Source organism: Amblyomma maculatum, chromosome 4 (genome assembly GCF_055883805.1).
Source record: "Amblyomma maculatum isolate TAMU_Amacu chromosome 4, ASM5588380v1, whole genome shotgun sequence".
NCBI classification, from domain to species: domain Eukaryota; kingdom Metazoa; phylum Arthropoda; class Arachnida; order Ixodida; family Ixodidae; genus Amblyomma; species Amblyomma maculatum.
Window position 1 is genome coordinate 22882099 of NC_139347.1, and position 72089 is coordinate 22954187.

At 44.2% G+C, this 72089-nt stretch overlaps 2 protein-coding genes across 2 annotated transcripts in view; one reads left to right on the plus strand and one right to left on the minus strand.

Annotated features, from left to right (window-relative positions):
- Positions 1-16893: 16893 nt before the first annotated feature.
- On the plus strand, positions 16894-50913 carry LOC146190486 (cytosolic non-specific dipeptidase-like). The gene is made up of 13 exons (XM_084600174.1): positions 16894-16954; positions 18367-18433; positions 21616-21739; positions 23259-23429; positions 28099-28257; positions 30961-31118; positions 35290-35364; positions 38961-39111; positions 39857-39950; positions 42298-42469; positions 45549-45634; positions 48763-48929; positions 50866-50913. The coding sequence occupies exons 1-13, from the start codon at positions 16894-16896 to the stop codon at positions 50911-50913; spliced, it is 1533 nt and encodes a 510-aa protein (XP_084456300.1).
- A 7072-nt stretch (positions 50914-57985) lies between these two features.
- The window catches only part of LOC146190487 (cytosolic non-specific dipeptidase-like), a 19659-nt gene continuing 5555 nt past the window's right edge, over positions 57986-72089 (minus strand). The window contains exons 5-11 of the mRNA XM_084600176.1: positions 71936-72010; positions 69447-69591; positions 68128-68227; positions 66831-67002; positions 63013-63098; positions 61782-61942; positions 57986-58080 (exon numbers count right to left, since the gene is read on the minus strand). Of these exons, the coding sequence (XP_084456302.1) occupies positions 58033-58080; positions 61782-61942; positions 63013-63098; positions 66831-67002; positions 68128-68227; positions 69447-69591; positions 71936-72010 (787 nt within the window). The 3' untranslated portion in view covers positions 57986-58032. The remainder of the gene's footprint in view (positions 58081-61781; positions 61943-63012; positions 63099-66830; positions 67003-68127; positions 68228-69446; positions 69592-71935; positions 72011-72089) is intronic.

Genomic DNA, 72089 nt, shown 5'->3' on the forward strand with positions numbered 1-72089 from the left:
CTCGGCTTCCCGCCCAACTCTCCAAGCGCACATCTCACTGCCCACGGACCGTCTGGTGAACCCCAGCGAATACCTGCATTCCGATGTGCTATGGTGCGGCTTGTCATAATGGCTGAAAACAAATGATGTAGCGTGTGATTTCAGTGTTCCTCATAAGCATTCTGTAATATATGCCAGAACAACAGTGCATAACGGCACAGAACACAACAATGATCAATGGTCTCTGCCGTATTACTTAGGTGGCACTTAACCGGCCATGGCACAAACATCTCCGCGTCATCAAGTCGTGCCTTTATAGCGAGCACTTATGTGTGCAGTTCAAAGAAGGTCTCTAACCTTTTTGTAAGATCAAAGTGTAAACTCAACGTCGGGCATGTCAGGCGCTGAGGGAAACGACAACAGCGACCGTAAGCAAAAAAAGGTTAAAACGAACAAAAACTTCAAAAAGCTGCTCTTGAGTGACGCGTTTCAATATCTGAACACTCGAAATTGAAAGCAAATCAAAGACACTCAATCTCCCGTTACAAAAATGGGTTGCGCCATCCAGCGAGGTTGACACAAAATAGCACAGCAGTCTGGTGCGGCTCTCGCCATAACTTCCTGCAGGGAGCAACACATGAGGTGCAAAGCGCGTCAGAACACCAAAGTCATAAAGAAACGAGCATGCAGCATGATCGGCAACAGTAAGAGAAATGCTTTTGCATTTTTGCACGTAAGCGGACATAACGCGCGCCTCTAAAACGTTTGCACTGAGCTGTGGCTTCTACCAAGGTAGATTATGTTAAGAGCAAGGCTTACCAGGTCATTTTCTTCTCATGCTTAAAGTTTTTTCTGCCACGAACATATTCTAAGCTGCTAAGTTTCCGAGAAACAAGCTTAAATATTCTATAAATAAAGAATAACAAGGCGTTTCTACAACCACTGCGCAGGTTAATGATAAACAGGCTGTATAATTACTAAACCCATGAACATTCTAGTTTTTATTAAAAGCATGTTCTGACATCAAACGTATTAACCCCGCTGGACTCTGTATTTCACATCGCCTATTGCAGATTAAGCACAAAAGGTTAAGTATTATAACACCGTATTTATTTAAGTTACCCTGCGGGCATTCTTAAGCCCTTGTCATTGCCTTCAAACTGAAGCCGTCAAACGGAGGCTTCAGATATTGTGCACAACCGAAACATGCTTGAAAGTGAAGAAAACAAACAAACCGCTCCGAGGCTATGTTTACCAGTCAGGTACGAGCCCTGCGATACAAGAGAATAAACTCTACACCTTATATTGTTGTATTTATTTAGGAGCTTCGAGATTTATATTATTTTATTCCCATGTACGCGTCTTTAAAACTGCAGGTTATGCCATAAAGACTAGCCGAAAGTGCTACTCTATAGCATTCTTAAGGAACGCGAGTTGCGAAGATGGGGATGTCTGTAGTAACGTTGCGAGCTATCGAGAAAGTGAGAGTGGCTTCTGAAGAGCAAGCTGCTGATCAAGTTTGACATGAAAGTAAAACTTTTGAAACTTCGCGCAGAACACACGCTTCGAAGGCCACCTAAAATGCACCACGCGTTGCCTGGAACGACAAGGAAATGCACTTCAGCGTCGATAGACTCGATGCCGTGTGAAGCCATTAACTCGAACTCGCGCTACTTACAAAGCTGCCTCGTATTCACTCCTCTCCCCTCCTAGCCTTACATTCCATTCGGTCCTGTATACAAGATTCCCCTTTCCTACTGCGAAGAACATCACCCCCTGCTTGCTAGGATAGTTGAGAACTGCGGCTTCTGCGCAACGCTCTCTTTAATAGTGTACCTTTTTGTCTTCTGAAACATAGCACCAATGTACCGCCGGAATTCACGAGACTGCTACAGCAAAGCCCGCGCGCTGTGGAGTTAACGTTTAGTCGGTGCAGATTGGTCACCTTCAACTGCTGTAATTACCACTTTCGTTGGCATATCAACCCAGGAAGGATATCGGCATGCTGCCCCTCTGAACAGTGTATGATGATGTCGGTTCCAATTCCTAAATTTCGGAGCTGCGCTTAGAATGTGGTCATAATTGAGTCAAGCGTATTTGGCCTGTCGTATACATGCCACTGACGCATATGCAGTGAACGCATTTGGGTTGTATGAAAAAAGAAATAATAAGCAGCACGGACGGAACTCGGCTGCCGTCTCACAGAAGCTTCGTTCAAGTAACATAAGAAGGATGTGTGCGCGCACATCGATAACAGGTGTCAGGTGTCAAGTAGATGGCGCGAAACCAGGCCTCATAGCACTATCGGCCCGATATTGGAGTATATTGGCAATGCACTGTTCTAATATATGGCCTAAAGTAATTGATAGGCCTAGAATAACTGAGTAGCACGGAGAAAGAAAATGCAGAGTAGGCTCGATGTAGAGGAGTTGTTGAATCGGGGCAGAGCGAACGACAAAAGGTTCAGCCTGATTTTAATAAAGTGAGAGCCTGCGAAGTTATGCATACCTATTCTTCGCTGGCGACAGAGGTCTGGCGTGACGGAAGATGAAAAGAAACGGGTTTATCGCACGCAGGGCGGTGCCTGGGTACTTTGCATACATCCAGGCTCAAGGCTTAATTAAGCTCCTTGCTAAGAAATCACGACATAAGGTTTTTTTTTTTCTTCCTTTTAGACGTAAGGGCACTTATCAAGTTGAGAAGTTGACCGAAGCATAACCACGTCGCGAAGAAGCATTTCGTCCGTAAATAGAGGTAGCATAGCACACTCCGGCACAATCGTAGGGGTTCGCAAAGTGCCTAAAGCGCCTTTTCACTTAATGTATCAGCTCGTCAAAGGGTAAAAAGGCACATTTTGTACCACGGCTATGCTAAATCCTGTCTGGGGGGAATGGTGATAAAATTGGCAAATTATTATAAGGTTTTGACTCTGCCGAACCTTTAAAAGGGTGGAAAAATGTACTCATTTTTGTAGTCTGATTTTTTTTAGCTTCTAGATGGGGGGTATGGGGGAAAATAGTTATTCTAATAATTTTAATATATTTTCTCGTTTCAGTTAAAGGACTACCATATCCTAAAAAACGATAAATCGTCCTTAAGTATTCTGGTACGTGCAGAAAATGCATATCAGTCATCAGCAGTTCACTTGCATTCATTGATTAATCTCCTCGATTGCCAGTTAGTGCTTCAAAATTGACAATAATGGGAGCAGATACCCTGCCATTTATTTTAGAAAACCTGAGTTGTTAACAGGTGCATCGGACCATTTTTTGATCTGCAGATAATTTCTAATATAAGACAAAATGCTTAAGTCCTCTGCAAAACAGAAACCTGACTGCAAAAGGAGAAACAAAAGGGAGGTGACGATACGAGTACAAAACGCCTTTTTAACGGCCACTAGCTTCCAAACAATCTTGACGTGCAAATATTGCTGGTAATAATGCGTCACAAAATTTCACGCTGTCCCCTTGCTACGAAGGGTGCACAACTTAGTGCGAGATATGTCCCAAATACGGCCAGCAATGAACGCAAACGTGCATTTAGCTTGCCGATAGTGTGTTCCCTTTTTTATACATTCGTTAGGTAAATTATTGCCGTCAGTGTACGACATGACTGAGGGCTCGGATGTTCACTTTACGTTGCTTTCACGCGGGCACTTTCGAGTCCAATTTGGCCCTATTTCGATTGATGTTCCGAACGTGGCCCACATGCAAAGCTGCTAGCCGTTCCCACTCGATCACGAATGGAGAATTATCTTGCCTAATGACTGGTGGCCATGTCCATGTTGTCTTATAAGCTGCAAAAAATGCGGTTGTAAAAAGTAAGAGTAAACAAAAAGACCTCTGGTGAAAACCTCCTTGTTGTCAAAGAGCTGCAGGAGACCGCCTCCCGAACGCATGTCGGATATCGTATTATTGGCCCGTTCACGTGCTACTACATTTATTTACCACATATGCACATGGGTGCTGCTGTTAATATCGACCAAGGTTTTCAAAATCAAGGGGCCGTGAAATAAAACCAGGTTAAACTTTTACACCTTTTATAGAAAACCTTATGTTTTATCGTTATAATACATTAGGTTGTTTCGTGAGCGCGAAGCCACGAGCGTGCTAACTCCTCACTCTGCTTCCAGAACTGAACGTATGTCGAACAGGGTTACATTAAACTGCACTTGAACTTATCATTTAGCAGGCTCGGATTTGGGCTTAGTATGATGCCGATCGTCTTGATTACCATCAATAGTGCACTAACGGCAGCGGGATTACCTACTCCACATTACTAGGAATTAACAGAAATACTGTTCCATCTCACTTATTACTTCGCACCCTACTGTATATTCGATGTATATTGAGAGAATTCATCGGTCTGCAGTATTTTTAAAAGAAGGTAGTAATCAGTGCCTGACAATAAAATAAGCGTAAGTGTAAGCCCGGAATGATACCTATGAAACGTTTTCAGAACCTGTGCAGGTGCGGAAAACATTGAAAGGACACCTAATTTCCTCTTTTAGGGTATGACGCGACAGTGCTAACAGTTCCCGTTTACCGGCTGTCCTCGGGAATCCTCTTTCACGCACATGCAGTTCGCTGCGTGTATATAATTAGCCTTTATTTTAGAGCGTGAGCTCTACTCTTTGCGCTGCAAATGCCAAGCTCATTCACTGGCGCGTTTGACCTTGAATTGAGAGACACCTGAGTGGAGAGCTCCAACAATTTCAACCACCTGGCGTTCATTAACATGATCTGACCGCGTGACTAGGCGAGGAGTTTAACAACTGCCTCGCTGGCGCTTGGTTGCTCCTTCTCGCCATGATTGCGGAGCGTGCCGGACCAAGTGCGCCAGTGCATGGGCGTAGGCGTCAGGCTAATGTGTAACCATCCCTAACGAAGCTCACTCTCGGATGCCTAGCTTTCGTCGAGATATACCTCCGCATTTCCCGTCTCCATTATCAGGCACATACCATCAGCAAACATTCGTAAACCACCAGATTATATAAAATACCACCCAATGCAGACATAAATTTCTGCTTTATCAGTCCGTACGTATGTGTCTGCGTTATCTAGGGGCAGTGTGTCTAATTCGAGATCCGAACATTCCGGAAAACGGCATTCCAATGGCCCTTTGGGGATTTGGGGGATTCGGTTAATTACCACATATCCAAATTATGTATTACTCCAATTGCCTAATTTGCCAAAGGGAGAAGGAAGTGAACGATCGAGGAGCACATGATCAGCAGCAGTAGGAGAAATGTTTTCGCACAAGTGCACTTAAGCAGTCCATCCAAGCGATTTTTAATTACGTAGCATATACCACATGAAAACCTTGCCTGTTATTGATGATCGGCGCAGAGATTTGTTTCAATGCGAAAGCGTTACAAGGCACATTGGGCGTAAATATATATGCTGTTGATGTTGCCGTTGTGAACACTTGATGACACCCAGAAAGATGGCGGCGAGTGGGACGGCCATAACATAGAAGTATTTGAATAAAATAAATTAGTTGACATTAGAGTTTAAACCCTGAATCTCTGCGCATCGATTGGTCACGCAACGCATAGGCCACAAAGAGTATTGGATTAAAGCGTAGTATAATGAAACCTAGGTTGTGGTGCCTATAACCTAGGCGTGTTTGAGATGGGTACTTATGTGACATTGATAACAATCGTCGAATGCTAACAGCGAGCACAGTGCCTGCGCCTGCACTATGTGACTGAATATGGCATGTCTCGAAACAATGAAGCATTACGTAAAACAAAGACATTAACTATCGAATGAACTTTGTATATGTCTTGCTATCACGCCGTTAGAACGCGCAACCTCTCTGTGCTTTGTATTGACAAAGTAGGAATATCTCCTATCTGGTGTGCAACAAACAAGCCAACAAATTACCAGAAAGAACTTTAAGTAATTTAGAAAAACCTACAGCGAAATTCCAGCCACACAAAGAGTAATGATTTTGCATCCTTATATGTAAGCAATCTTTAGTGTCTCCACCAAAATGTCTAACGCGGTAGCGTTAACGGTCCAGTTCTCCAGAAAATATGTAGTTGTTTGCGTGATTAATCACACCACGTGACGTTTCAACAACGCCTCGTCAAACCTCCACGACCTAACACCGCGTGACATCGAGTTGACAGGAGCCATCAACTCAAGTTTGTTCTTTGCTAAAAAGAAATGGTGTAGTGGGCATCTTCCTCACCGGGTTCCTTGCACCCTGATTGACACGCTGCCTCTAGAAATAGAGGGTGTGAGAAAGGCGATAGTGCACCTGTGTCTATCATTTTGTGTTGCGAGGGAACAAGAGAAGCGTCGATATGTTAACTATGGTTTATGCGATCTTTTCTAACCAAGAGACAGGGTAAAGAAATAGACAAAACTACGTTTTCTGCTTATCCTGGCTCTATAATTCTAGACATGCCCTTGCCCGTGGTCGGTGGTTTTAAAAAACGTAACGTGGCATTTTGATAAGCGCCCGTTTCTCTCGTCAGAAAAGCCGGAAGCAGGTCGGCGCGCAGCTCTAAAAGGCACAGATGCCTCTGCCCAAGCTTCAATGCGCCGCTTCTGCTTGTTCGGCTAGCATCTGTTTCTGGCAGATTAAACATTTTTTCGATGTCTTTACCCGCTCTTTTCTCTCTCTACTTTACATGGTCTTATCGGCCTCTGGCGTCCATGTTTCCGTTGCCTTTAATACCGCCCGAATGTTGAAAATAACGGTTGCTTTCTTATTTTTTTTTTTCATTCTAGGCGGTGACATATTCCTGAGTATGCCGTAAAAGGGGCCGTTATTTTATCTTTCGCAGTATATCGAAAATTTACAAATATTTCCCTCAGATGGCTTCACATGCTAAAGCACGAAAAAAAATAAAAACGTGTTGAACAACGATTTAGAAAATTGATGGGCTCGGCATATGACAAGCGTAAGCGTGCTCACAAGGCAATACCTGCTGTTCTGTTGGCCGTCCGTAGCCATTTGTTGTTCCGCACGATCTGAGCGAAAAGAAAGTCATAGGGAATGCGCTGAAACGGAAGTTATGGGAAAACGCGGCATCAAAGTTTTGCGAGGACATCTCGGAGAATTTTCGATAGTGCCAATCGGGATTAGCATTTCTGAAACTGCCTCGCGGGGAGTAGAAACAAATGTCGGAGCAGCCATTCCCTGCGTTTGCTGGGCAAGACGATAGGAACTTTTGCTGCTGTATCGAACCACAGCGTGCAGCAAACTCCATCGATCCTGAACGCCTCTGCGCCATGCTGCATTTTTCATTATTCGAAGCTGCTCTCCTTCCTTATCTGTCTCCCACGATTGCCTTAGTCATTTATTCTGCATTTGTAGCTACTCTACCCTCAACACTCGCTAGAGATAGAATCATGCCTAGGCCTAATAAAAACAATCCCTGAGACTTGATTGCTTTCAGGTTAACACGCCTTTATTATTGACAAAATACATGCGCCAAAGTGTCGCTGATGAAATAAAGCAGTTTAACTTGTGTCTGGCGACGTTCTAGCTTCAGTTGATTCTTGGCAAATCAATAGAAAGAAATTCTTTAATTTCAAACTCTGTCTTAGTTAACGCCCAGAGATTTATTTCACTCCTTAAATAAGTGCCACACATCTCAGTGCGCTTCAGTATATATTGTAAAATTAAATTTCGTAACTTTTCTAAACACTTAGAGGTCGCATAAGCTTCAGATGAATGTTTAACTCTACAGCGCCATTTCCTTCTTTTGCTCCTTTCCTCTTCTTTTTTTCTACTTCACTGCTGTACTGATACGCATGCTACTACGTGACAAACACCGCAACGTATTCCCTGGGCCCTCCTCAAACACGCTTGTACGAACGAGCCCTTGTGACATTCATGTAGTGTGTTCGTTCGACACGCAGATGAGTAATATTCGATCCCTAACACCGTAGATAACCTAAATTATCACTTCATGTACCCCCTACATGAACTTCTTTGCCAAGCTTAACTTAATTAGGCCCTTCCCTCATTTGTACTTCATTTTCATAATCTGGATTCATTATTTCGCCTGACGCCGCCGGCATCTCAGCGCCAAAAGTGCTTTGACGCCTTCGTACAAACTCAGTAATATTCCTCCTTTAATGGTGCAAATCAGTCCCCTCATTTTCAGCCCTCAGCCCTCCCAGCGGGACGGGCTTAACTAACACCCGACTTGCTGAGGAACAAGTTGGTCTTGGTTACACTGGCCCATGACATTCTCGATTCTTAGTACGGCATTTCATGAAGACATTTTTTTTCGTCTTCCGCCTCCTCCTGCTCAACTCTGCTTTTGAGCTGTCTTGTCACAGTCATTTAGCTCGCACTTTCTGCGAGCTTAGAGGTGCTATATGGCTGATGAATAGCCAATAGCATACTGTAGTGTTCATGAAAAGCATTTTCAATTGCGCTGGTGTGTGGTGGCCCATATATGACAATACAGTTTCGCGGTATTAGTTTTTAGTGCTTAATAGCTGCTTTTATAGCTAAAGAACGTGTTCAAAAATGTCTGAAAAACATTCTTCTCATCCGTCTGTAAATACTTCTTTCTTTCTTGGTACTGCATAATCAAAAGTTCTACTTGTGCAGACATTCGTCTCGCGGGATTCAAAACTAAAAAAGAAGTTGCTCATGGGGCATGAAAATAATTACGGTTTAGCGCACCCGGTTTTAAATTAAATACATGTGCTAAAAAGATGCGTATGCGTTTTTGAAGCATTTAATTAAAAACGTTATTAAATTTTCCCTGAGACAACACACTCGTTCAAAAATTATCTGAACACTGTTGCGAACTGTATTTTACTCCTAACTTCTGGTTTATGGTGGACCTACTTTCTTTGAGCTCACGATTCTTGATTTAGATTGCGACCATGTTGATTATTACTGATACTGTTCAATGCAGTCGTATTGCTTTATTTGTTCCTTGTAGATGTTGTCGGGTGTATTTTTGCAAGCCTGCCTATCTCCTTTTACGAGGCTGTTGTTGGCGTATTTGTTTACAAGGTTGCAATGAAATGACGATAATATTATTGGCTATTTTTGCCATCTGTAGAGGTATACAATCGTGCTTCAGCGAATTTTTTTGATATCTAATTGTGCTGTCCTAGCATTACCAGCGCTTAGGCACAGTATTAAAATAATAAACAATAAACTGGGCCACTCTTTTGGAGCTAGCTTTATATTTAACATTTTAACAATGCTTGGGGGCGGAAGTTCTTTTTTTATGCTGACCTAGGTAATCTAGCTGGACGCCAAAAAATATGCAGTACACGAGACACGTTGACGCTACTGGAGTTGTTGGCCGACTCCTTGTCCCTTTCTCAGCAAGAGCGACCCAAAGTGTGGCTGGTGTGGTTCACCCATTTGACGTCAATAATTAGGGCCCATTTCTGCACGGCGCATCTAAGCTCGAGCTACGAGCGGAAACGCTCGAGCAGGGTGAAAGTAATCATTCTTGCGGCCTGCATAAAACGCTGTCACTCCGTGGGCCTCTGCGCAGTTCTCCCTCCGTATGCAACCTCCTTTCCACTCTATTTCATCCTTTCGGCAGAAGGAAAACAGAGCATGCCCATCGATTTTTTGCCGCTTCCCTCTCTCTCTTATCCCGTTCCCGGGAGCATTTCTACACTCATGACAGCCGCAAATATTTCCTGCTCTTGGTAATCATATTGGTAACGCTCCTTTACACCTCGGAGCTTATTGCACCTTAAATGAAACCATAACGACCTCTGGGTAGCAGCAGCCTTTACTCCACCGTTTCTCGCTACGCCCCCTCTCGTCGACCAATGAAGACAGCTGCTAAGGAGTGACTAGGGAATCCCATTACACGCATCGCACGCCGCACTTCGGGAGTCAGGGAGGAAAAAATGTATGCGACACGCGTTGGGGAGAAGCCGAAGCGCTGCGCAAGGACATTGCTAGCATGTAACACCCTCCCGCGCGTACAAACATGTTCTCTAAGGGTTTTATTCTTGTCCCCCTGGTGCAACGGGTCGTCGGCTGCGCAAGCTACAAAGGTCTTATTAACTTTTCTCAAGGACACAGGGTTGGTCGACACCTTTTAAAACTCTTCTGTGTGTGCTTATGTACGTGTGAAAGTGTGCGACAGTGATTCTTTTTTATTATTCATTTTCCCCTCCCATCCCACACTCTTTCCCCCTCATCCCTCACCTCTCATCAGGAGTAGCATGCTAGGCTAACCACCAAGCAGACATCTCCTGTTGCCATTAAAATATATTTCTCTCTCTCTTTATGACTGATTCTCGACGCCTCCTTCCTTCTCTTCAGGATGCTGTTTGCAGAAACTCCCTTTCTGGGTATTAGGAAAGTGTCGATAAGGAAGGATGTAAAAGTTACCAAAACTTCCAAGTTATCAAAACCAGTGCAACCAGGAAAGTGTATAAATGCCTACTATTGCAGAAAGACAGAGATGTGGGCGAGCTGGTATGGTGTCATTTTGAAAGTAGCAAGGCGAAAAACAAGGATGTGAAACGGGACAAGACGGGGCTAACTCACAATTGAAGTTTATTGAAGCGAACGTACAATTTATAGACAAGCCAAGTTTATCAGTAATTATGATAGTGGTAAAAATTACTTAGAAACTCTAAGCGTACGCTGTATTTAACATCCTGAATAGACGCTGGAGTAAAGTCCAATTCGCAGAGCAAATAGGTATTTTCGCATTTCCCCTCGCATGAATGCGGCTAGAATTCAATAATGCTACTGCGCAATTTTCTGCTTGTCAGGACGTTCCATCGCTCAAAAAACGGACAATGCCAATCGGTCCTGTAAAGCGCACACCCGAACAAGAAAAATGTTTTCAGCCAACAGCGTGTACAGCAGCGAGTGCTCCAGCCAGTGCGGCGGCCCGAGTCACAAGCTTATACCCTTTTCTCCCCTCCACTAGGGTCCGCATTCAAAGTTTGCGTCGTTTTCAGAAGTGTCGTTATCTGCTTCAGCCATCTGATTGGTGGAAACGCCGGAACAGGAGGTGGTAGGGCTATTCGGTTCGAGTGTTTTTAACAATCAGATGATTCGAGGTCAGGGCGTTAACAACATTCCGGAAATGACCCAAGCTTGGAACACGCACCCAGTAATTGTTTTGTGCGCCCCTTGGTTTCTGTGAACTATTGACTCCATAATACAAATTATTTCACTTAATTCACTTGTCGCACAGCCGCTATGCAATTGTCTTATCATTTTTTGCCTCCAGGGTCTATGTGGTAAACTTCACAACAACTTGACGCTTGAGTCCCCTTTGCAAACGTGGCAGCTTTTCACGCAGCACTACCAGCGCTTACTATTGTTTTTCTTAGCAGCAGTAGCAGTGAAATCATCGCATGAGCTTTGGGAAGTCTAAGCGAATCAATCACGCATAAGAGATTTAAAAAATCCGCTCGCAAAAAGCACGTAGGAGCCGCAAGATACTCGGCGGTTGCTTTTTGGAAGGAAGGTAGGGAGGGAGAGAGAGGAAGGGATGAAGAGAGTACAACGTTATTATGGAAAGAAAAGAGGGGCGCCATGCACACAGAAAAAAGTCAGCACGTGCTTCCGAGAGCATCAAGAACCCGGGTGACACAGGCCCATGCCACGGCTCGGGATTGAATGTCTGAGTTATCGCTGGCCTTTGCTTCATTCCACATATCAAGGAACGGATTAGGAATGAGTTCTCTGGGAGGTAGAGGGGCCTAACAATCCGAGACTGTATGGTTTAACCATGCTATTTCTTCGCAGAAAGGAAAGGGCGGGCTAATTTCTGTATTAAAGAATTTTGAAAAAATGTATGCGTTATGCAACGTATTGATTTGAAGTTTTCTCAACAACATCGGTTGTTGTCTGCACTGTGAGCTGTGCGGGTGTGGGCATGGTCTTCAGCCCAGTCTGTTATGTGTAGTATAATTGTGGTATGAGGAGAATCGCTCTCCGAAGGGCTCTAAGTCCAAGGTGATGTCACAAGCTCGGCCGGCTTCTACTGACGCTTATGTGTGGACTTCCTCGTTGCCTGGGTTCCTCGCATGTTCTGGCACCCAAATTCGAGCAGAGATTTTTCGTTAGCTTAATCCAATTTTGAGAACTATGTGCCTAGTGACGTTGGAGATTCTGCATTTGATAGTTTTGCTTCGAGGCGCTCACAATGTTGGTGGCTAGGGTTTAGAAGAGAATCCGCGACCGCACATCATGATTCGGCTTAGGACGTCATGACGACAGGGCTCTGATGCCTTAAGGCTGTTCCTTAGCAGCTTAAAATGATTCTATTCTAAAATCATTTTCTATGAGCAAAATGTAAGAGTAAAATTGGTATGATATTTAAGCTACCCCTTATGAATAAATAAGATAGCTAGGATTGCATCCCGAACAACCCTACTTTAAAGGGAACTGCATGAACTCGAACGAGGAAACGCAAGAGGAGCCGGCAAATGGAAGCTCTTAACTCTGTGGCGTCATACTATTAAAGACGGAGCTTAATTGTCCGCCCCCTTTTTTCCGACACCCTTCATTACCGGCAGTTGTTTTTCAGCGAAATGAGCTATATACAAATGTAAATTGGTTTAGAAAATGAAAGAGCCAGTATCTGTTGTTGCTGTGGCTGTAGAAAGAAGGAAAAGAAAATGCACTGGTCTGCTACTGGCTCTGTAGCTGAGCCACCTCCGCCGTTGTGGCTGTAGGAAGAAAGAAAAGAACATGCACGGGCCTGCTACTGGCTCTGTAGCTGAGCCATCTGATTTATTTATAGGAAGGGAAAGGCGCGGTAACTGTCTCACTCGTTTTCTGTGGACACCGCAACCGCACCATAAGGGTTGGTTGGTTGGTTGGTTGGTTGGTTCATAGGAAGGGAAAGGCGCAGTATCTGTCACACTTGCTCTGTGGACACCTGAACCGCGCCGTAAGAGAAGGGATGAAGGTGGGAGTGAAAGTGGATAGAGAGAAAGGGGAGCCGTAGTGGAGGGCTACGGAGTAATTTCGACCACCTGGGGATCTTTAACGTGCGCTGACATCGCACAGCACACGGACGCCACTTCGTTTCGCCTCCATCGAAACGCAGCCGCCGAGGCCGGGATTCGATCCCGGGAACTCCGGCACAGTAGTCGAAGGGAGGAAGCTGGGAGTGAAAGTGGAGAGAGAGAAAGAGGAGCCGTAGTGGAGGGCTACGAAGTAATTTCGAACACCTGGGGATCTTTAACGTGCGCTATCTGATTGATTTATTAATTGATTTATAGGAAGGGAAAGGCGCGGTAACTGTCTCACTTGTTTTCTGTGGACACCTCAACCGCGCCGTAAGGGGAGGAAGGAAGGTGGGAGTGAAAGTGGAAAGAGAGAAAGAGGAGCCGTAGTGGAGGGCTACGGAGTAATTTCGACCACCTGGGGATCTTTAACGTGCGCTGACATCGCACAGCACACGGACACCTCTTGTTTTCTTCAACTTTTGACATAAACTGGGAAATATATTTTGCTACTCTCATTTCTTCTTGAAAAAGGGCAGAAGAAAAATCAAATTTACAATGTGAATCACAGCTGCAGGCATCTCTACGAAATGTTAAACAGTGGTAAGACGCCCGACTACTGTGCCGGAGTACCCGGGTTCGAACCCGACCTCGACGTGCGCTATCTCCGCTGCCTCGTGCGGACAGAATAGAGAGAGAGAATAGAGAACAAAGAAAAAGAAGAAGGAGAGAAAGACGCGCGCCGCAACAACGGCCGCCATCCACCACCCAAGCGGTGGCGGGTGCAATGACGGCCTACAACAGATAAAAATTCGGTGGCAGGCCAGCCCACGCCGCAAGCGGCGGTGACCGACCTGTCCCAGCCCCATGCGCTGCCTCATGCAGACAGAAGAAAGCAAGTGAGAAGAAAGAAACAAAAAAGGGAGAGAAAGACGGGCGCCAGTAACAGCCATCGACCACTACCTAAGTGGTGGCGGGTGCAATGACGGCCTACAAAAGATAAATATTCGGTGGCAGGCAAGCCCCCGCCGCAAGCGGCGTTGATCTACCAGTCCTAGTCCTGAAGGGCCAGGAACAGCCACCCTTCACCACCTCCCGCCCAAACCACCGCAGTATTTGTCCCCCATCTATGTGTATATGCTGTCGCGCAAAGCCTGCGGCGGCATAATTTGCCCATAATATTGCAAAGAAACTTTCTGGCGTCCAACCGAACCTCTCCTCGACCGGCTGCCCACAACAAGCTTACTTGTGAAGATATTCAGCGATTAACTGTGACGGGGAATATTGATGCGCCTCAAGAGGTATATATATATATATAAAAAAAAGAAAATAGCTTAATTTACTCGACTAACAGGCCATTACGTACTGTACGAGTATTATGCAAACTTTTTCTTCATTCTGCTTTCTTAAATAGCTAAGCAGCATTTTTCAGGTGATTTGTCTCTCTTTATGATTTTATTTCTTGCGTATATTTTAGCAATAAGTCAAGTGCTAAGTATGTGTGCTTCCTTTTCTATCGTTGCTTGCCTTGTAAAGGATCTGCGGGCTCTGTCAAGTCGCTTGATCCTAAAGCGACTTTTACTCGCCGTCTCCTCCATCACTGATGAAAATAAAAAATTATTATTATTATTATTATTATTATTATTATTATTATTATTATTATTATTATTATTATTATTATTATTATTATTATTATTATTATTATTATTATTATTATTATTATTATTATCATTATCATTATTATTATTATTATTATTATTATTATTATTATTATTATTAAGTTATCCGCGTATTCATATGTTTAGGTCTCACGCTGAAAATGGCAAATAAATCTACACAATGGCAAATGACTTCATGGCCAGTCGATTTTCCATCACAGCTCAAAAAAGCTATCAGCCATTCCCCTTTTGAACACATGCAGCGAGCACCGTGTGAGCGTGGGTGTTTGTACTGAGAAGAAGAAGACGAGGTGAACAGTCAATCAGCTGGTAGCGGTCGTCTCTAGCCTTTTTTCTGAGCATGAGCGCTTCGTCACCTCGGGATGACACTGGTAAGCGACAGTTCATGCACTCGTGCGTAGCACTGGGTGACAGTTTAGGTGTGGTTACGAAGGCTGGTAAAGTTAACTCCTGTCAAAGTGGTTCTGAGGACGTCAACGCAAAGTTCGGATTCTCGATAAACCTTTCAAAATAAATAGCCTCCCAATCGCCATCCACGTACTTTACTGTATTTGTTGGGTGCCGCTATGAAATTCGGCATGCGCTGGAGCTTAACCAGCCTGGTTGGCCTGCGCAGGTGTAGTATCAGAAACAAAATGCAGTATGAATTTTGTAGTGCAGTCTTTAATAAATACGGACCCTGACGTGGAAAGCTGTGAGGCACGAACTTGTCTGTGATTATGTACAAGACAGCAGATGGAGTACCGCTTTATCTCAGTGGTTAAGATTTTTGGTTACTGAGCAGGAGTGCCCAGCTTCGAACACTGGCGCGGTGGCTGCGTTTTGATCGAAGCGAAGCGCAAATGATGCTGTGAAATATCAGTGCACGTTAAACATATCTAGCTCTGCCGCGGTAGTACAGTGGTTAAGATGCCAGACTGCTGTGCCGGAGTACCCGGCTTCGATCCTGATCGCCGGCGGCTGCGTTTCTGTGGAGTCGAAACGAAGACGTGTCCGTGTGTTGTGCGATGTCAGCGCACGTTAAAGATCCCCAGGTGGTCGAAATTACTCCGTAGCCCTCCACTGCGCCTCCACTTTCTCTCTTTCCACTTTCAATTCCAATTTCCTCCCTTCCTTTACGACGCGGTTCAGGTGTCCATACAACAAATGCGACAGATATTGCGCCTTTCCCTTCCTGTGAACCAATTCTATTATATATAATATAATTGGTTATATATAGCTGCGTCACCATTGGGTGGGCTGCATTCGTTATCACTTCTGGTACAACTGCTGGCCCGCATGCCATCGCTCCTTCTGCGTTCCTTAATCTGGGACTGTAGATCTAGTATAGTATTAAGCATCTCCATCAACTGTTTACGAAGGGCTTCTATTTCCTGGTCCTGTTTCCACTCGACTGACTTGCGTTCTCCTGGAACACCTCTGGAACTCCTCTTCCTCCGGGTTTTGCGGTTTCGTGATGAAGACCGTCAACATCGTTACCCAGGGGCGGGAGATGAACGGCCCCTGTACCCGTTCTGTTGCTGGTGCTTGTTTCGGGATCTGGGCCTGCCCGCGCTTCCGCTCTAATACTCGTCCCTTACTTCTCGGTGTAAACGCTGCTTTCTTGCTTTCCGATGTCAACGTTGCTGCCGGACGTGCGCTTAATAAAGCTGTACTTGCAGTATCTGGTACCAGTATTGTGGCCCCCAGTGCATATGGTGCACTTGAAGGTGCACGTAGGTTGTGCCCCTTTCGGCAGCGGTGAATGCTCCCCGCCACAACAACGACACAGGTTCCTACGAGGAAGCGGACGAACGTCTGTCCTATGCCCCGTTTTCTGGAAGTTGTAACATGCCTCCACACAGTCGTGAAACGGAAAAAGTCGAATGTCATAAACCAGGTACCGGATCCACTTAGGCAGCTCCGTCCCTGCTCTGGTGAAAATCATGGGTCTTGATTTTCCCAGCCGGCGTCCGCCGACCACATTGAGGTCGAGGTTGCGCTTCCGGAACTCGGCATACATCTCTTCGTCCTTTTCATAGTTGTAGGCATTAAAAACGATTCCTAGCCTTTAGTCGTCTGGCGGTGGAACGTAGGCGTTCATCTCGTACGTTTTTTTTCTCCGACGCTGATGCTCTTCAGCGCTGCTTAGGTTCGGGCGCGCGTCTCGTCCGGCGCGATTACGGCGAAGGTGATGTTCTCCGGGTGGATCCGCAGATGGTCGTTTTCGGCTGCCACAGGTCCCGGAATCTTCTGTGCAACGGCTTGCCAAGCGGTAATTCCAGACTGGCGAGCATAATAGACAGCGCATAGCTGCCCAGATGGGGCTTATGCAAGAGTTCAGTCAGCAGGAACCAACAAAAGAGGATGTGAAGGCATGTCGTGTGACGGATCATTCCATTTGAGTTTCCGAAAATTCATCTGCGACCCGGACATTTGAAGCAGACTTTGTGGACTATCCGTTTGGCCACGTGTACTGTGTGCGAGAGACTGGGGCACCAAAAAACTTGACGCCAGTGAGTAATCCAATGTTTGAGATATTGCATTTGGAGACTCTACCAAATTGAAATACCGTATAGACAAAATTGAGACCGCTGCATGCGACTTCACGTATCGTTGGGCAGTTTTGGTCTTTGTCAAGCAAAAGGAATAAAAGAGGTGTATACCCAATATCTCTCATTGCTAACATACATGAACACAACAAGCTCAGCCAGGGAAACGTACCTCTCTCTACGTATATTCTGGCACAGCCGAGTTAAGCCACTGCCATTTTTATTACCGTGGACTGAAAAATGCTGATATCACACAGTCAACGGACTCCATTCCTTTTCGACTCCATCGAAACTCAGCCGCTGGAGGTCGCTTTCGAAACCGGGATTTCCGGTTCAGCAGTCGTACATCATATCCACTGCGCCAAAACGCTGGAGCTATTTTGCCTAAACTTTATAGGTAACGTAGTTCCCTACCACAAAACGCCGCTGACAACATGACAGTGCTCTACGTGTAAATTTTAACTGTCCGACCCATTATCATCCAGACATTTGGCGACTTCGTTTACGTCTTGTAAAGGTTAAGTCATGACTCCATCAATCAAACGATGTGTTTATTACCCGCTCATTAAAATTATAACAGCTCTCGTTCAAATGAATGAAGATTATTGATTGATTATTAATTCGCACTTGCGCGAGTTAAGTCACATATGTCATGTTGGTAAAAAGGCGTGTGAAGGCCGCAGAGCCGGTAACACAGAGAGCCCGGTGTTGGCGAAGTCCAGGGACGAACGGTCCGAGCGCGCAACGGGAACCTCGTCGTCTTCTGCTTCTCTTCCTTGTCTTCTCACACTGGTAGCAATATTTTAAACATTTATTGGTGGGTTCTGGTAGAGGTGAACCTGTCTTATATTCAAAGCGACTGATTATGATCTGGCTGATGTGTCTAAATAGCAAGCAGCCTTGGAAACTACAGAGCAAAATGTTTAAATACAGTTATATAGGCAAAATATTGCGAGAAGACACTGTTGCATAGAGTTGTATTTTTGAAATGCAAACCTGACGTTTTTACGTTTTTTTTGTAACAATAAATGCTATAATTGCGCGAATACACTGCAATAACTCTGCTCTTCATTTTAAATTCAATTTATGTTACAAAGTTTCTAACGGCGATGCTCTATTTATTTGTATTATCAGTCACTTTACAATAATGAGCTTTACCACTTATTCTAACAGCTCCATGTTTAACGAAGCGCGGTAATTTGTATTATTGATGATCTCTGCTGGGCATCTTTCCCTGAGCAGCAGTGAAGTCGCAAAGCGCCGGACCAACTGATGAAAGTCTTCCCAGGGACCTGGAGGATGTTTTTGAGTAAGTGGGCGAAATATTTTCAGCTGCAGAGCAGGGCCATGGCCCGTGCATCATCTGATATCTCGATGTTGTAGCGGACTGTTAAATATGTGCCATAGGTACTTTGCAACTCCGGGTAGTTTAAATGTGTCCGTAGTCTCTACCACGATCTACCTGACGTCTCTTTGTCATTTCGGGATGTTAAACTCCAATACTCCACAGGGTTATTTCTCCCTCACGAATAGCGTCGCCATGTGCACATTTCGCAGTTACACAGACTGCCATAATGATGCAAAAATACACTTGCATTACGCGTGTGCCAGTGTTTCGAAGAGCAGCAGAAGCGTCAAAGTGCGATTTGATTTAGCAAGTCTCAATATTTCCTCGTCATCTACGACTACCTCCAATCACAATCGGTTCCAGACGGCTATGGTAGACAAAGTCATTCCGTTCAGAAAAGAAGGCCCTCGATTACTCCATGTCATTCACCAACATTAACGCTAAGATAATGAAACATTAACCCAAGTAGCATATCTTGCAACTTGTCCTGAATTGTTACATACGAATTTGCAACGGTTTCGTAAATGTCCGTCTTTCGAAACACAACCGGCATCGTACCATAACGGCCAGTGCTCTAGCCTTGAAGATAACATTCATCATGAAAACTTACTTTAGCCTTCAGAAAAGAAACGCTAATGACAAGGTTGCTCACAGCCGCCTTTTGTTTTTGTTTTTTGTTTTTAAAATTTCGTCAATTTGTGTATGCCAATAATACGCTTCTTTATGATATTCCTTACTCCCAATTCTTCCTCGAGACGCTGTCCTCGTTCTATAGACGTTTAGCAGCAAATATAGGTGGCATCACTCCAAATATTTGCTCGCCTTTTTGCGTACGACTCGGCTGCCTCTCGCATATATAGTCACGTGGTGGTGACGATGCCATAGGCGACAAACGAAGACACCAGCGTTGCACTTTCAGAAGCTCTTTATTGGGCTGACTTGCGCCCGTAGAATAATTAAGCAACGCTGCACCGTCGATAGCTTCAATCGTGGTCGTCGAACTATGAATGCCTGCAGAATTCAGCGGCGCTTAATTTAAATTAGGCAAAAAAACATCTAGATAAGCAGCCAAAGATGCCTGGAAAATTTTGGAACGGTCGAAAACAGAGGTGCTTCACTGCGATCACTTCGATGAAATCTCAGACATCTCGCGCTACAAAGAAAGTGACAAAGCCGGCCTAATATTAGGGTTCCAACATGCGACGCCTCACTGAATAAATCTTGGTGTAAGATCTCTCAATTGATGTCTCTGAAATAACAAAAAAAAAATCTTTTCATCAGTGGTATTAATACCCAGCGCCCTCATTATGCACTATTTGGGACCAATAAGAACCAAGGAATAATCACAGCAAATCATTTTCTTGGCACACTCAAATAATAGGAGCGACTGTTAACGAAGTTAAACTACGAGTGGCGGCTGAGTAGATAAGTCTGTCAAGCGTCGAATCCAAGGATGCAGTTTCAACCCCGGCCACTGCGGTCGTTTATGGAGGTGGCGAGAAAGCTGTTTCGTGCAATCTCAGTTACCTTTCAGATCGCCACTCGATGAAATTTCAGAGGCCTTCGAAACTTTCCTTTTTCACAACCTGAGTCGGTAATGAACAACGCTGATCGAATCGTATTTTACGAGGAAAAAAACAAGAAGCTTTGTCACTCAAGTCTCTCGCTACATAACGACAGTTCGAAAAAACATGAAAAAGCATTCTCTTTAGGGTGCAGTCTCATTTCTTATTTTACGCAAACACTTCCACCAGTACGTAACTACTCAGATGAATTCACCGAGATTATTCCTATTGCTTTCATGTCGCTGCGCTGCCATAAGACGTGAAAATAACCTCCATTACATGGGAATTCCACCCGCACTCTACAGCCAGAGTCTTGGTATCAAGCATAGCACGGAGGAGAGAAGAAGGAAAAGGAAGAAATGTGCGCTCCCGTTCGATCTTTGTCTTGTGGTACCTGTGTTGCTTCCCGCTGGCAGTGTGTACCTGATGTACTGAACCGGCTAGAATGTCTCGGTCGCGACGCTAAGGGCGTAACAATATTACAAATTTTAGCACTTGCCCTTCACAGAATTAAAACGTTCTCGCACGTTTCTCTCCACAGAAGTCATACTAAAGCCGTTTACCTTCCATGCGCACGTACCATTCCGCACCTATCAAAAGGCGCGCCTGCCACTGCCGCACTCCACTCCAGCACTGGCAATTATAAAAACGCCATCGCAAATATCATACATTACGCACCGCATCATAATTTCCGTTTCGCTGTGTATATTCTACTGAATTATATTTTCCCTATTTTACAGTTTCTCTTAGAAACTTTCTGGAGTTCAATAAAGTAGGGCGGGACATTTTAGCTTCGCATTTAAGCGCATAACCCGAGAGTTAAATGCTCCCGCCCGCGGCTCCCTTAGCGGACCCTCGCTCGCGTACATGCCTTTGCAATTCGCCTATTCACTAATTTTTATATGGGTCCTTGTTATCTCAGAAATGCTCTTCAGCTTAAAGTCGAAAGCTACTAAATTTGCTGGAGGGCCACACGACAGAAATCCCCGTTTCATATACTTGCAACAAAGAAAACCTCTCGTGTATCTTTTTTTTTTTTCCTACTTCCATAGCAAGCGAGGCTGTTTCCTAGCCTAGTTGATAGATTTTGCTCATTTGGACGAAGCCCGGAGTTCAACAGAGACCTGAGAGAAAGAGAGAGAGAGAGAGCTCTTTGTCCTGTGTCGCTCTCACGTCTGTCTTTTTTTTTTTTTTTGCGCTTCAACCTTTGCCAAAGTGAGGAAACTCCAAAGAAAGCCCACGAAATACAAAAATCGCGTGACTACCGCATTCACGCGCTGCTAATGCGCTGCTCTCAATCGCGGTTAGAATGAATGAAATCAGTAGCCGCTGTGGCTCCATAGTGCCAATGGAGCGGCAGGCCGATGTGTGTGCGATGGTTTCTTGCTCCGTCAGCCAGTCGACGCACATGATGGTGCAAGTTGCACCTAGCGCGGCGAGCTCGCAGCAGACCGTCGCGAACATATGAGCCTGGCCCTGGAAGTGGGCTGTCGAGTCCCTATCGCCGCTAATTTCGTTCACTCTACTTCCTGTGGAGCATGCAGCTAAGGAGGCAACTACGTATTCTGTCCCTCGCAGCATCATCGAAGACAGCAAGGGCCATATGCTGTCGTGGCTGAAGGAGTTGGTGGCCATCCCGAGCGTCTCAGCAGAGATGCATCACCGCAAAGACATTATGCGTGCCATTGATGAGACCAAGATGGTACATCGTGCAAAAATGCTTTACTAGATTCGTTTGTCTGATTTTTTTACTGATGATTTATTCTTGCGGTCTAGTATTGTTTTAGTATGGTAGACCACTTCTTGTTTCAGTACCTTGCAGCAGAACATGGATACTGCTACAGCGTGCGAGATTTAGCACCCATGCTCTCTCCATGAAAATTTCAAATCATTAATTTTTCAGTAGGACTGAACAGCAGGTCAGTAATGCCTACGACCTCATATGATCTGCGCTTTACAGGTGCATTACAGTGCTGTCACAGCTCACCTTTGGTCGGCGGATTTCGAAAAAGGCCTGACTTTTTGAGGTTCAGTGATGCGTGAATACTCCAACTGGAACACGCACTCGTTGGTTTTGGTTGCTGCAACTTAGACTTGCTAGGCGCCAGAATAGGTGCATGACCTCAATTTTATTTGGCTTGTGTGTCTAATAGTGCCAGGTTGTACTTCTTTGTACAACCTGACACCTTCTGACACAGTCTTCTATGTCACTTCATTGGTTAAAAAATGCAGTAGTACTGAATGTACTGTACCAGTTGTCATGGGAAGAAACCTTGCAGCTTTTAAGGAAGGGAGATTACAGCTTCTAGTTTAATCGCTCCGGCTACCGTATACGCTTTTCTATTGCCGGAGCTGAAATGTTTATCTCAATTGGGAAGTATTTATGAGTAGATTGTTCTGTGCCAAGTTTTTCCTTTTTTTTTTTTTTTTTTTTTGTCTTTGGCCACTAAATGAGGTTGTGTTGCATAGTAAAAACTGTGATTCATTGCAAGAGAAGGCGATTGTTTGGGATTCTACTTCAGTGGGACATCAATAAAATAATTTCCGGCACTGAACACCTCCTTGAATGTTAAAGATTGCTGTCCACGTTGTAGAATGCTCTGATGGTTGGTCTTTTGGTTCCAGGTTCACAAAATATATTCGCTTGAGTACTTGTGATTGGTCAGCGTGGCGTGGTTCATAATCAATGTCAGCCACACCGGTGACAACCCAATTAAAATTCCGCTAAGAAGCTGAAAGAGCACTGTCCACTTGTAAGCTTTATTAATACATAAAAACATTTTAGGAAATTAGTTCTACTTTTATATCCCAAAAATACTGAAATAATAGCAACGCGTTCAAAGGCGTCAGGGAACGTAGAAGCCAGCGCAAATTTCATCTGCCTCACTCGGAGTTTTTTTTGTTCAGTCTACAACACTCACGGCTGGTTCTGGTTGGGTCTCAGGGCGCATAGGGCATTTTTTCTGAACATTGCCCAGGATAGCTTTTTGTTTTGTCACCACTTTACCTTGAGTGTTGTGATCTATCACGGAACGCACTCTTGCGACCTTATCGTTTCCCTTCGCGACTTGCCAGCCAACGGTTGTGAGCAGCTAGTCAGTTTCCATTACGTAAGTAATGCGCAAAAGTGACCACTCGCCTTGGAACTGTTGAATAAATGATTGTTTGTACCGGACAGCCTCCTCATCTTCATAGTTTACAAATACTGCGGCTGCTTACAGAAGCTTGAGGAGTATGGGATGTACGTAAAGCTGGAGACCCTCGGTGACCACAAGCTGCCAGAAGAGAAGATGCCGCCTTTGCCGCCGATTATTCTGGGGGCCACGAGGCGGGATCCCGGCAAGAAGACCCTATGCGTCTATGGGCACCTTGATGTTTACCCTGCACACAAGGTGGGTAGTATATTCGGTGCTGATGAATTTACCTGCGGAAGCGAAAAGAATACGAGGTATCTTCCTCACTCGAAGGAAACAATTGGTGACTTGGCTGCGCTTGCGGGGGCGCAAAACTTCGTGACACTCCACCGAGGCGTTTTTGAACAGCATTCGCACTGTGGTGCATGAATAGCGGACAAATATACTTCAACGTGCTGATTTGAACAAGACTGTAAACATCAGCTTCAGCTGAACAGCGCCGTTTTTTAGAGTAAAATATTTATTCTGGGCTTTGCTGTTCTGATATTTCTCTATGTCGGAAAGCTACCATCCCCCACTGTACAAAGTTTAGCATCAAGACCATGTCCTCTCCTCTTCCTTTCTACTGCATACCTATCTGTTACAAATATCTCCATCTCTGTGTGGTCACTGCAGGCCTATTCTTTCTTCAGTGAAAACCGGCTTTGCATGCGCTTTTTATTACTTCTCGTTGAGTAAAACTATTTTTTTCCGCAATGAATTGCCTACAATTTGTGTATTATAAATTGTATAAACGGAGAAGCGGCTTCAATCCGCTTTCTTAGTATAGTTTCCTGCCATTGGTCGTTAATAATGGTGACATGGAGTTGTAGCTTATGACATTAACAACCATCGCCGTGGAAACAAGTGCAAACACGGCATTTCCAAATAAATGTAAAGCAGATATAAAGGCTTGAAACTTTAGACTGGCTGAGCTTTTGTTCAGCATGAACAATTCAGCAAAACGTTGCACCCGCTGAGCACTTCCCAGAGATGCAGCCACTACTGTTCCTCACCCGATGTGGTCCTGGGTAGCAAGCTGTCGGAATATTGCCTTTTCATCCGAAATGCATCAGCCTCACTTAGTCAGCCAATAGTGGGGCAGCAGGTGAGGCAGAGTAATACGTGTCACTCTGTTCAGCTTGCCGGGGCTTTGTCATCGCCGCCAAGCCACTCTTAATTGAGTGATTGGAAGCGCTTGCCACTAGCTCAAATGCACTGAGGGCGCTACTGTATTATGAGGGGAGAATTTATTATAAAATGGGTAAGTGTACCTTTGTACTAACAAAATTTCTGTACGCAGCTATGAGAGAAGGGGGGGGGGGGGGGGGGGGGGGGGGGGGCTGCATACACCTTGCGGCATTTGCGGAGGCGATCACAGTCCAGTGCGCCTCGGATGTCTATATGAACACGGAAGTGGTCTCCAGGGCAGCAGGCTAGAATCTGGAGGTATCGAGTGCCGCCAGGCCAAGGGCCAATGGAAAAATATTAGGCACCCGCTCAATGGTAGAAGGGACACGAAGTCGAGACGATATGTAGAGGGGACGCGCCCAGAACTTTTTGAGAAGAGCATGGCGATTGCACATGGTTGTTTTTGTTGCGACTGTAGGAAGAAGGAAAATAAAACGCACGGGCCTGCTACTGGCTCTGTAGCTAAGCTACTTTCGCGGCCTCGTGCGGACAGAGGAGAAAATAGAGAAGAAACAAAGAAGATTAAGGGGAGAGAAATACGTGCATCGTAACAGCCGTCGTCCACCACCACCCACATATAAAGACCCGCTTTAACCAAGCTGTATAAACTAACCTTCCCGGACTAGGTGTAACATGAATGCAATGGTTCTGGCAGGCTGATTCTGATATCACTCTCCCATGTGAAATGAGATGTCCGATTGTGTATCTTCTGCCAAATATGGGCAGCCATATCAGCTGCCAGCTGCCCCCTTCTAGAGACAAGCTTGTGTTTTCACGCGATAGCGTAAGGACCTCGAGTCACAGAAGAGCCAGTGTCGGTGTTGTTGTCTTTGGCTGGTGAAACGCGAAAATCTACAATGAATGAAAGAAAAGCCTGAGTAACGAGTGAGGGAAGCCGACGCCAGTCGCCAAAATTAGACTGAAGACGCTGAGCACCGAGCGAGGGATGCGGGCGCCATGCTCACGTGTCCCAACAAGCTCGTACTATGGGCAAATAACAGTGTTCTGTCATGAGTAGAAACGAATGAGAGCGCAATGAAACCGGGGTCTGGTAACGCTATCGCATACCGCTCTTAAAGCCGGAGCTTAAGCGTCCTATCAATGTTATTCGCTCACAAAGCCAATTCCGGCTTCAACGCCGAATTTTCGGTGAACGGGGCATTTACGGCTACCGCATTCGTGACGGCTGTTTCAACTCTCCAAAGCAGGATCGATTCTTTAGGTACGAATACCTACAAGAAAGCATAGGTATAGATACCGACTTGTTCATTGTTCCAACGTAGGCGGCATGATGTTCTTTGGAGAGATGCATTTCTTCAATCGTATCATCAAGTTCAGAAGTAGTAAGTAGCAAATGAAGGAACATGAGCACAGTAGAATAATGAACGAGTCATAATATGCGATCCTCCTTGTTCGGGTACTTTAACATCGTGACCTTTTGGGCTAGGTGGTGCGAATCTAACATATTGAACGACGAGAGATAGTGCGCTGTCCCGTGTACTTATTGTGTTTCTGTGTCTTTGGCTGGTTCAATATGTTGTCCGGATAGCACAATGCACGAGGACCCGAAAGATGGCTGTATGGTGACAGCGTACGCGAGGCGGGTATGCAGAATCTTCTACAGTGGCATGGTGTGCCGCCTGTGCGAAAGAATGCAACAGCCACTGCGGCCAGGGAAAGCACAGAAAAATTCTACGCGTTGAGCAATGCGAAGTAATCATGTAATTATACAGGTAATTCATAAGAAGGTAGAAGAAAAGTATCCATTCTCCGAAGGTGGAATCGGAACCCATCATGTTCGGGGTTATTATTATTTTACATTTTAGAAAGTCGTGCTCATTTTCTTTGTGACAGCCATTGCCAGCTCCGTTAGCATGAAACTTAGAACGAGCCCTTCTTTTTATAAATTTGTTTATATGGTTTGGATACAAAATTTTTGCACAGGCTGGGCAGGTAGCCTGAGGAAAACATACACATGAAAATAATTAAGGTCAGCTTAATACAAAGATGTAAGAGTTTATTAAAAAAATTACAGCGTTTCTTTAGATATCTTTAAGAGATGAACCGTGAAATCCTACTATTCCTTATCTTATCATTCGCCTCTTTCTCTTGCCTCTTCTCTTTACAGGTTTCTCTTTCCCTCTTTCTCTTGGCCTCTCATTCCAGTCATTAGTAGTTATTACTAAGCATTTAGACATTTCAAATCAATAATAGTCGTTACAAGTCATCGTTAGCTATATTGGTTATCTGTCAATATTTACTCATCATTTATTTATTTATTTATTTATTTATTTATTTATTTATTTATTTATTTATTTATTTATTTATTTATTTATTTATTTATTTATTTATTTATTTATTTATTTATTTATTTATTTATTTTATATATTTTTTACATACTGCAGCCCCTGCTGGAGCTATTGCGGCAGTGGGGCAAAGAAAAATACATGCTAGAATGGCAAGTTACAAAACAAACTTAACATGTTTACACACAGGCAGTTGATAACAAATTAGGTTTATCCATGAGATTACAAGTCGTTGTCATTTTAGCCTTAATTAGTGCCTGATACTAAGCGTTTTATCCATAAAATAGTTGTAGTCGCCACGAGACGTCTTTATACATATTAGTCATTACAATTCATTAGTAGTCACTTTTTTCATTACTACTCGTTACTAAGCTTTTTTATGAATTCTAACCAATTATATTCGTTACAATTCGTCGTTATACATATGGTTCATCACAAGTCATAAGTATTCATCACTAGTCACTATAACCTCTACCAATTACTATCACAATCAATCATTTTTTCTTTCTTTATTCTGTCTCCATATGGCAGACATTGCCTGATGACGCGTCCGACGGTCACGTCCAGTCGACACACCACGAGCCTAGAAAGGCTCTCGCCTTAACATGTTTACATGGCCAGTAGCCCAGTTCGGCTACTGCATACCGCTAATTCCGATATAAGGATGCCTTGGATCCAATATTCGATTACATCGAAAGGGAGGGGGGAGAAGGGGAAGCTCCAACCGTAGACACGAAACTACGCTGGGCTTGCCGAAGCCGCGAATAATCATTAAGGAAGTTATTGTCCGTAATGATACAATTGGAGAGCGGCTCCAACACTACAAACTAGTATGGGCTCTTTTAGACACTAATGTGTCGCATGCGCTGGACGCCGCTACTGCACGTAGAGAGCGCCGCGCATCCGTGCCACATAGATTGCCTCCTTTGCCCGGCGTGCCCCTGCGCCAATGGCCGGCGAAACCATGCTCTTCTTTTCTCATCGCACGTGCTAGATGCGTACGTGCGCTGGTGCGCCCTTGACGGTACACAATAACTTTACGAAGGAACTCCTTGAAGCAGCTTTCAGCTGCGAAACTACAGACACATTTTGATTGATAAGCATTTAAAGGCGAGAGTTTTTTTTTAGTCAGGAAATAGTGCGTTCGCAGTGGAGAGTGACCGCCGCAAGGAAAGTTGAAATTTGTAACTTGATATTGGTAACGCAGGAAATTAGGTATATTGCTACTTCTTTAGCGCCACCTGATCCGTTTTGAGCAAACAGCACTATTAGATGTACGCCTTACTCCCTTACTAGAAGAAACACTTTGAAACGTCTTACTCTCGCGTTCTCAGTCATTTCAATGACCTTTTAATTGAAGTATAACATGGACGGTCTTTGCGGCTATGCAGGAGGAGGGGTGGGTGACAGACCCGTTCTTTCCGACGGAGAATGGCGGCCGGCTATTCGGGCGAGGTGTTGCAGACAATAAAGCTGCCCTGGTCGCCTGGATTGCGGCGCTCAACGCCTACACCAAGAGTCGGGCAAAAGCCACACCTGTAAATCTGAAGGTAAGTCACAAAGGTGTCACTCATGGATGCCCTCCGGAGCGTGCCTCTGGTCAGATGCCATTTATTGGCTGGCAGATCCCGTGACGTTGCTTCCTTGATTTTTTTTTTTTTTTGTCTTCGTGTCTCCATACTTCAAACTATGTGTGATGTCGGCAGCTAAAGCGGTGTTACGTATTTCACCGCATAAACTTCGGTGATGGGAAGAGTGAATTTATCCTTTTTCTATATGTTGAGAGCATAATTATTCAAAAAAAAAGGGTTTGGAGGCTAAGGTACGCCGCGCCAAGCGCTGCGAACAACATGAACGATGAGGTAGCGGTAACATGACCTTCATCTGGTACCTACCAAGCCACGTTACACCTCTTCAATTTTGCCATTGCAATATACATCTGCGTCATAACTCCTGACATAATCAAATATTTCAAACATACACGCTGAAAGTCTGGTCCTTTTCCTATTTTCACCAAAAGCGCGGAACGAAAGGTTGAAAAGTGAACAAGACGTGAGGACATGGGCGAGGGTTGCGTGTTCGTGTCCATCGGTTCCTTCTGGTCATTCGGGTCTTTCGGCTCCTTCGTCTCGGTTCTGGTTGGCCTGTCTGTTCTCCTTGTCTTCAGGTTCGGGCTGGGGGCTTGAGGTGATAGTTGGTCAGGTCTGGGCTTGAAAGGCTGGGGCGAAGCTGTTCGGTGATGTCCCTGGGCCCTCGGTCGATGGACCCGGCTTACAGATGGCGTCGATGCTCGAAGGCAAGGATGGGGATGACGTACTCCTCACCTCCACCAAAATGTTAAGTGGTGACAAACAAAGAGGACGGCGCAACATGGCGACAGGATGAACAATGATTTAATGTCTGGCCTAGCGCGCGGGCTCCTCTCGCGCCACTGCCGATGTTCTTCGCAACGATATCATATTGCGATCATATTTTTTTTCCTTTAGGCACACAGCAGACATATATACACAATCTTACCTTCCTCATCGTATGGAAGTTCACAAATAATCTTGAGCCCTTCAATATATGTGTTCGTTTTTATATGTTTTCTTCAAACGAGGGTGACACGTGACGTAAGATTAAGTGTAAGGGAAAGCTGGGACGATTAGTAACTACACGTTGTAAAGTTGTAAACTTAGCACCTCATAACACTTTCAGTGTACGAGCACAAGCGTAGACCTCCTTACCCCTGTGCCACCTTGAAAAAGCCATAATTCATAACTTATGATGCATTTACTTTTTTTCTAAGCGCGCTTGTATAGAATAGTAGAGATAACATTAACATCATTTTAAGGGTCAACTTACAACTTTGCTGCTCAAATATGCTCCCACTCCTTACCAGCGGCAGCTTGGATTTTTATACTTAAACCTAATGAACCATTCTTCACAGCTCTGCCACCGAACCATCACTAGCATTTAGTTAGCGTTCTACAACCGATCTGTATTTTTTACGTCCCTATATATATATATATATATATATATATATAGTTGTGATGTATGGATGCGAGAGTTGGACTGTGAAAAAGGCTGACCGCCGAAGAATTGACGCGTTTGAATTGTGGTGCTGGCGAAGACTCTTAAGAGTTCCTTGGACTGCCAGAAGATCAAATCAGTCGATGTTGTCGACCATAAACCCTGACTGCTCATTGGAGGGTCAAATTCTAAAGTTAAAGCTCAGCTACTTTGGTCATCTGATGAGAAGAGAGGAGTCGCTGGAGAAAGATTTGATGTTGGGAAAGGTTGAGGGTCGCCGGAGAAGGGGTAGGCAGCGAACGCGATGGTTAGATGGCATTCTCGAGGCATTGCAGATGAAGCTATGTGATGTTAAGAAGATAGTGAGAGACCGGAAAGCGTGGCGTGACATGGTCCATAGGGTCACGAAGAGTCGGACACGACTGAACGCCTGAACTGAACTGATATATATATATATATATATATATATATATATATATATATATATATATATATATATATATATATATATATATATATATATATATATATATATATATATATATGTGTGTGTGTGTGTGTGTGTGTGTGTGTGTGTGTGTGTGTGTGTGTGTGTGTGTGTGTGTGTGTGTGTGTGTGTGTGTGTGTGTGTGTGTGTGTGTGTGTGTGTGTGTGTGTGTGTGTGTGTGTGTGTGTGTGTGTGTGTGTGTGTGTGTGTGTGTGTGTGTGTGTGTGTGTGTGTGTGTGTGTGTGTGTGTGTGTGTGTGTGTGTGTGTGTGTGTGTGTGCGTGCGTGCGTGGGTGCGTGTGTGCGTGCGTGTGTGCGTGTGTGTGTGTGTGTGTGTGTGTGTGTGTGTGTGTGTGTGTGTGTGTGTGTGTGTGTGTGTGTGTGTGTGTGTGTGTGTGTGTGTGTGTGTGTGTGTGTGTGTGCGTGCGTGCGTGCGTGCGTGCGTGTGTAGTGAATTCTCGTTGTGAAGCCTGATAGAAACAGAAAGTGTATATATTAACTGACTGCTCTAAAAACCAACGGTACTTTCACTACACAGTAAAAAGCTTTTAAGAAGTGCAGATTTCACCTTTCTTTCGCAAAAAAGAAAAAAAGGTAAATAGCGTTTTGTGGTGCGTGTCCTTAATTTGTCCTTACTCCACCGCGCTATGTGCATGAATGCTAGACATGAGACTTTTCGCGTAGACACCATTGCAAAACATTATTTTACGTGCCTTTTGCTTTCAACCTATTGCACCATCCTGGTATTCACGCAGTTCCTAATGGACAGCACGGAAGAGATCGGTTCTCCTGGCCTTGGACGCTACCTGGCAGCGAACGGCAAAAGCGACTTCTTTAGTGACATCAACTTCGCATGTATATCGGACGGTTTCTGGCTGACCGCCCACACGCCGTCCATTACGTATGGCCTCAGGCAAGTCAGCTTCAATAGCATTTCATGTACAATGTTCAAAGCGACAGACCTTCCACTGCCCAGAAGTTCTGACCGCTGTTCACGTTTTCCTAATGCGTTTCATGTGCATAGACCTCTGGGAAGGCCTATTCGCTATATAGTTTTTAGTGATGATCCTTATATTACCTCGGGAGGATGCATCTTTTCAGTGCGTAGAGGGAACATGATGGCTCGCGCTGAAGAATTCTTGCTCTTTGAAATCTAGGGCTTATAGGGCTTCTCCGAGGGTTCGCCAACGTTTTAAATGCGAGATTGCTCTATGAGCCGTTTTAATAATAAGCTTGGACAAAATGTTTCGTATGTAGCGCCTTGTGGTGCAACCTCAGCGCTAGTCCGGAACATTTTCCTAGAACGGCATCAGTGTGTTCCCAATATGTGGAAGAACACCAGCAAGGAGCGTAAGAATAAAATCAGTACAAAAGACATGGTGACAACCGTGGATAAAGTTAAACTGGAGAATCGGCTCTACCGATGAGAATGGCGCATTTGTTCTACGAGCGAATACGCGTCCTGGCGCGTCCAGTAAATGACATCCAGATCCGATCTTTATTGCCTAACACGATCTGTCGGGCTAGTTGGTAACGATCCATATGTATCAGCAGCGCAAACACAATCAGAGGAAAAGAAGAATAGGATAGGACAGAGCGCTGACTTTATTGCTTAACTTTATTGCCTGCAGGACAAGATGTCAAACTTAGACCGGTATAAAACCTTATATCAGTACACATAAATAGCTAAGACGTTGTCAGCTTTCCCACTAACTATCAGAAATGCTGGCTCCGAGAAGGCATTCAAATTGTCGTGAGGCTAAAGAGCAGCTGAAGAACACATATTTCGTATAACCAAGATTACAGCGAAAGCGGCGGCGGCGGCACTCCCGTGTAAACGCTCCCCACGCCTTTGGTAATCGTCTTCGCAGCCATGATGCTACTTCGCGCACGGTATTCAGCATATTATTCACGCGACTAGTGGACTAAATGTAGAGCGAACTGCGGAGTATACCAACCTGGCAATGTTGATGGTCGCACGCGTTGCAGATCAATCACAGTGCATACAGTGCGATTCGGTGCATGGAATGATGCTGCGCCGCAATTCAGTATTGCTAGTTAAATATTTCCTAACTCGCTTGGGAAGTTTAAGCGACTGTTACACATATTTAGAAGGTTGGTCAAAGTGGTGGCGAGCCCTACCGAGCAAGGCGTGAAATATTTACAGGAATACAGCTGAAAAAAAAAAAGAGCCCAGACGAGAAAATGCACCCATTTTAAATTTAAAAAAAAATATATGTTACTCACATACAAACGAAATTCTTTATCCCTTTCAGCATCTTGTTTAACACACGATGGTGGCATCAGGCTGAAGCTGGCACACGAGACAGCGGTAGATAGCATGGTGTGGATCACGCTGCGTGCTTGCTTAACTATTGCACCTAGTTGGCAGAATAACTGAAGGGAGTTAAGCATGTGAAAGTGTACGGTTTTCGTCGCTGTGTTGTTTTTCTTTAGAGCGAAGGTCAGCACGCTTTCGCAATAGCGTTGGCTTCTCTGGTGGTGTCGGGTGTCCGCTTGAACGCCAGGAAATTGCCTCTTAACAGCCGACTGCTCCGAGAATCGAGTTTCTTGCGCGCTATCCACCGACCAGCACACAATAAATGCTATCCACTACAGCGCGCAGATGAAAAGGATTATACAAGCTGCGAATTGTAAAATAAGATAACGTACAGCAGATGAAAGCATGTGAAACTATCGCAAAAACCAATCAGACTTTTATCGCTCAAATTTTGCAAACTGTAAAAAAATACAATGCTAAATTTTCTTTTCCTGACCTTTATTGTTAAATATGATTGCATTTTAGTGTCTTTTAATTCGTACGCACAGCCCACGTACTTTGCGGAACGCTATGGCATGATCGCATACGTGCCACAGAAAGACTTATAGTAGCGCGGAAGCGCATACCTACGCAGGGGTCGAAACCTAACACGGCAAGCGCAGTGGCCTGCGTAGTGCCATCTCGCAGCCATCCAAAAACTGAATTTTCCAGCGCAGGAACTCCTGCTTCTTTGTTTTTCCAACAGGCGAGAGATGGAACCCATGCTGCAAAGGTGCTGCTTTGGTTCGTCGTTGTTGCAGAGGATGAGGATATAATGAATAACTTTGGTCGAATAGGGACACTGCCCCCTTCAAACGTAGTAGAAAGAAAAAATTACAATACAGCCCCGTGCAAAATTGAAATACGAAGAAGCAAGCCGTTTTTCCGAAAGAAACGATGTCATGTCAAAGCATTTTTCTGAGTTCACAGTGCGCCTATAATGTCATCATTCAGTGCAAAGTAACTATGAACCTCGGAGAATACATTGCAAAACTATATGAAGCCTCATTAAAGAGGCGGAGTATATTTAAAATGCCACGAAACGTATGCCGTAAACGTCGGGAGCATGGCCCATGGAAACATATGCAAAGAAAGCTTACCAAAATAATTTTCCGGTTCAGGCCAGCACCAGTGAGCACGGCAGATGGTGAAAAATTAGCGAATTGTTTGAAGAAAAAGTATGACAAAATATGCTACAGCCTTTTTGGAGCCAAACAATATTTAACGCGCCTCAATAAGTCTGCGTTGTAAAGACGTATACATAAGCCTGAAATCTGGCTGTCCGCTCTTCCGAGAGCTTCAACGTTCCCTCTTAAATGCGGCCGCTCAAATTATAAAAGCTTTTAAGCATAAGGTAGTCATCACTCGGCACGAAAAACAAACCATGCACAGCAGCAGACGACCAACAGTACGTCTGCTCACACGAATATCGTTCGCGGTCGCCGGCGTCGTCTGCGATCGAATAGAGCTTCGGCTTCGCCACCGTCTGCTACAATGGACCGTTCTCTTCCGACGTTTAAAAATGCTTTTTGAATGTAGTTTTGTCTATGAGCTGCTTACTTTGAATGACAAGTACTAAGAAAATTTAGTACATACGGCAGCTGTACGTATACGAGAAGCTTCCGCGATTGGGAGAAGCACCCAGCGCATAGCGAGCGTGTATGCGGTATGTGCGGCTTCACAACACATATTTTAGCGGTGTTTATAAATAGATTACCCGCAGAATGACTTAGAATATTTTGTCACACATTTATTCAAATCACACGCCAACTTTTATTGATAGGCAGTGAGCATTGGCACTGTACTAAACGTGAAAGATACTGCAGTAAGCTGTGTTAACATGTTTCCGAAGGGCCCTAACAACTCGTACTCCTATAAGTCTCACAGCGTTACATTCCGTCTTTGAAATTCCGTCTTTGAACATTCCGTCTTTGAAATTGCATTGAATATTTTCAGTCTGTTCTAGTATGTTTGTAGTTGCTCTATACCAAAAAAAAAACATCATAGCTGACCCGTGAAGACATCAAACGGCTTTGAAAACTTTCGCTTCTACATATTCTCATGGATGGTAAGCCAATACATTTCACCCCCAGTCTTCGGCGGGATCGCGAGCGCCTCATTTGTTTGTAAACACGGCGTTTGTCAATAGGTGTAAAGCCCCATGGGAAACAGTACTTACTGCTTCAGGTTTCAGCGATCCTGGCGACGAAATACACCAGCTAGAAGTTGGAGCGTTCGCGCAGTGTATTCATAGAAAACAATTGGTGCGTCGCATAAGGCACAATTTGCAATTCGTGCCCTCTACTGCGGGGCAACCAATGAATTCGAAATTTTTACTTCTCGCGAAACGCCAAATAAATTTAAAAAAAAAAAAGAAACAAATGTGCTGCGTGTATCATGCGCGGCTATATAACCAAACGCGTCTGTCGAGCCTTCTCATACACGAGAGCAACACGGTTCAGCGAACGCACGCAGAGGTAGGAATTTCTGCGCTTGCAAGCAAAGTATACGCAGTACGCAAGAATCGTGCTGCGTATGACGCATGCGCAGTAAGCAGCACGCAGGCCGCCTGCGTACGCAAGGGTTGTGCGATTGCTTACATACGCAGTACTAAAACTCTCTAATAAAGACGCACGTTCTGCGAGAGGATTGTGCGCACCCCGCAAATATACTATCCAAACCATTCTGTGCGCTGTAATGACATGTATTCTCGGCTCACAGTGGCGTGAAATACGATAGCATGTATTTTGTTTGCTATTTTCAGAGGAGTATGCTACTTCCAGGTAGAGGTGACCGGAGCCAGGTCAGACCTGCACTCTGGCATCTACGGTGGCACAACGTAAGTCCAGCGTGCTTGTGGAAATCAGCATGCGTAATGATGCGTCATGTTGTAAAGACGCGGGTGACATGTCTGCACGCCAGTGTCGACAAGTTCACTTCCCGGAAACATGGACCAAATTTCAATCTTCACAACCCCACAGAGTAGAACCTCGCCTAACGCCAATACTGCTGAGGTTAGCCAGGAAACCGCCTCTAGCTCGGTTTCGCCCAGTACAGAACCAACAGGCCCTCCTCAACCCACGTGTGCCGCAACAGTAGCAACTTCTACTTCTCTTCCTGCGCCCCGTAGACGCACACATGAAAAGAAACTTTCCGCGAGGTTCCAAGACTGTGTAATGCATTAGTGAACTTTAACCATTGGCCATCATTGTTTTAAGCGCGGCTAAAATGTGATAAAGACAAAGTGTGGTTGCACGAGCGCACGCGGAGAGAACGAGGAATTGGAGAAAGAATTCAGAACGGTTGTAGAGCAGTCGATTGCTTCGTTGCTGTCACCTTTACGATACGACATTGAAGTACGGTTGTTTTTCTGTTTCCACAGCGAAATACATGACGGAAAGTGTTAGGAACATTCCAACAAAGAAAAAGAACATACATTTTACCTACTGGAGCCTTTAATTTCTAATAAACGAATAGGGTATGCTTAGGACCGTAAGCCCTCATCATGCTTGGCGATTTCTCTCGGTTTTTGCCGGCTCCAAATACAAGGTGGCATATGTATCACGTGAGTTCGAAAATTTTCTAAGACCGAATCAGTATTCAACATGCTGGATTGCCGCCTTTCGGGAACAATCCCCCTTCGTTCCTTTTAAAGTCAGGTTTTCTCCGCAGTAGTTACCATTAACTATCCAGAAATGACGCTAGAGTCGTGGCTGCACAAGCGCCACCGGCGGCTTCGTCACTGCGCACGCAAAGAAAGTCAGAGGCCTTGGCATCAGAACTCGACACGAACAGACTCAGCCTCGCGGGACTCCGCAGCCACTGATGAGGCGAAGTCTCAGGGGACTTTTCCAGCTTGCAGGATCTGTCTGGCCTTGGAGTTTATTCCCTGCCCTAGCGTGGGCGAACATCCGCCCGTAACCTTGCTGGCGAACCGGACGACCTTTTCATTAGCGTATGTTATTGCTTGCTGATGTTTTTATTACAGCAATAAATCCCTATTTCTTTTCAGCACGTGTTGTTCCTTTGTTCCCAAAATCACGGCCCGCCGTGGTCGGCATGTGCACGGAGAGCACGCAATCGCGATATTAGGATCGGTGGTTTGGACAGTCAGCCGCGACAAAGCGGGGAAAACGTAATTATTCCTCTAATAAAACCCCACCACCCAAGCAATACATGACGTTAGTCCTAAGGTCAACCCCGTGTTACGTGGGGCCACCCAAGAAATCGGCAACCCCATTACCCTCCTGGGTTAGAAGTGGTGCCGTCCATGATGACACCACCACGCGTTGCAAGTTTGCCCCTAGCGCGCGCGCGGCCGCTGGGCTAGTACTTATCCCCTATGCTGTCATTCCGCTATATATATGCCAGCCGTTTTTGTGTGAAAACAATATAGTGTGCGTAGAAGGCCTTCTTTTATTACTGTACCATCAACTCCTGAGGAGGCAACTAATTTTGAAATATCAGCAATATTTGATATGGGTCCGTAGATCTTCACACGCAGAAGACAAATTTTGGTGCCAACCTGATCACCTTTCTTAATTGATTTGATGATTATGTTTGCTTGACGTTTTGATCACATAGTTACAAGCCCGAGCGCGGTGTCTTGCGTTTTGAACAGTAGCGTAATGTTGGGGTAGCTTAAGTGTGGCATTTTAACGTCCCACTTTGTCTCAATATTTGGTGCTTCGCATGCCCCCCCCCCCCCCCCTCACCATTTGTTGTAATGCTTCTTTATTTTGAGATTTCGGCCCTCCACAGTGCTACGTATTGAATGTTTAAACTAACGATGGGTGAAACGTGAAGCTTCTTTATTGCTGGTTATCAGTCCTAGGGCTTTACTGCTGTGGTTATCTTTAGTGACCACAAGGCACAATCTTTTTGAAGCGTTGCTGTTAGTCTTTACTCAGGTAGCACGCAAAGCTTTCATTTTGTAAATGTGTGCAATGCAGGTTAAATAATATGAGCAGCAGGCGTCGAGCACATTATTCAGCGCCACAACCAGCAAAAAGGTTTCATCTATAGCACAACGATATCACGAGGTAATAACCATGATAACACATACAAACATTTTAGTATCAGTATTAATGTGGAACACCCTCGTGAGCTGTAGGAATATTACTGCAGGACTGTTAATGCAGGAATGCATTTAACGCCTACAGTTTAACCTGCTTTTGTCCGTCATGGGTTTCGTCCACCAAGGCAAAACAATGTCAATAAGTGCACTAGCGACTATTACAGGTGTTTTTTGAATTGCTCGTTTGTTACTGTATTATCAAAAAACATCAGATGAAAGGATACGCACTGTGAATAGTATTTTTGATTAACTTCATTCAAAAACGACATTGCGAAGACACCAGATTGTCAGTTTGGGACAGGTTCAGCACGTACGCAGAGACACCGTGGTCGGCACCTAATTAAACCAGTGGCGCCATTTATCAAACGGGTTTCAAACTGCATTCTTGTTCGAATTGCGATAATAGCGCCAGACGGGGCCACGTTACCAAAAAGTGGCCGTATACTCGGCTTGCACTTGAACGACCAGTGTTGCCTTCTTGACTCCATGCTGTCATTTCCGCAGTTTTATTTTACAACACTAAATTTTCTCCTTTCGGTTGTCCCACACATCAGCTGCCCCAAGCTATGACCTCACATAATGACGTCGTCTTCGGAGAAACCTTTCACGAGTGCTGCTGCCGATCGCAGAGATGATTGCCTTGATAAGCCACATGTGCATGCATAGGATAGACGAGAAGCAAGGACAACAACGCCTTCAAACACGACAAGCGAGAGGTTTGAAACTCAAAGAGCAGCGCGAACAAAAAGCCTTCGGAACCAACGAGCGAGAGCGCCTACTGTAGATGTCGGCGATCAGCGAGACCAAGAGCGCCTTCCCAAGATGCAGGCGAGAGCCCTCGATAGACAGCTAAGCGAGTATTACACACAAGCACTGCGCAAGGACCTGACACTCTCCTCATCATTTTCCACATGTTTAAATAATGTCGACGCTAATATTTCACAGTTGTCAGTATTCATGCGCGAGCTAATAGAATCTAATGTTACTAACTTACTTCAGGCCACTACCAGAAGTGCATTTTGCATTGATTACATCGTTGCACGACTCGTCGGTGTAACCGTGCACGAATTATGTGTGTTATCACATGCCGTTACTCGCTCTCCTGGCCGCGACTGCACCTAAGACATGCGTTATAAAACCACGTTTCCTCAAAACCTGTACTTTCCGTAAACAGAACATGGGTCAACACGAATGAATTCCTGCAGTGAAATTCCTGCAGTGAAAGCGTAGCATGGATTTTACAGCCAATTTTTTTATCTCATCTTTCGATGCATGGCTAGGAAAAGAACTTCAGCGTGTTCTACGTGTAGAAAAACATCTGAAGGCTATCGCACTGTAGTTCTGTGTGCGCAATGCAGGATGGAGGCAATGTCTGACCTCGTCTACCTCCTGGACAGCATCATGGGTCCTCGTGGCCACATCACCGTGGAAGGCATCTACGACGACGTTGCTCCCATAACGGACTTCGAGTGGAAGTTTTATGAACGTGTAAATTTCGACACGGTGAGCGTCTGAAATCACAGACAAACACGATAAGCCGAAATCTGGACAGTTAGGTAACATAATGCCAATATGCCTTTGAACCACAGACCACGAGTGTGGATGGACGTACGAAATAAACATTATTGTGCCGTCGGTGGGTTTTCTGAAGCTCACGCTGATTTTTAATTTTAGCATTTAATACACGTAAGGCAATGATGAAAATGCCTTTAAAAGTGGTAGTATTTTAGTACCAGTGTTGTCGTGACAAAACCTCTAGTCTAGTTGGAGTTGAGGGATAGTGTTGTCTTGTTATATCACATCGGAAGAAGGCGGTTGGAGTAGTGTGGAAGCTCAGCCATATGTCATACATAATATCGTGTCCGGTGCCCTTACTGACCCAGCTATTGAGACGCGGTGGGTCAGCGGTTATGGCGCTTGATTGCTGATCCAAGGACGAGGGATCGGATCCTGGCCGCGGCAGCCTGTTTTCGATGGAGGCGAAAAGCAAGACTTCCATGTGTTGTGCGATGCCAGTGCACGTTAAAGAACCCCAGATGGTCGACAATTCTATTGCCCTCCCTTGCGGAGTCTTTCATAGCCTGAGTCGCTATGGAACGTTAGACAGCCTTAACTAAACTGTATATTTTTACTTTTGTTATGAAGTTTTGATACAAATTTTATAGATAAATTTTCTTTTAGTTTAGATGCCAAACCCGTATGGTAAATCCCGACCTTAACAAGAGTGCATGCAATCTCTTAACCACAGGACGAGTATCAGGAGAAAATGGGCATCTGGCACCTCACCACTGATGACAAGGTGCAACTGCTGATGCGTCTTTGGCGATATCCAGCACTCACCATACATGGTAAGAAGACGCTGTTGAAAGAGGATCGCAGCAGTCTTCATAGCTGTCTTCGTAGCCTGATATATTTTCAGGCTTTCATTCAGAAGCTATTTTCAGATAAGCTACTTTACGTGACGCTGGCATACACGCTCATCTAACAACCGTGCGTGCGTGATGTACTTGTGCCCACGTGGACTACAACACTCAAAGCCCGCGAATTGCATGCCCGTGAGCGTTCAAGCATATACTGAGCTTTTGATAACTTTCGAGAAACTGCTGGTCTTCTCTGTGTACGTGACAAAATGTGCTGTCCTAGAAATTTCTTGCAGTCTGATTGCACAATCCGAGTTCCCCTCCCCTTTGCGTTCTGCTGCTTTCGTTGATCACCTTCTCCTTCTGTGCGTAGTACTAGGCTAGAGTCACCATTTGCAGCCACTAATTTCCCTAACATTCCTTCGTTCAAATCGCTCCATTCTCAGATGCCCACACTTGCGAGGAATTTTGCTTCGGTGGTGCAGTAGAAAGCGCGCCACAAAATTAACAGGAGCAATACAGCATAAGATTCGATGACTTTTAATTTGTTAATATGCAGTCTTACCTTTATCGTTGCTCTTCTCTAGCGACTGTCGTGAGAAGGCTCCAATAGTGCGCTCTATCAGACAAGGCAGCACGGGTTACTCAAAGCACAAAAAGTGGCATTATTTTTATTCGATCTATTTGCTAGCAGCCACGCAGAAAGGCAAAATTCGCGATACACATGATTGCCAAGCCTAGCTTGAGACCTTCGTTCGTGAAACCGGCGCGCGAAGGAACCGAAACGGAGAATTTTGTGCTACTTGATAACTGTTCTCTTTACGCGATATTTGTGTTTCAGTAGTACCGCTGACATCGATGTATCATATAGTGTGATATTACCTTAAATATTATTTTTTCCACATATCGAAGTTCTATATTTTTAAAGTCCTGTAGTCTTCGAACGAATGTAGGCTAGATGTCTAGAGGTCCTCATCTGCACTTGTCGACGCGGCGTATGTGTATGGCGTATATTTATGTCAAAATGAAGGAGGCGTGCAGAGGAAACTTCATGAAGGCCACGATGATCACTGCATAGCACGAGAAGGTGTTGCAGCCAGAAATTCACGAAGACGACGATGTTTACTGCGCCTATACGATTGTTAGAATCACTCGAAATAAAAACATAGAAAGTCGTTTCTGTTCATTTGACTGAGGTGTTTGATAAGAACATTAAAAATTTAGCCGCGCAAGAGAAGGCACTATTCGTCTTTAGACGATGTTTTCTTCCTGAGTCCATACCACTGTGCGAGTTTAATAATAGGCATAGATTAACAACACTACTATGCGTAAAAATGCGAAAACAAAATTATTTACATCACAGTATTTGTAAAGAGCTGTCACAAGTTGCTGGCGATCAAACAGTGCCTGGTCATATCACCTGCCAGCTTCCAACTGCCAGAGCCGTTCTCGTCTAGGGGAGCATGTCTTAAGGCTACCCAAATTGTTGGCATAGATAATAAAATTCCAATTTAACGAAGGCATAGGAATAGGTCTCCAAGGACTAAGAGTAGCCTCTCTCACTCGGGGCCTTATAGTCGTAGGGAGTCTGAATCCCATCTCCAGCGCTGTTCAAGGTGACAGGTACTGTAAATTCGTCCGTGACAAGTTGTCTCCGCTCGCCACACCAACCGTCGATCAAATAGCCCTCGGCCATATCACATAGCCGGCACGGTCAATCTCGCTATATTTTGCCCTCTTCGAAGGACGTCTCCGTATTGGTGTTGCCAATGAGACTGCGTTAGATCAATACAGCTCATTTGAATGTGCAAATGGCCACAAGTCAGTAAGCAGTGGAGCTGCCCTCTCCTTGTGTGTGTGCCCGGTAGTCCTCACAAGCATAGCTCTGGCAGTTAGTAATTGCAAGGTGTCATATTCATCTCCAGGCTTGTAATCCATATACGGGCGGAACAACAGATGTCAGAGGTACATCCTTGTGATATTTGGGCCATAAACGTAGAATTTCGTACTAATACGTCTAATAAGTAATTTTCACTTTCGCGAAAACCGGCTAGCGCTATGAGTTACCCGGCGTGTTCTTTCTAAATAACACGAAAATCGCCCTTTAGGAGCTGGAAACTTCGCCGTCCATGAAACATGAAATTTAGTTGAGCATACGTTTCTGATTTAAAGTCCTTAGTGCTTGCAGCCTTTATTACACTAATTTGCATATTACCGGAATTCTGTCTGTAGGGAACGCAATGGCGTTTATGAAAAAAAGTTGATATTGTACATATATGCCCTGCGCATCCCTGCAGGAAGCTTCTCCGGTATATTCGTTTGTCTATTCCTACAGGCATTGAAGGTGGGCATTGGTCACCCGGTGAGAAATATGTGATTCCTGGCCGTGTGGTGGGGAAGTTCTCTATCCGAACTGTGCCCAATCAGACCACACAAAAGGTCGGCAACTGCGTCACCAGTCACCTCGAACGGGAGTTCGCCAAGCGGAAGAGCCCCAACAGGCTCAGGTGAGAACAGGAAAATGAATCGGTTGGGGTGTGGACAGTCGCGAATCGTTCCAGCATTCAGCATCATGCTGTCTTTGTATGAATTGATCAAGTTCTTTCACGTTAGGCAGGAAGTGGTTGTTTCGCAAGACAACGAAAGTTTGTTTGCACTAAACTAACGTCCACGAAAATGCGGAGCACGAATTCGTTGATCATCGTCTTCAGGATTTTTTGAAACCTCTCGGGTCGTCTTTTTGGGTTGGCTAGGCCACTGCTGGTCTTGAGGGAGAGAACTCTTCTTAATACGGCCTTCGCAATGAGGTCTGTTTACAGCTCCCGCCGCACCTCGGAGGGGTCTCCACCTCTTCGCCCCGCGTCTGGTACCGCCATTCAGGGCATGGAAAGGGCGCTCGCCCCCTACTTCACTTGTATTAATTGAAACCAGCAAATCCTAATATTTGAATCCTTATGATTTAACAAAACTTGAAATTGGGCTAGATGGTGCGTTGCTTGACTAAGGATAAAGCGCACAGGAAACACACACAAGAGAAACAGACACAGGACACACAAAAAGTCTGCGTAGTCAGCGTCTAATATCTGCAGTCTCTGAAGTATGAAATCCATATAAATACCACACTCGGTCGCTTCCCAAATGCGACTGCATGAATGTTGCATGACCCACGGTATATACTGACAGTGCGTGCACTGGACAGCCGCAATTTTAACCACCCTCTTTAAGTTCCATTACGTTCAGAGCATATCACTCGGCTGAAAGAGTAGATAGTCTTGCTACTGACGCAAAAACGTTTGGTCAAGACACCGGGCAGAAATATTTGCTCTGCAGAAGTGAAGACAGTGGCAAACAAGTGAAAATAAGTCTCCTTCAAAAATGACCTTTTTTAAAGAAATTTAAGGAGAGAAATTCCTTTAAAAAAACTGAACATTCCATTAAAGCTGTGTTCATTATTTAACGCAAGTACAGTATATGTGATAGGAAGGTGTGAGGTTGACAGTGCTTCTGGCGTCGTCACAACTGTCAGTATAAATACAGAGTTACGAAAGCAGCTCGCCTGCGGCGAGAGCCTTGGCGCGGAGCACATGACCACGCTGGAGAGCTTTTGACGTGTAGATAGTGTCTCCAAAGGGGCTTAACGGATTTTATTTAAGTTAGAATTTCTGAAAGAACATTCCCGTCACGGGAGAGAACGCCTTATTTTTCATTTCTATAGTTCTAATAGTGGAACAGTGTCAATCTCAGCGCAAAGAGCTTTTTTTTTTCTCGTATAAGGTGTGCAGCTCGCAGAAAATGCAATTTTTTTTGTGTCCACAACAATTAGGCCAATTTTGACAGAAACGGCCTACATGCAATTATACAATATAAAATTGAGATTTCCCTCGGTTTCAATTTTGATTGATTGATTGATTGATTGATTGATTGATTGATTGATTGATTGATTGATTGATTGATTGATTGATTCGATCGATCGATCGATCGATTGATTGATTGATTGATTGATTGATTGATTGATTGATTGATTGATTGATTGATTGATTGATTGATTGATTGATTGATTGATTGATTGATTGATTGATTGATTGATTGATAAATTTTATTGGGGAAATTGGGGGTTAAGGGTAATGGGTCAGGAAAAAGGAATGGTCGGCAGTCCTTTTTCCAGGGATCCTTCCGCCTCAACAGCGGCTCTGGCTCACTGCACCAGCATGAGCTGATGCTGCGCGTCCGAGTCGGCTAGAAGGTGTTCCCACCGCTCAGAACTAGGGCTGCCTATTTTAGGCATTAGGGAGCTAGCTCTGCATCCCCATATTATGTGGTATAGTGTAGCAGCGTCTCCGCACCAGACACATTCGCTTTGTTATTGTGTAGTCGCCTAAATGGAGTCGCTTGCTCTCTGCTTAGTGTGTATGGAAGCGCATACTATCTACTCCTCTGCCTAACGCTCGTATTATTTCCCCTTATGATTCTGGGGCTGCGAAAGGCCCTACAGATGGTTTCACCGCCCGGATAGTGAAACATCGGACGACGGTATCCAATCTAGTGTTACCCTCCCCCTCAGTGTCAGGGACCCATACAATCGTGCGTTGCCTATCTTGGTCTGTTCCGACCGACCGGCTAGCAACTTGTTTGCTATGCGACTAATCCTGTTGCTTTGGAAGGCTCGACAGGCGGCTTGCGAGTCCGAGATTATTCAGTAACTGTGCTGTCTTCGGTTTGCTTCTGAGATTGCTAGGACTATATTGCCGCCTGTTCCGCCATCCGGATGCATTTGGTTCGTATAGTTCCGTATATGAGCTTGCCTCAAGAGTCAATGACCGCGGCTGCGGTCACCTCTCTGGCTTTGTACCTCGCTGCGTCGACGTACATCACAAGATGCTTTCTGTTCAGGTGTTTTTCAAGGGTTCTGGCTCTTTCATTCCTTCTTTCGTCATGATTGGCTGGATCTATATTCCTGGGCAGCGGTCTGACCGTGAAAGTGTCCATGATTTCTGGTGCGATGTTTGTGATTTGTGCGCTATTGTCGTCTGTGAGGGGATATCCGAGTTTCGTAAGGAGAGCACGGCCCGTCTTGGTCTGTCTTCTGATCTGGCAGTCGAGCAAAGCTTCGCTGCGTTCTTTGAAAGTGCAGTGCATTCCCAGATCATCAAACTTGCTATTAGAAGTGTATGGTGGCAATCCCAGAGCGAGTTTGTATGCCTTCTTGATTAGCGCGTCTATCTTGTTCCTTTCCGTCATGATTGTTTTAAGATATGGGAGACTGTAGGTGAGGCGAGGCATGACGAACGCTGTCACTGTCCGTAATACTTCAGGATACTCCTTCATTTGTTTGTTATCCTGCTTATCATTCTGGACACTTGGTTCTGGACACTTGGACCGGGATTCAGGGAAAGAACAAAACTTCTACGCTTTGCATTAGGCATTTATCTCCTAGAGGTAGTTTTTATATGAGTTGCACTGCTGTGTTCATCGGAAACCTGCTCAAGCAGCTGGTCTCATGATTGTAAGTGGTGGGTGGGCTGGTCCACAATATCGTGCGGTTCAAAAGGCAGCAGTTTCTTGACACGTCTCCTCAACTTCTTCCAGGGTGACGATGACACACAGCGTCGAAACCTGGCTCAACGATCGCTACAGCTCCCATTTTAAGGCTGCTGAAGCCTCTATGCGCCACGGTAAGGTGGTAGAGTGTCGGAGAATTCTGCACTCATTAATGACATCAAAGAAAAGTCTGTCCTGCGCTGAAATTACTTTTTTTAAAGTCTGTGTTGATTTTTATAATAACTTATAAGAGGTGTAAGAGTTGATAAGATTTCAGTTTTTATAAGCGTTCAAAGTCACTTTCCTGGCCAAAACACAGTGCGAGGTCATGACTAGCGGCACATTGTCGGTTGATTCATTTATGCTCTAAACGCGCCGTCCTGTTCACCAACACCTACATAGCTACCTTAACCGACTAGACATTTCGGATAGCAGCATCAGTCGTTCTAATGAATTATTTTGTGGCGTAGAGCCATTACACTTTCTATTCTTCTTTAGCTTTAGTAACAAAATAAGCGGGGACAGTATGTGAAACTTCAAAAATTTGACTACTTCGAAGTCCGTGCTCTGCACGTTTCATGCATTCATTTAATTCTACTGCAGGCCAAAAGCTGGCCAAAGCAGGAGGTGCAATACAATACAAAGCATGACAATCCAGATCACAACAGAAAGTCATGAAAAGGATGCAGACTGTTGCAGTGTCACTCAAACGAATGAAATATCGCACTGGCACAATAACTAACAAAACAAGAGGAAAAAATTCGCATATATTAATCTACAAACAGATGGGCAAATTGCTCTGCCAAACAACAGAAAGTTTAAAAAACATCACGGTGTAAAGGAGTTTGAAATACATACAATAAAGTGGGTTACAAGCACTGCTACATTTGTGCTAGCTTATTGGAGTAAAAATGTTTCCAAATCTAATGCAAAGTGTTTTTTTGTTTTGTTTTTTTTTTGCTGTAATACCTCTACGGGAATGGAATTCCATTCGTTTATAGTACGGCGGAAAAAGTGTTCATGTGAGATTTTGTTTACAAAATAGCGGGATAAGGGATAGGTTGTGTCTGTGTTGTGCTTAGCGTACGCTTAGAAGCTTTACGTGGTGAAGGAGCTGAAGGCCGATTTTTGATTTAAATGCTGTGTAGAAACTCGAAATGACTTACTTTGTGCCTGTGCTCTAGTGTTCTGATATTTTTCGTATGTACTAATACAGAAGGGGAATCCTCCCTTTTATATTTCCCAAAGATAAATTTGATGGCTTTCCTTTGGACACGCTCTAAATTCGTTATACCCTTTTTAGTATAAGAACTGCATAGAACTGCTGCATATTCCAATTTTTATCGGACAAATGCGTTATATGTTACAATTTTAAATTTACAGAGTTTCCTTTTCAGGAACCATAACTTACGCAGCGCTGCTGAACACGTAATGGAAATAGGGCTTGATCATGAAAGTTTGTTATTTAATGTTATGCCCAAGTACTTGTATTTTTCAACCTCAGATATTATTGTGTCATTTAGTACGTATGAAAATACGCTAGGTGCTTTTTTCCGTGTGACTGCAGGCTCTGCAAGTGATCCTGACCAATATTGACCTGTGATCATAGTGATGAAGGTAGTGCCATCACTGGTGTTAATTTATTTTCCTTTGCGGCGGTGAATAGCCATACTAAGAGCTCGTCTAATGGCGGAGAGGGACCTTTAAAGCGAGGCATGGATCATATATGCAAAACATTTTTCATTATCATTAGGCGGAAAGACACTGCTCGTACGCGCAACAAACGAATAATTGTCAGGAGACGAAAGTAAAATGACAATGAAGCGGAACGGTTGAAGCATTTTGTTTTTGTTTGTTTTTTTTGCAGCTTTCAAAGCTCCTAATTCTCAGACAGTTCTTTCATGACTGTTTTTTCTACTGATTAGCTGTCTTGTTTTGGCATAATTACGGAAGCATTCTTGAGGGCGTGGAAGAAGTGCACGATTCACTTAAGTATGCTTAGGTGTATTATTGCGAAATCATTTCGAGTTCTATCAAGCTGTCTGGTGGATTCGTCCGACAGTAGGTTAGAGGTCGCCGGCTGCTCGTGTCTACAGGGTTCATGTGTATGACGTATTTATCCATGTTAAATGGAGGCGCGGCACAGATGAAACTTCATGAAGTCAACAACGGTTCCTGCATTGCGCGAGAAGGTGTCGTAACTGAGACCTCGCGAAGATGACGCGATGTTGACTGCACAGCTCGAAAGTGCGTTCCAGTTTTACACGAAGCATGGTTGCAAGCGAAGAAAGAGGAGAGAGAAGGAAGAGATAGAGAGAAGCGCTTGTACTGTCTTTCTCGTGAATTTTTCATTTGTGTACGTTGCATTAGAGTGTAGCAATGAACTATCTTGACCATTTACTCACCTAAGAAAAAAAACTTTTGCCTTGCGGAGTCTACTGCCCACTTCACAAAAAGGATTAAACCGTCAAGAACGTCTTTTTCGACTGCTTGGACTCAATTTTCTTTTGTGACTTCCTCCATGGGACTCCTAAGATTTTCCGCTAACCCTTCATAGTATCAGATATCTCCTGAATAGAAACGAGCACAGTATACTCCGTAATCGTGTGATGATTTCGAGCATGCATATAGTATAAAGAGAAGTAGGATGGTGTATCTCGCACCGATCTTGACTCACGACCATTGAGAGAATACTTTAAGGAATTTATTGTAGGGCATTGCGATGTTATAAAGCTTGTATCCAGCACCTGACTGGTTCCCGCACCTAGAAACATGAAAGTCATTGAAAGAATTTCATTCATGTTACATCGGTCGAATACTGCTGAAGGTTCTTGTGTAAATATTGTATTTTTAGTGCAATAAATAAAAACGGCAATAGGATAGTGCTCTCTTCCTGAGCCAGGAAAAATGATCTGTTTCTACTGACACGGGTTCGAAGCCCAGTTGTGGCAATGTTTCTTTTTCTCCGTCCATCGTGCGGGCTGCAAAAAAAAAAAAAAAAGCTTCTTGCATACAGATCTCCTTTGTAGGCGTATGGTACCCCTTGGGTGGATGGCAATGACTAGGCTACCGTCATTGGAACCAGCTCCTCACTGGGATATTGGCAAAAATACATTCCATGGCTGTTGTATTTTTATTCGGTGTACTGCTGCAAAAGAATTTTGCGTTTGTTTACATTCTTCTCGCAAATAGAAAGAAAGACGAAACGCTGGGGTCCATGCCTTTAGTCCATGTGTTGCACACATGTCTTGTTCCTCCTCAGTGTACGGCCTGAGACCAGACCTGACCCGTGAGGGTGGCACCGCTTGCGCAGCCACCCTGCTACACAAGCACGTGTGCTCCGACCTTATTGTGATGAGCATGACGCCCGCTGGTCGGGGCTGCCACTCACTGGACGAGCACATTCGCGTGGAGGAACTTGTCGCCGGCGTGAGTCGAAGTTTAAGCACTACTTTCTTCCAGTACTGGATGACCTCGTTTTCCCTCACCAGCGAGGCTTAATGACAGCACTATTCATCTGCCTAATCCAAGGTGTAATTGTGAGACATTATTCCAGTGCACGAAAACATACGAACGAAGGTAGAAGAGACAACACGAACGCCGGAACAACCGGAGCCAACGCAGGCGTTCGTGTTGTCTCTTCTACCTTCGTCGGTGTGTTTTTGTGCGCTGGAATAATGTCGCACAATTGTACTGTACTTGAAATCAACTCCCCCTGCCTTCTACTCTTAGTAATACATGGCCCAGGGTTGGAATCACGGCAGCCGTGGAAAATTGAAATAAAGTGCAAAAGAAAATTATTTGCTTTAGTAGTCGGTTCTTGAAATTAATACAGACAGCATCAGTATGTCCGCCTCTAGCCTCAAAGCTTCGAAGCTTAAATACGCCGCGCCATTTGACCACAGTGTATATGTTGTTGTTGTTGCTGTAGGAAGAAGGAAAAGAAAATGCGCGGGCCTGCTACTGGCTCTGTAGCTGAGCCACCTCCGCTGCCTCGTGCAGACAGAAGAGAAAATAGAGAAGAAAGAAAAGGAAGGGGGAGAGAAAGACGCGCGCCGCAACAACAGCCGTCGTCCACCACCGAAACGGTGGCGGTGAAATGACGGCCTACAACAGATAAAAATTCTGTGGCAAGCTAGCCCCCGCCGCAAGCGCGTTTAAACGCATTGTCTTTCGAAGAAACAATGAGCGTGAGGGACGTGAAAATGATTCGTCTTTTTGATTAATTTGTGGATGATTAATATCCACGAGTGACTCAAGCTTATGAGTAACACCGTAGTAGTTGTTCCGCATAATTTCTACCCAGTGAGGCTCTTCACCTGCACTGGCATAGCGCAGTACACCAAACTTTGCGTTTCGCTTCTACGGAAACGCAGATGCTGCTGCCGGAATTTAACCTGCGTCTCCGGGCTCAGTAGTCGAGCGACGTAAAGAGTGAGGCGCCAAAATGCGGAAATAGTTTTATGGCAGTGCTCTATAACAAGTCGGTATCAATCACAAATTAACCGACGCATCAGGTGAAGAATATCGATCAAATTTTTATTTATAGCGACTGCCGCTACCAATGTAACTATAGTACATCATTGTTTATTGCTCACAGTGAATTTAACCTTATGCGAGGAAATGTATGGTAGGTTTGCGGGTGCACTCTTCTGTTTTGTAGTTATATTGGACTCCATGCCTCACAATCAACAAACGCTGAGCACCTGATTATTAAGAGACTGAGGTGCAGTAAATGTATATTTTCCCACGCAAATACTGTCATTTTTCTTTCACTGAAAATAACTACTTTACGTCACTGTACTGTTCTTGTGTGTGCTGCGATTTTTAATTTTCCAATGCCTGACCACCTGGCCTAAATATCTACCCTCCTAACTACTGTTGCAGTTCTTTGTTCACGAAAGTTGCTCATTCAAACCAAACTGTGCCTAACAAGCTTAGTAATGTGATGTATTTGAGTGCCTGCTTAGACTGCGGAACCAACGTGTAAAAGTTTACGGTACAAATACTTTCTAAAAATGTAACATTCAAAACTAGGAACAAGGTACAATCATTGCCGATAGAAAACATTGTTCAAAAAAGGCCTAGTACATACTTATGCATTGAGTGCAAGCTGCTGATACACATGAGGCGAAACTTATATCGTCGTTGCGCAGTATGCTTAAGGTTATGTAGTCGAAATGTTTGTGCTTAGCTATGTTTGTTTTCAAAAGCATTTCACACCAGCATTCATTCTTCAATCCCCAAGGTAATAGTCCCCGCTCTGTGGTATGCATTTTTAGGGAAATACTCAACTTTCAGAATGTGATCTTGTCTCACTCGACTCAAGTCTCTACTATGACATTCATTTATGCAACTTTTACAGGCTAAACTATTTGCTGCGTACATGTACGAGCTGTCCAAACTGCCGTGAGGGAACCAGAGGAAGACCCCACACCGTTATTACGAACGCAGCGAAGATCGCCGAATGACCGCCCTTGTGACGTTCACCATGGGAGATTCGAAATCATGGATGTCTACTTTCTCTGCCAATGCCGAAGGGACCACAATTACTAATCCCATCACATCCACGCAGTTTGCAGAGACGCGTGGGCTCCTTAACAAAATGCTGGAGATGAACTGTTCAATCCTTAAAATATTGTCAACCATTATATCCGCGAATACGAAATACCGATTTATTGTTTCCTAATATTTCTGGCAAAGTGGGTGTCCGTAGTTAATAAGATACCAAAAGGTTGGGAATGTATGTTCTCGAAGCACACGAAATGCATTGCGCAGAAGAAACAGACATCAAGGCTGCCGTGACCCCTGTGTCTGGGAGGTCAATTTTTCGTACTTTGTTTTTTACCACGGGATCCACCTTCGTGCATGTGAAGAGTTTTGCTCGAACTGTGCGGCATTGTGTTCGGGAAACCAATGATAAAGGATATATTGAAACCGCTACAGACGGGATTCACAAAACACAATGTGCATCTGGAAATACAAATTGTTATTTCAAAAAAAATGTAGAAATACACGTCGCCATGTTTCAATGTGTACGTAGCAAATTCCACCTAGTGCTGTCGCTTTTTCTTCTCATGGCGAAATGTTGCACTAAATGCTCGTTTTGATATTGTCGGGAGCCATTCAAACCTTTATTTGTTGTTTTTAAACGACCGCTGGCATGCGGCCTAAATCACTGTGATTGTAGCGCATCGGTTGTGTACTCTTTGTTCATGCTCGCTGTCGCCAAACGCTGCTTTATAATTTCCTGTGTTGCTGAAGATGCTTCGATATGCATCTCGAAGGATTCCAGCCGCGCGTGTTCATTTCTACAATGTTCCAAATTATGCTAGTTACCGTTTGCGGTTGTATTTAGATGTTGTTTCACTGTTATTAAATTGAACATTTATGAATGAAATGAGCACCCTTCGACAACCTACGACCACATTTGCTGCTATCGTCACCGCAACGTTGCTTAGTTATTTTGCGGGCGCTAGTCAGCCGAATAAAAAATTGATTTCAGTGCTGTTACATTGGTCTTCTGTTTTGTGCATGCAGCTTCGTCACTATAACGTGATATGTAAATACGCCAAGGTGTAATACTGCTAAACTAATTGGCTGCACCAAATGCGAAATGCCTTATCACCAACCGCAAGTTTACCGGCACTTTGAAAGAACGCTAAAGTTATCTCAAACCATGAGGAAGGGGACGTCATTTGCTTCAAAAGTCGTAGACGGATTAGGTAACTGGCCGTAACATGCTAGAAATAACTAACGTTGTTATTAACGTAACGAGAACAACTTCAGACTTAACCATAAAACCAGGCATGTTTTCTTAAATGTTATCAGACACCGTCATCCAGGACATAGAGAAGCCTACCGAATATAACCAAACTCTACAGGCTTTCTACAGGACGTACTGGGGCTAGTCGTCGCGCGGAGCGCGCATGAGCGCAATTGAGAAGCTGGTTTCGGGGGATGGTGCAGGACTCTGCTGCCTTACTTCGAACAGGCGATGTGAGTGGCCAGGCTTAAGCACGCACTCCTGTTAGTTACTTCGAGGAAACGAGCGGACGTCAGATGAGCGATACGCGGTGAAATTTTATTTTAAAAAAACAGGTGAGGTCAGCTATCGATGCGGCTCTCGTCAAGATTAAGACAATGATGGGATGTACTGACTGCAACTGTACAGATAGCAAAAACATTTATACGCGGCCGTGAAAACACAGCAGTGGTCCGCCCGTAAACGACAGCTACAGGTGACAGTAATGATTGCGTGCTTGTTTTTGTGAGCGCTAATCGGCTTTAAGTATCCTTATTATTGCAGAAGACATAGAGATAATATAAGTGCACAAACTCAGATTAGTCACTAAAACAGGCACACAATCATCGGAGTTTGTACCCGTCGTAGACTGGTGCTTGGACCAATCTGCTCGCTTCGCCTCTTAGAAGTCGACTGATCTCGTCACATTGTTAAGCTGAAAAGTCGCCGCCATGACCCGAAACCGCTATTCTATTCATGCTAATAAGCACGCAACGCCACCCCACGACCAGTCTGCTTTCAGGACAGACCGATTAAGCAGAATCCACAGACTTCAGGCAAACATTGCGGAAACAAAATGTAGATAACCCATTAGTGAAAGTAATGAAAGTTATTACGAGTGCACACGAACCATAGTCTTGCATAAGGTAAGTAAACCATCCCGATGAGGAAGGGTGTCGGGCAGGACGACACTATCTTTCCGGCGGTACTTTCGGCTATCTCACTGGAATTATGAGACCCAGATTAGGAGTAATCAAGAAAAAAGGTGTATATGAAAATACCTTGACATGAGATTCTCTGACGTCTTTTCCTTGGTAAGTAGCACAGCGGACGAATCGAAAGGGATGGTTAATGACAAAGAAAGGTAAACCGGAACAGTGGTTTTAAAATTTTGTGCAGGAAATTGAAATAATCCTCAGAGATCTCTGAAATTGTTTTACGGTAGATAGCGGGGCACAGAAATTTTACGGAAATACTGCTTAAGACCGGTAGTGACCGCGAAGATACAGACCACGATAGTAAACATGCTGAAAAAAAGTGAAGCGCTTTTGGTCCATTTCACTATTTCTCAAGCAAAAAATTTTCGCGCGAGACAATTGCGAACGGTCACGTGCATGAATGCTAGAGCGCTTTGAAGAGAGGTTCTTTAGATGGTCTCGAATTCATGCGGCTGGTGTTGTATTTCAGATCCCAAGGAACGCAAAAAGAACTAGATTACGTCTAATAAACATTTCCGCTAGATCAAGCCAAGATGAAATATAAGTCTAGTTATAGGTATTGTTTTGCTGTAGAAGGTCTGAAGCATTACTGCAATTGTGGCAACGATATGCTAAAGGTTAGCTAAACAGATCCTGCAAGATTCGTTTCAAGGCGTACTCTAGGCGTTCTTGGCTTTTTCGGTAACTTATCCCCTGATCATTTCAATAAGCAGTCATGCACTATTTGGTTCACCTGTGCAGCCAAGCAAGGTTTCGTCCTGGCCATTCAGCAATGCAATAAAACGTTAGATGCAAGTAAAGCACTCCAAATCTCTAACAAGCGTGCACAACGGCCGCATTTTCTGTGCCCCTTAGGGGAGACCAAGCTTGTGTAAAGGTCAAGATTTGGCAAAAGCTTGGCGAGCATCTGCTTCGAATTGATATTTTCGCAGCTTAGCTCCTTTCTAATACATTCGAGCACACTACAGCGGCCATCGCGCTCGATAGTCAGAGCTCGATGACTGTGCAATATTGGCACTTGTTAAAATTATCTGTAAAAAATTGTGCATAAGAACTTTTCAGTATGCTATCCCAAACAATTGTGCTAACAGAAGGGGTTGTGACGAAGGCACGAAAGTAAAATCTTAAAGTCGCAACTGATATTGACATGCAAAGTAAGTGATGACTAACAAATACATGGCAACTTCTTTAGCTGACATATACTGCCAGTGGAAATATTGCTCTGTGTGTAAATAAGCATAAGGAACCTAACACTTCATATTTACTTTCATGAACACACATTTTATTGCCTAAAAGAGTTAGGCAAGAAGACGACGTTCTGCACTAAAAACGTAAAATATTGATAGTCTCTTAGAAGTCTCTAAAGAGGAGAATGGCGAAAGCCTACCCTTCCTCTTCTATCATTTGCCTCTCATCGTTTTCCTCATATCGGCATTCGTTGCAGTGCAACATATGCTTATAATTGGTTTACAGGAATGTAAAGGGACAGTATCTGTCCCACTTATTCCGGCAAGTGTGTTTGGACAGTACACCATCACTTTTGTCGTGTTGCGTTCCTTGGCGCGTGTTCAAATGTGGCGTTGTGTAGTTTGAGTGAAGTCTTTTTTTTTTTTTTTTTTGCACCATGAAACGCTTGATTTAGGTAACCTGATTAAAATAACTGCGTATTCATTTCGATGTAATTGTTTTTATTGACAATGATTTGTTCGTTTGGCTTTCTGTTGAGTTTGCTTTCGTATATGTGAATATTTATTTGAGATATTTTGTATGATAATGATTTCTTTATTGATGTTGTGAAGTACAACTTATGTCTATGTGTGTTGAAATATGTAGTTATTCTATGTTTACCGTCTACATGAAAATTCGCACTGCCGAATGACAAAGGAAGAAGAACCTCCTCAAGCGGCTTGTAGCAGCTTTTTTGTTCTTGTCCTGATACTTTTTTTTTGTAAATTGCGGAAGAATGCTAAATAAAGATTGATTTGATTTGAGATGGCTGGAATGCTAGCCGAGACGTAATCTTATGGAATCTCGCGGAATATGACAGCTCTCGCGCACAACTCTAGCGCACGGGATTTCGTTCCATAAGCCTAGAAAGGTTTTCGCCTCAGAAAAGCATTTATACAGAAATAGCAAGCCTTGACAGTAATATATGCAGACTGCGGTTCATGTGCAATGCTGGTATCTTAGGCACCCAAGCAGTCCACGACGTTACAGACTGGCACTTGAGTGTTGCCCTGCATGGTCCTGAACAGGAATTGCCTAAGGAGAGTGGAACTACCTGCATTGTCATTATAGGTACGACAGTCTTACAGCAGTCACGTAGCAGTGAGCTGCAATGAAATATATAAAACAAAAACCACAAGAAGGAAAAAAACTCGCAGAATCCGTCTGTTCCCACTCCGCTAGTCTTTGTCTGCCTTCTTGACAAACACGAAGTCTGCTTCTGTTTTATATCTAGCATCATCCTATTTTCTACAAACCCCTTTCAGTACACGATATTCAAGGCTAGTAGTGGTCAACTTCTCGTCTACTTTTTCCAAAATAGCCTCAGGTATAATTTAAAATAATGATATTTGTGATGCATTGTCATCAAATCCAGTGACATTCAAATTACTAATCTCCTTCAGAAACATGCAATACTCAATAGCATATTTGCTCGCAAAATACTTAAAATTTATTTTCACTTCAGTAAGAGCAACACTATGTGAGCAATGAAAGAGCACTTAGAAAGGGTAGAAGGGGGGCAAGCCTCAGTTTGCAGGTCGAGCCAACGTTTCGACAAGTGGAATTGCCTTCGTCTGGTTATGCGGTATGAAAAGAGCATCGAACAAGGGTAGAGGGAGGCAGCCTCAGTTCACAGGTCGAGCTAACGTTTCGACATGGGAACTTGCTTCGTCTGGGCCCAGACAAAGACAAGTCCACTTTTTGAAACGTTAGCTCGACCTGCGAACTGAGGCTCCCCCTCCCCCCCCCCCCCCTTTACCCTTGTTCAGTGTTATTTATTTATTTATTTATTTATTTATTTATTTATTTATTTATTTATTTATTTATTTATTTATTTATTTATTTATTTATTTATTTATTTATTTATTTATTTATTTATTTATTTATTTGATAACTATCAGGGCCGTTGAGGTGTTACAGATAGAAGTGGTATAACTGCTTATACAAAAATTAGAGCTAAGGAGAATTTTTTAACACAGGTGAAGAAGCTCACATTTGAAAGCTTCGGGTTCAGAAATAGAGACGAAGTGGTTCTTTCGAAACCCGCCGCCCGACACCCAACGGTAAAAATGGGTACTAGCGTCCTCCGGCCTGGCGCCCGGCTTTCACAGGGGTGCGAGCTTGGGAGAGGCTCCGCAAACACCGCTGCGCTCCTTCTAGGGTAAAATAGTTTATAACACTTCCACCTGCAAAGGTGGTTCGAGTTACCGTGTTTCACGGGGTTCAATACTGAAAACGAGTCGTGTCCTGCAGATGCGGAAACTCAGAAAAGCCTTGAAGTTTCAAGTGCGAAATGCTCTAAAAACCAGATAGCCGGAAATCCGGGCTTGCCTAGGACAGCAGTGATTCTCTGAGAAGTGTACTTCATCATTGACAGTGAACCTTTACACCTTTCGGCACGCTGGTTTGAACACGTCGTTCGACACGTCGTGTGAATCGGCCTTACGAGCGCGCTGGTCTCCCATCGCGGATCTGCCGCTGATCGAGGAGAAGAGTGGAACGTCGTCGACAGGGAGGCTGAGGCGCCATGGTGTCTGGCTGGTCAAACATGTCCAGACGTGTTTGACGCTGAGGCTTCTCTTCAATGCGTCGCGGTGATGCGGAGCAGTACCGGGGCTTGTAAAAGGACGTCAAGCGCTCGCCAGCATCCGCTTCGGCTCAAGTCGTTAGTCACTACAGGAGCCGCGTGAACCGCAACTAGGAGCCGATCCCAGAAATATAGAATACAGAATATGAAACCTTCAAACCTTAGCTATTCCTTTTCGCAAAGCACATAAATGGAGCCCAAAACGGTATTTCTTCTTTACACTGGAGGCGTACGAGACACCAAGCCGTTTCGTTTTATTCGAGTAACATGAAATTGTGCCCGTTGAGTTAGAATAGGTGGCGGAATCAAGTATGATGGTGACAAGGCTATATATATCGAATGACTATGATTGGCCAAAAGGTGCCCGTCGTTGCAGATCTAGATGGTGATATAAACAAAGGAAAGGAGGCAGAGAGGGAGGGAGGGAGGGAGGGAGGGAGGGAGGGAGGAAGGAAGGAAGGAAGGAAGGAAGGAAGGAAGGAAGGAAGGAAGGAAGGAAGGAAGGAAGGAAGGAAGGAAGGAAGGAAGGAAGGAAGGAAGGAAGGAAGGAAGGAAGGAAGGAAGGAAGGAAGGAAGGAAGGAAGGAAGGAAGGAAGGAAGGAAGGAAGGAAGGAAGGAAGGAAGGAAGGAAGGAAGGAAGGAAGGAAGGAAGGAAGGAAGGAAGGAAGGAAGGAAGGAAGGAAGGAAGGAAGGAAGGAAGGAAGGAAGGAAGGAAGGAAGGAAGGAAGGAAGGAAGGAAGGAAGGAAGGAAGGAAGGAAGGAAGGAAGGAAGGAAGGAAGGAAGGAAGGAAGGAAGGAAGGACTTTGTTAAGTCCTATCTTTTTCAAAAAGAGGCGTCATGCAAAAACATTTTGAGACGTATTTTCGGAGAAATAATCTATACAAATATATCTATATTGAATGAAAGTGTGTATATAATTTGCAAAGTTTCTTTGTTGTGCTTACAGGCCAAAATTTTCAACTTGCCTTGCAGATTCACGCAGCCTTGGAAATCTCATAACAGTAAGCAGCAAACAGTTTAGCCTGAAATGAAAGAACAAAGCAATTCATTGATCAGGCTACATGAAGAGTTTGCATCACCTTTCAACAAAGAACGACTACCGAGATTTAAAGCAACAGTGTTAACGAGCCCTTGGAGAACGAAAAGTCAGCGTAGTCAGCGAAGCCGTCTTGTTGGAAATAATATGACATCATGAACAGAAAATAAAAATTAGTCTTTAAAACTAAACTTTTGGGAGTTTAGGCATGGCATGAAAACACAGTGATATAACGAAACCTAGGATAGCCTCTTTACCATCCGCTTTTCAATCCATGGCTTTTCCAAACTATTTATTTAAATTAGTTTTTGGGAAAAGGAAGGAGCCTTATACTGTTCAGTGAACGCCATAAGATTGTGGACACCTACACCTAACCAGGTCAAGATTATGTTTCATATTTTTGTGTATTGTAGATGGGTTTATAAAAAAAAGGAAAGGTGCTGTATGTGTCTTTGACTTTCAAGGTTGTTCATGATGACATCGCACAACCCAGGTCTGCCGCAATTTTTTTTAATTGCGAAAGCAATAAAGTCCTTCGCGTGCCCCGCTGGGGTGGTGCAGTGGTAAGACGCCCGACTACTGTGCCGGAATACCCGGCTTCGAACCCGACCTCGGCGGCTGCGTTTAGATGGAGGCGAAACGAAGAGGCGTCCGTGTGCTGTGCGATGTCAGCGCACGTTAAAGATCCCCAGGTGGTCGAAATTACTCCGTAGCCCTCCACTACGGCTCCTTTTTCTCTCTTTCCACTTTCTCTCCCACCCTCCTACCTTCCCTTACGGCGCGGGTGAGGCGTCCACAGAAAACAAGTGAGACCGCGCCTTTCCCTTCCTATAAATCAATCAATCAATCAGCTCTAGCGTGGCACGGCGGTGCACACGCCCCGCTCACTAGTGGCGCTACTGTCGGTGTGACGTCATACCAGGTGCAGAGAAAAGGGGCCCCAGCCAATATGGCTCTGTAGCTAAGCCACCTCCGCTGCCTCGTGCGGACAGAAGTTGTGGCTGTAGGTTAAAATTGGTTCACAGGAAGGGAAAGGCGCAGTAACTGTCACACTTGCTCGGTGGACACCCGAACCGCGCCGTAAGGGAAGGGAGGAAGGTGGGACTGAAAGTGGAAAGAAAGAAAGAGGAGCCGTAGTGGAGGACTACGGAGTAATTTCGACCACCTGGGGATCTTTAACGTGCGCTGACATCGCACAGCACACGACGCCTCTTCGTTTCGCCTCCATCGAAACGCAGCCGCCGTGGTCGGGTTCGAACCCGGGAACTCCGGCTCAGTAGTCGGGCGTCTTACCACTGCACCACCCCGGCGGGAGAAGGAAAAAAAATGCACGGACCTGCTACTGGCTCTGTAGCTGAGCCACCTCCGCAGCCTCGTGCGGACAGAAGCTGTGGCTGTAGGAAGAAGAAAAAATGGCTGAGGCTTAGCTAGGTTAAGCCTTGTCAGATGCGAAGCATATTGATTGCTAAACTCGGCTTTCCATGGTTACACTTGGCTAAAATTTTCTTTCCTTGGTTACACGTGCTTTTACACGGTTTAAACTTGGAATGCACAATGTTTTTCCATCGCATAAAACTAGGTAATAGCATGACTCGTTCATCTCTAATCTGTGTTACCGACACGCACAACGAACATGTCGCCCCCCCAGGCCAAGGTTACTCGATTGCCACTAAGCGAATATGTAGGCAAAGCAAAAGCTCTTAGAACACCGACGTGCTAAAGGAATCAACGATTTACACGGTCGTATGGGAAAGCCTCCCCGTAAACTACCCGTGTCCAGCCGGCTTGACGTGCACCAACGGTCATTATGTCTTCACCAAGCATGGCTGTGAGGTCACCTCATGTATACCCTTCGAGCCATATCCAGCCTTGGTGGTCCTTCAATTACACCGCCAAAGCCGACAAAGCGGTCCCTACTGAAACTGTACAAAACCGAATCGCGCAATTTGTTTTGTTACCTAGACAAAGAAACGATAGGTAGTGCGTAGGAGCGAGTACGTGCACGTGGTGTGACGTCACCATACCACGTGGTCCGCACGGCGTGCAACCGCAGCCGACGGCGCGAGCCGGTCCCCCGTCTCTCCTCTGTCGTGAAGTAAGCGTATCACGTGGTGTGACGTTACCATACCACGTGGTCCGCACGGCGTGCAACCGCAGCCGACGGCGCGAGCTGGACCCCCGTCTCTCCTCTGTCGTGACGTCAGCGTATCACGTGCTGTGACGTAGCATTCCACATTCTTTGCACGGCGTGCAACCGTCACGAAGGGCTGTGGTTTAACTCTAGCAATATGCTTCGCATAAAAGAAAATGCACAGGCCTGCTACTGGCTCTGTAGCTCAGCCACCTCCGCTGCCTTGTGCGGACGGAAGAGAAAATAGAGAAGAAAAAGAAGAGGGAGTGAAGACGCGCGCCGCAACAACAGCCGTCATCCACCACCGAAGCAGTGGCGGGTGCAATGACGGCCTACAACAGATAAAATTCGGTGGCAGGCTAGCCCCCACCGCAAGCGGCAGTGACCTACCTGTACCAGCCCCATCAGGGCCAGGATCAGCCACCCTTCACCACCTGATTTATTTATAGGAAGGGAAAGGCGCCTCACTTGTTTTTCTGTGGACACCGCAACCGCGCCGTAAGGGAAGGGATGAAGATGGGAGTGAAAGTGGAAAGAGAGAAATAGGAGCCGTAGTGGAGGGCTACGGAGTAATTTCGACCACCTGGGGATCTTTAACGTGCGCTGACATCGCACAGCACACGACGCCTCTTTGTTTCGCCTCCATCGAAACGCAGCTTCCTCCCCTGCGGACAGACTAGAGAAAGTAGAGAAGGAAGAAAAAGAAGAGGGAGAAAGACGCGCGCCGCAACAGCCGTCGTCCACCACCTACGCGGTGACGGGTGCAATGACGGTCTACAACAGATAAAAATCGGTGGCTGGCTAGCCCCCGCCGCAAGCGGTGTTGACCTACCGTCCCAGCCCCGTAGGGCCAGAAACAACCACCCTTCACCACCTCCCTCCTCTCCATGTCCCCCCCCCCCCCAGGAGAAGAGGGGGCCATCCTGGCGACTTAAGGGACAACAATGTCTGACGTCTAGGTCGTAGTAGGGTTTTAGCCGAGAAACAAGGACGGTCTCAAGTCCACGTCGTCGAAGGTCTGGCGAAGGCGTGACGGGTTCAACAATGTAATTGACGGGTGAGGTGTGCTCAAGGACGCGGTAGGGTCCTTGGTATCTCGGCAGTAGCTTGGAGGAGAGGCCAGGTGATGTACAAAGCACTCGTAGCCAAACACGGCCAATGGCTAGTTCACATTGACTCTGTGTAGTGGTTTATAGGAAAGAAAAGGCTCTGTGTCTGTCGCATTTTTCTCCTTGGACACCTGAACCGCACAGCAACAGTCCTGCTCCTTGAAGGTGTAATGGAAGCTGACCTTGACTGAAGTGGCATAGTGGAGCTTTCTCTTCAAAGCAATAAAGACCACCTGATAGGCCACAGAAACTCAGATGGGTATTAATGTTTAGGATGCTGTTATAAATTAGTGCATTGTATGTCCTGCACCTTTCCGGTCGTTTACTGGCGTCATGCAATGACTGCTTATGATTTAAGGCCGAAAAATGTCTTGATTCAACCAATGGGCATGTCTTGATAAGAAATAGGAGCGTGGCCAGTAAGGAGGAAGTCGTATTTGAGCTCACCCCTCGAACCAAATCCTCGATGGGGATGTGCTCATTTGCCAAGTAACCACTAGATCCACTGATGGGTATCTGAATCACGTTGGCGGTCACGTGGTCCCGCAATACGGCTGCGGCAGCAACAGTGTCCCCGCTCCGTATCAAGTCGGGATCGGTGCCGTAAACTGCGAGGAAGAAAGGTAACCTTTTTTGCCCGAGTTCGAGTCGGAGATAGCGATATGATATTGCACATTACTGCTGCACTTCACATGCTGTTCTATATTTCGGGTTGAGCTGCATCGAATTCTATCCCTTACAAATTAACATGAACATTTTTAGTTTTTTTATAGTGGGGAGTATTGAGCTGCAGTCACTTACAGCATTAAACAGCCTCGGGTGTTTGCAATTATTGCCTGCTTTGTTTGTTTCTTTCGCAGAGGCTGCCTTTCTAGCAAATCAAACTACACTAGAAAAAATTGCTTCAGAAAGGCAGTCGTTCGCTAATAGTTCAGTAAACTTGATCAATCTCAAAAAATTGCGTTTCGCTGACTTGTCAGTTGATTCTCTCTCCGTAGCATGTGTAGTCACGTTACTTGCAATAATGAATTATATAAAGCGCATTTAAATGAGAGAAACCCCATTTTAGTACAAAACGCCGAGAAAAATATGGCCCTTGAAAGTGGCTGTAACACGATGTATAGCATCTCACGTTTGTGCAAGTACGGCTTAGTAAAGCTCTCGGTTTCATGTTTGTAATTCTTAGTCATAGGCTCAATGGCTTACTAAATCCATTTGCAAATTCATATTACTGTTCGGGTTGTTCCGGCTTTGAGGGCTTCTTGGTCGAAGGACAGAAAAATAAACATTGAAAACAAGACAGCCTTTCCTTAACGACCCTAAATCCAACTGCGAGCAGAAGCTAACTTACCGCGTTAGCCTTCGAACTCTATGCATAGACACTGCTGAGAGAAATTCTTGAATCATGCTGTGAATTTTACCGGTAATGGCTGCTGTTCTTAATGATGACCAGAGAACTTTTTTTTAATTTTACCCATCAAGTATATTGGCACGTACAAGAATACTCCATGTTCCGTAAACCTATGTGCGCACTTGTATGTTCGGCTCTTTCTTCGCCATAATCAGAGCGCCGAAGAGTGTGTTATGAATAGATGCAAACTTTTCTTTAAGTAAGAGACTTTTCTGGATCAAAACAATATCATTGCTTCCCCCTATGTTAAAGTTGACTTTCACGCACCGTGCTTGACGGCAGTTTCGGCGGTTTTGAAATGGGGGAGTCTTGGGTCGACTATCCAGGGCTCACTGCTGGTGCTGATCTTGATCCTGGAAGGTAGATAGGATGAATTTCTTACTACAAACTTCATTTTTAAGTAAACAGAGAATATATGTGCTTGACGAGTGACGCATTAAAAAGTTTTTAAACCAGGCGTAGGAACCAGAATCAAACACTTGGAAAAAATGAGATGGTTCTAAATCATATCTATACTTCGACAGAAAAAGCAAGCTGCCAAGAAAAGTTGAAGCCCAAAGCGGGGAGAAAGGTTGGGGGTCTCAGCAGAGAAGGCATCTCCAGCTGTAAGGACAATGAGAAGTGCCTTTGGTGATTACAGAATCGAGCAGTTGTTCGGAATAAGGAAATTTGTGTGATTGAAACCCGCACTTCTAGTCAATCAATTATTTCTAACTACACTTTTTGCGAAGTATGCATGAGAGATTTGATTTCTTTCGCGCATGTTGACTATTATGCATAATTGCCGTGAATGTGGATCTAGTCCTTGAACTCAACGGCATTCTTAAGTTGCTGAGCCCCGAAAACAGTAACATCATTGTTATGGGCGACATTAATGTAGGCAGCACAAACACATCTGACGTACAACGCTATAAGTACACAAAATTCCTTTTCAGCCTCGGTTTAGAACCCTTAATTGACGCACCTACATGACCCAAAAATCTTGGGCGCGCACACACTCATAGGTAATGTTTTATCTAACGTTCTGTCCCCTCACATTGCAGGGGTAGTCCGCTTCGATATAACTGACAGTTACTCCGTTTTTCTACTACTTGAAAGTGTGACCACAAAGAAGCCTAACGTCTCCAACTTTTTCTCATTTCACTCCCACGATAACCGATGAACCCTGTGTTGAAATTGCTTTTGAAAACTTAGGTGTTATAATCAATAGAAATAATAATTCTTGCACGTCCGTATCTTCATTTAAACAATTGGTATTCTTTGCCCAGAAACCCATAGATTAAAAATGAACTACTGCGGTCTATTCGCAAGAACATAACCTTCATTAAGAAGTCACATGACCTCCATTTAACCTTTCACTCAAAAACAGCTTTCGCGCGTATTCGCAAACACTGGCTGCACAACTTAAAAACTCCAAACGAGACTACTATGAAAGAGACGTTATTAAAATGGAGATAACAATGCAACACATTGGCAGATCATCAAATCATTTCCGCAGATAGACTGCCAGCAACCAACTACAAACGAATTTCATGATGGTAATAAGACGCTAACTGATCCCTTAGACATAGCGAACGTTATTAATATATTTATTTCATATTTCCGGCCATTGCAAGCTTCCGTTCCTTGTAATATTTCGTGTTTCCCATATTCATTCTACCTGTATGCCACGTCACTTGAAGAAATTATAATGACAATGCCTTCCTTAAGGAATACTGGATCAGGCTTAGCTCAGATCCATCCATCTAAGATAAACGTTGTGGCCCGACAGCTCTCTTTTGTTCTGGCTGATAAAATGTTTAAGACAGGTGTTTTCCCATAGCATTAAAAAGAGGCAGAATAGTGCCGGTTTTCAAGAAAACAGATCGTAATAATATGTCTAACTATCGATCAATAACTGTTTGCCTCTTTTTAGCAAGCTCATAGAGGAGACTCTCGTTAATCGTGTAGCGAAGTATTTCACTAAGTTCATTCGCCCCGTCAGTTTGAATTGTCCCAATTATTCAACAGAGCTTGCACTATTAGAACTGACCCTATCAAATATTTGATTGATCAAAGACTTTGGGCGGGGGTTGTTTTTATAGATTCTACTAAAGCTTCTGATACTATTAACTACACCCTACTTTTCACCAAGCTGGAGTCTATGGGAATCTGCGGCCCAATTTTAACATTTATACGCAGTTATCTACTGATCGAATTCGGATAGTAAAGGTTTCCAACCTTTTATCACAGCTAGTATCCATTAACCAAGGTGCGCGATATGGGTTCAATTTTAGGGCCCACTGCTTTTCTTATATACATTAACAATTTGCACCGTTACTTCACCAAATCTAACTGCATTTCATACGTCGCTGACACTAGATTATATACTCAGGGCAGAAACATAAATGACCTGATCATAGAATTGAATGCTGAACTTGGAATTCTAGTTCATTGTTGCCCAGATAATGAGCTTGAAATCAATCTTTTAAAAAAAAAATTTATTTCCTTTCATTTGCGTAATAAACTACCGATCAATATTGCTCCGCTTTATTTGGATACTGACATCATTTCCCTTTCTAAATTTAAACATTTCTTGGTATCATCATCATCATCATCAGCCTGATTATACCCACTGCAGGGCGAAGGCCTCTCCCATATTTCTCCACTTAACCCGGTTCTGTGCTAGCTGCATCCACTTGACCCCTGCGAACTTCTTAATCTCATCCGCCCACCTAACTTTCTGCCTCCCCCTGCTACGCTTTCCTTCCCTTGGAATCCAGTTTGTTACCCTCAGCGACCATCGGTTATCCTCTCTTCGCACTACATGACCTGCCCATGTCCATTTCTTCTTCTTAATTTCCACTAGAATGTCATTAACTTGAGTTATTTCTCTGACCCACTCTGCACGCTTTCTATCTCTTAATGTTACCCCTACCATTTTTCGTTCCATAGTCCTCTGGGTTGTCCTCAACTTAAGTAGAACTCTCTTGGTTAGCCTATGATTATGACTAGCAGCTTACCGGTATCGCTCAAGAGGAAAGTGTACAACAGTTGCATCTTGCCTGTACTCACCTATGGGGCTGAAACGTGGAGGCTAACCAAGAGAGTTCTACTTGGTATCATACTAGAACATAATTTAAAATGTTTAGTGCACACTGAATCATTACGCAAAACAGACATTTAGTATTAGGGCACTTTTTCGGGCACGTCATTATTTTGAGGCATTCCGGCACTTTTTTTTTTTTCAATTTATTCAGAGTCACTTAACGTACTGCATGTCACCTTGGGGAACTGCATATCTCACTCACATGTCAAGCATCTGTCATTTACAAAATTCTGCAATTCGAATCGTTACCGTTTCCCCGTTCACTGCCTGAGGTGACCCCAATATTATTATCCTTCCTTTATTGAATCTGCTCTAAGATTAGCCACACTTATATGCAGTGCTCGCAATTGTGACACTGCAATCCTGACTAGATTTTTCCAAAACGACTATTTGCTACTTCCTAGAGTCAACACTAATTATGGCAAGGAAACCCTTTTGTTCTCAGCTTTAACTCTATGGAACACACTACCATTATGCGTGAAAACAGATGAGTCGTACAGGCTTTTCAAAAATAACATCAAATCACTTTATTAGCAAAGTTATAACCACACTTAGCAGTGTGGTTATAACTTTGCTAATAACTGTAATGATGTATCCTTACTCTTGTTGTTCATAGATTTTAAGATATTGTAATTTTTAATTCTCTGATGTTTTCGTGTATTTTTGCCATTTTTGTGTTTTAGTAGGTCCCCCTCCAGTATCGCCTTGGGACCTCCTCCTGTACCAATTAAACAGTAATAATTTGTGTAATACATTTCTGACAACAAATCCTAGAACTTTAAAGTTTGTCAACTTCGAATTAAATTAAACCCTCTGCCTGTGAGATAAATTGCCTCCTGGAAAATAAACCTGAAAGGGCCCGATCTGCAACTATAGTCCTACTGTAGACACATGTACATACAAACTATACCTACTGTATACATAGTATAATCATACTGTACAACCCAGTCATGCTACGTAGTGTTCTTTAACCGTGACTCGAATTTGAGTTACTCACTTCAGATTGTTGGGGCTTTTGCGCTTGGCAAATTCCCGTTCGAGGTGGCTGACGACACATTGATGTACCTTCTGGGAAGTCTGGTAGGGTACAGTGCGGATGGAAAACTTTCCAGTCACCTTTCCTGGAATTACAGCTTTCTCACCGGGTCCACAGTAAGCTCCATGTATTCCTGGGGAAAGTGCAGTTGAGATGTCAGTGGCCTGTACTGGTAGTTAAGTCCCCATACTAGAGTCAACAACGGGAAGAACGAAGGGCTTATGCGGCAATTGTATTAACAGATTCGAAACGAGCAATTGTCTGCTCCTGCACACTAGGCAAGGAACGAAGTACATTTCCACCTATTTGAAAATGGGTACGCGCGCACCAGAGTAAGAGACGTGGGCGCAAATGTAAGGGTACGTTTGTTTGTGCGTCACCATCGACTGACGCTACCGGTGCCTGCACCAGCCTAGCGTAAAATCTACCCTCTGAGCATTAACGTTGACTAAATTCCAGGCTCAAAGAGAAAGAAAGAAAGAAAGAAAGAAAGAAAGAAAGAAAGAAAGAAAGAAAGAAAGAAAGAAAGAAAGAAAGAAAGAAAGAAAGAAAGAAAGAAAGAAAGAAAGAAAGAAAGAAAGAAAGAAAGAAAGAAAGAAAGAAAGAAAGAAAGAAAGAAAGAAAGAAAGAAAGAAAGAAAGAAAGAAAGAAATGGGACGTTGCGCACGTGTGCACGTCATTCGCCGATATAACGCGCCGCTTCAAAGGAAGTCAAACATGTATAACACAATAGATCATTATAACGAGGTTATTTTGGAGAATCAATATCTTTATAGTAATGCGACGCGTATATGAAGCAAATTCAGAGAAAATAGGAGGGGAGAACTAAAAGCCGGTAGGTACAAATTGAAAATGCATGGCGTGACATACGTATTGGGATTGCTGACAAATAAAAATAATTAAAAAGTGCCATTCTAAACGGTCATTCAGTTTTATACAGTCCTCTTTGCATCGGACTATCTGAAAGAATGGCCTTTAATTCTGTAAGGCGCAGTCAATATTGAACGCCAAACAATAATCAAAATAAACTGAGGCAATCCTTAGGTCAATCTGGGAGGAAAGAATATTAGTTTCAAAGCTGGCTATAAGTAATTTTGCCTTAAACTTTGCAGCTGCAGAGGTGAAATCTAAATGATTTCTCTAGTGTCTTTGAAGCTGCACCGAAGCATTGTTCTCTTGCTGGAAGATAAATTGAAAAAACGCGACCGTCATGATGACGCCGGTCGTTAGCCGGCATTTCTAAAGGAAATTTTCTTACCGTGAATGCTGAGGGAGGGGCAGCGCCAGCGATGCATCAAGGTCTCCTTTTCGTCATCTTGAGGATGCTCCCCAACTCCAGACTTCTCAAGGAAACCATTCTGAGAAGTGTAGAAACCAATGTGTTGATGTTAGGTCATGATTAATGTGAGAACAAGATATCGGGGCTCACGATATCAACATTGTAGTACGCGTAGCTATGCAAACACTAAGTAATGAAATAAAACTTTTGCTTTGTCTTCAATGAAGCCTGGTGTCACTATTGGGATAATATTTAGCTATCATCACATTGGAAGCTAACTGTTTTAGAGGGTTACTTTAATAAAGTCTGTCATCCGCTGCGAATCTCAACTGCATCTCGAGTATGCTAGAAGAGAGAAACTGATTTCGAGCATCATACTCAGGCTCCTCTCCACGTAATGCGTATACACAGTAGCGATGGGACTGCTGTCATGTGGATGTTTCAAGCTTGTACTCCGCAATCTGCAGGCATTTTCTGTATATTATGCCCAAGAATAAAAAAAATTTGAAACATTTAGTGTAAAAATAAGTAATTTGTCATTCTAGATTATTGTTCTCCTAACCTCCATTTCCAAAAGACCAGGCTGTTCTAAAAGTAAGAGATCTCAAAGACGTCTTCACAATTTAATAAACTCTTAAATAATATTCCAGTTTGGAAGAGTATGGAGCCAAAGACCAGTTACTGAAAATTCACACTTTCTGCCTGCTGCGGTGAACGAATGCAAAGCGTGTGATAGGTCTAGTTTGATTTATAGAGATAAATGTCCCGAAGCGGCTCAGGCTATGTGAGAGAGGTCGTAGTGCCGCGGCCGGGATTCGATCCCGCATTCGTGGGCACACTAGTAACCACTGCACCGATTTCTGTGTAATTCATTTTTGTTTTGTTTGTGTGTGTATTCAGAGACAATTTTTGATTGACTATTGATTTTCATCGTGTTCTATATTGCTCATTTTTCGTTTTGTATTTTCCACTCCTGTTACAGCCCCTTATGGTGGCTGACAGTATTAATAAATGAAATGAAATGAAATGAAGGCGGGTTTAAAGCGTGACATAGTCGTAGTCTTTGGGTCTCAAGGGCGAGGTAAGCAATTAGTTGGGCTTCCAAAGCTGACAACAGATGATTTATTGCATTTTTAGACACATTCCGTCCAGACGATAGGCTGAAAGAAAGCGCATTCATTTGGAAACATGTCATGTAAACTAAACGCACCACCTCACCATGGGCTCGTGAACGCATTATAGTTTCATTACCGGCTCTTTGGTGAAGCAATCATGATGACACTTTTAGCAGGGCGTACCAAGTCAAAGGCGATGTTTTCGTACATCTCAGCTTCCTCGGCTTTCAGGTCGTCCACATCATCGTCGAAGCCCGGTATTGTGATGCAGCCATTACTATCAATTAGAGTATTGAGCAGGTGAATCACATCTGGCATAGCTTCAATACTGGTGACACGAAGAGAACAGAGAGCGTACCGGTTAGACGGTATTCACAGGAATTTCTCAATAGTGAGCTTTTGCTTGCTACGAAACAGGGAGCAGCTCCTTATTCATATCTAGATTGATGGTTACCATACTTATGGTGCTTAAATGTTGCGCTATTAGGTCCAGCAGTTAGAATGTTTAAAAATGCAAACCGATAATTACGACACAAGGACATCTTTTAACTGGTTTCGTGAACAGTTTACAATCAAATTATAGGTCGCATTGTACTTATGGTTCGTTTTACGATTTTGAATTGGAGAATAACTAACCGTGTAAGCAGTACTATGCAATTATGTGCAAGATATAAGAATTAAATTCGATTTACTAGCAGTGAAATCTCCTTTCGTAATGAACAATATTCAAAGGTGTGATATATATTTGAACTCAGGAAAATCAGAGGGACAAAAAGAATGCCTTAATTTTTTATGCTGGTGTGCTTTGCGCAGTTAAAATCTATAACATGAAGCACCTTACCCTACAGTAAGTACTTCTGCATGTAATATTAAATGATATAAAGATAAGGCTGACTTAAAACAGCCTACACAGGCACATGCAGAGAGTTTACAGAGTAACTATACAGTGTCCAAGCTAACTTTAGCCAAGGGTTTAAAAAATCAAACATTTGAGGCAGGCCAGAGAAGCCACTTCTTAGAAGTGGTTTCTCTTGCCAGCTGCGAATGCACAAAGTGTAAGGAAGCTATGCCATTAACTGATGCATTCAGTGTTTTAAGCGCGTACGTTTCATTAGTTCGTCTATACCTGACAGCAAAATTTTCAATCGGTTTTGCATTTAAAGAATGGAACCAAAGGCTTTTATTACTCCATGTTAAAGATATAAAACACACCCCCATTCCACTGACTTAAAGCTTAGTCTTCGAAATTTCTGTAATTTTTTGCCATGATATATAGGTCAAATTACATAAATTTGGCCAACACGAGGTTCTAAAGTGCGAAATGGCAGGAGGGGCATTCAATAAGAGCATCAATATCATTCACGTATGAGAAAGAACAATGAAGCGAAGGTTATTTAGCTTAAAAAGCCTAAGAAAACGATAAACGCAGAAATCAAGGAAATACAAAGAAGTAGTGGAAAGCAAAGCTTCCATTCATGTAGCAACCATTTGAATGCAGCGCAACATACTTCTCAAAACACACCTAAAGCTTGTGATGAACGTGCTACAGCCGAAATTTTGCAATCTTACCGCATTCGTAAATCTACAAATGCGATGATTTTATAGTTAATTGAGCCTTTTTTCCTCTTTCTTAAGGTTGGTATCAAAAGCTGTTGTAGGCTTTTCAATAATGGCGATTCAAGCATGAATATCCTAATACGTTTTTTGAATCTGGAACCCAGATTGACCATAGTTCAGGCCAAGCTCGTGATCGACCACAAGTTTCCAAGGGTACCGCAACCTGGCCCGACTTCATGTTTACACGCTGAAGTAACCGTTGTGCATGGCACATCTAAAGTAAGAAAATAGCACTCGGTCGCCGCTACGAACAGGACTTTGGCGCTTCTGGAGACACAGCTTGTATTTATGAATAGGATAGTTTGAGCTCTTTTAACAAGCCACTTTTTCTCTGCCTGTTACAAGTATACTAACTCTAATATGAGAGAATTTCGATAAAATATGGGCATTCCTTATATATGTACGTTTTCTTCTACAATTAAGCTAAGCCTCAGCATTCTGGACTTGATATCGTAATATTTATTACTAGTATAACACAATTTTAACATATTGCATCACGAATACACCGAACATACCTCAGGAAGATTGACGTAGACAGCTGTTTTATTGCTCGACATCCCTGAATGGGAGAATTTAGAAATTACGATATTTCCATGCTCATGGAGGCATAGCAAGTGTCCGCAAAGCACCCTGCGTTTGCACTCGCAAAGCAAACTAACTAAGATGCCTGATTTGTTTAGAATAAAACGGCGCTCAGAAATATTGCACGATCGCCACGTATATTTGTTTCTCAAAAAAAAAAATAGTACAAATTGAAACGGGTAACGATCGCAGAGAAGAGTTGTGCAGCGGGTGTCTACCCGCGCTTGACCAGTGATGTGCGAGCTAAATTAATGGAGCATTGTTAGACGAGCACTGTGCTTTTCAATAGCTTCCTAGCAATTCTTTTACAAGTGGCTTGAAACATAAGCGGGTGTTAGCCGCCATATTCTGAAGCCCGTGCCAGCTTTGTGTGCAGAAGAACCTGCTACGTTTAGTCATCTACAGCTTTGATGCTGACTTCTCTAGAGGTGTGCCGATTGCTTGACTGCTGTTTTCTCCTATACCGCACTTACAGAGTTCCTCCGTAAATACCGGAATGTAGGTCCATTCTGGCACAGATGACTTCAATCTGAAAAAAGCAAAGGCCCCTGGTTGAAGAGAAAAGGGAAGATCAAAATGAGGATCTCCAGTACCCCAGCAGCTATCGCTCCCTGACAAGTCATGCAG

Excerpts from the sequence above, each read along its gene's own strand:
- LOC146190486 (XM_084600174.1), top strand. The coding sequence starts at position 16,894 with ATGGGGCTTATGCAAGAGTTCAGTCAGCAGGAACCAACAAAAGAGGAT. Across the intron at positions 18,434-21,615 it reads GACCTGGAGGATGTTTTTGA|CATCATCGAAGACAGCAAGG; the intron begins GTAAGTGGGCGA and ends TGTCCCTCGCAG. Across the intron at positions 28,258-30,960 it reads CCACACCTGTAAATCTGAAG|TTCCTAATGGACAGCACGGA; the intron begins GTAAGTCACAAA and ends GTATTCACGCAG.